Source organism: Capsicum annuum, chromosome 3 (genome assembly GCF_002878395.1).
Source record: "Capsicum annuum cultivar UCD-10X-F1 chromosome 3, UCD10Xv1.1, whole genome shotgun sequence".
NCBI classification, from domain to species: Eukaryota; Viridiplantae; Streptophyta; class Magnoliopsida; order Solanales; family Solanaceae; genus Capsicum; species Capsicum annuum.
The window spans coordinates 91,894,397-91,966,485 of NC_061113.1; the positions used below are offsets into that span (position 1 = coordinate 91,894,397).

Sequence of the window (72,089 nt, forward strand, 5' to 3'; positions counted from 1 at the left end):
GTTTTAGGTTTTAGTAGATCTACATATTTTGGAACTCTGGTGCTAACTTTTTCCTTACCTACTCCACACTGTGTATTCTTTTCAACCAGTGGGTCATTCCCACTAGAATTTGTAGTCATAATCATCGAGAAAAATCAAATTTTAGAAGGTTTTTGTGCTATTATTAGGGTTTTTTACTTTGTTATTCTTGAGGACAATGGATACTTAAATGGGAAAAGGGTCAAATTAAGCCCTCTACTTGAAGAAATTAGCTAAATATATCTTTCGTCATACTTTGGGGTTAAATTTACCCTCGTATTCATATTTGAGATCAAATTTACCTCGTTACTTTAGAAAATTATCTAAATATACCCTTTGCAATACTTTGGGGTCAAATTTACCCTCGATATCATATATTGGGGCCAAATTTACCCTAGTTGTTAAGCAATTTTTCACATATACCCTTCCTTTAATAGAAATGCTCAAATAAACATTAAATGCCAATTTTTTTTAAAAAATAAAACACGCCCTAATCTAATTCGCCTAACCTGACTTGAGCCATAAAAAGGACATAAATATACTATCTTCAATTCTGTTGGTCAAATTTTTCCAACGCGATTAAGCCACTGGATATTTATCAGTGCATAGCTCATGAAAAATTAATCTGCATTAGTGCAAACAAAAAGAAATATACCTCTCTCTCAATTCATGGATTTTCATCAGTGCATAGCTTATGAAAAATGATGCTTCACGGTCATATGCCACAGATTAGCCCGCTGGATATTTCTCTAGATGACAAAGTTAAGAGGTATCCTTATGTGCCAATCATGACCTCTTTATTCATATGCCTTTATATGCAGTTTAGATCTACATAGATTTTTCATCCTGTTATTCGCTAAGAAAACTTATTCATGATTCTATAATCTAGAAGCACATAGAACTGCATATCAAAATTTAAAATTTGAACATAACTGTATAGGATTAGAGTTTTTATAAGAATTGCATATAAAAAGTTATTTCTTATGATTGAGTTAGGTCGAAAGTTTATTTCTTATCAGTTATTGCATGCTTAGCGACTGTCCTATGCCCACTTCTTTTCTTTCTACATCCGTATTGTAAACTCTCAAGAAGTAGGCTCTTTGACCCACCTTAAGTCAAGATTGATGTTAGTTATCTTAAAACCTTTGTAGGCTTATTAAATCCCTAAAGAATTCCCTTTCAGGCAATACTAAAAAACCTTGGTACTTGTTGGTTATGACGAATGGCATTAGAAGTAATGCCTAAATTATTATGTCATATGTATTTTATTTGTTAAGCTTTTTGAAAAGCTAGTGACTATGTTATTATTTTGGCTATTGTTTGAGCTAACGAATGTACTATTGAATGAGCCCTTGACTATGATATTGTCTAACCCATAAATTATGTTATTGACTATGCTATGAATAAGCTAAAGATCATTCCATGGATTAGCTATTGCTCAAGTTATTGATAAGCTACCTTTTATGCTAATGATAAGCCATTAAACATGCTTCATTACTCATGATATCGCCTATGATTATGATTATGCTAAAAAATTATGCTAGTAATCATGTTAGAAAGCATTCTTATTGATGACGTTAGAGATTGTGCTATTATTTGTGATAGAAAATATGATTATTGATTATATGGAAAGTTATTATATTAATTATGCTAGAAATCTTGATGCTTGACTACATTGCCACTTATGACATTGATTATATACCTGATTAAATTTTTTAGGATGATTAGGTCGTGGGTGGCCAAGAGGGCCCACTTGGAGACTTGGGATCTCAGCAGGAAATGCGAAGGTTGCAATAAGCCGGCCGGCCAAAGAGAATCAACTAGTTTAGTTCTGATTAATGATACATTAATACCCGAATGATAATATTGATACCCGATAAGTCCAGATGATGATTATGATGATGCATTGATACATGGCAGGAGGGGAATAATTATATTGATGTTCCTATGTGTACATCTATCAGTTTGAGTACGGATATGCCCTATGTATGGAAATTATATACATGTATATATATATATATATATATATATATATATATATTGGGTATAATATTGATATTAGGGATGTCAGTTATAGCCCAAAAGTGATAAATAATTAGTGATGATTAATGATTAGTGATAATTGATGATTAATGTCAATTGATGCTTAGTGATAATTGAGGATTAGTGAAAATTAAGGATTAGTGGTACTTGATGATTAGCGGTGAATGTTGTTTAAGGTATAAAATAATGACTAGTTGATAATCGAGGATTAGTCGGTAAATGTAGATTACATAATAAATGAAGTTAGATGAGAAATTATGATTTCTAATGAATAGTGATTAGCGAATATATGGTGAATAGTTTCTAAATGATGACTAGAAGTTATATGATGACTAGCTATTAAATGGATTAGTTAATAAGAGATGGTTAGCTAATAAATGATGACTTTTGAGTATCGATAATAAAGTTTTTAAATGATGGTAGTATTATGGAATGTTAGTAAATTGTTATAATGTCGGTAAATTGCACATTGATGATAATTGTGGAATGATGGTTAAATGACGATTATAGTTATGATATTGGTATCCTTGAGTGTACTCTCTAGGCATATGGGAGTCTGTGATGAGTTATTTATTTTCCACATTAATTAGCGTATGGGGTCCAATTTTATAGTTTGTGATAGCTTATGTAATGTGTTATAATTCTGATTTGTTTACTTATATTATTATGATGGTGTTGGCACATGTTGACGCCTTATGTTATATTGCTAATCTAGTTCTTATTTTGTACAACAGTGTTAGATATGATTCAGGTTCATTTGTGTATCTTGACTTACTTATGTTATCTTGCATTTTATTATACTTATATCATGATTTATCTTAGTCAGCTGATGATTCCTACTGAGTACCCATTGTTTTGGTACTCATACTATATTTTTATACCTTTTGATGCAGATTCGAGTATTAGTTGCTGCCATTGATCGATTTTTCCATAGTGATTAATTTCAAAAAATAGGGTGAGCTCTTGGAGTTCGATTCACCCATTTTCCTCCATCTTTATAATCAGTCTTTTATTTCGAGATAAATTTCATTGTCTATTCTAAATATTTAAAGTTGTATTACTGTTATTAGATGCTATTATACTAGCTCTACTAGGTCATGGGATGGTATTTTGTATTGATGACTTTTATCTATAAAGAACACTTTTCTTATTTATGAATTGTGTTCTTGAATTTTGCCTATGTTGGGTATTCCTACCAAATTAACCCCTTGTGTTAGCTCTAGGTTATAGTTTTAGCTTACCTATGGGTGGAGTTTAGTAGGTACCATCATGACTCATAATTTGGGTCGTGACAAATTGGTATCAGGGCCTAGGTTTCAATGGTGATGTTGGTGCAAGAGCAAGTGTCTAGTAGAGTCATATAAATCGAAATGATGATGTCTATTTTCTATCTTCGAGAGGCTATGGGACATTTTTAAGAGTTTTTCCCTTCTTTCACTTATATTGTTCTAAGAGTTTGAGTTACTTTGTAGAATTATTCCATTGACTTTACTCTTTTTCCAAATGGCCAAGCCATATGCTACCGCTACATGAGATGAGGGTACTAAGACCAAGTCTAGGATCCTTCTCTTATTCATAAATGATCCAAAGGTCATGGACAGTCGTGTGATGTGTCCCCAGATAGGGGCTAGGATAGGCTAGTTTCTCTATATCCTATTCCCGCTCTTGAGCTAGAGGTTCTTCCACCCCAGTCAGTGGTGGTCTAAGGGCTAGCCTAGGCTCCACCAAGGTTTATTTTCTTTTTAGTGCTCAGAGATGCATTGGTTCGGCTATTGGGTTTAGGTGGTGGTGCATCGTCTGATAGTGCACAGTCTACAGATCAGAGTGGTACTAAGATGGGAGTAAATCCTATAGATGTGGCTCGCCGATTTGAGGTTCCTCCTACACTGACGGTTTCTCAATTGGTATTTCTCAACCAGTGGTTTCTCAACCTGCTATTTCTTATTAGGAGAAAAAGACATTGGGTAGATTCTTGAGATTGGCTCCACCTAGGATTTCTGATGCTCTAAGCAAGGATGTATATGCATTTCTAATTGCTTATGAGGATAGGCTCTGTAATTTAGGCCTTGTTGAGACCCATGGTGTGGATTATACCATATTTTAGTTGGTCTTCACTGTTTGACATTGGAGGAAAAGTTTTATAGATTCTAGACCAGTTGGATCTTTTCCCTTGTTTTGGACTCAAAGTTTTAGAGGCCACAGTGTTAGAGGCCATTTGATGGACCAGTTCCCTAGATTAGAGTAAGGCTCTATGATAGTTGCAGAGTATGATTATCATTTTTATGAGTTAGCTAGGCATGCGACTTCTATTATAGATACTGAGTATGAAAGAGTTTGTTGATTTATTATAAGGTGGATACTTCTCATTTGTATGTCTATCAGAGTTTAGTTATTGTAGTTTGGTCTTTATCTAAGGTATTAGATCACTCTCAAGTGATAAAAGAGATGCACCATGGAGGTCATAATAAGAGGCCTAGGTTTCAAGGCAGATTCAGTGAGAGCCATCGTAGTTCGAAACCCAGAGATAATGGTTCTTAAAGTAGGTATCCTTTGTATCGATCTATTAATCTCAAAGTCTTCCTAGTCGACTGACTCAGGTAGCTCTTTAGATTACTAACGAAGGTTTGTGTAGTGCCAGAGGCCACCTTGTAAGGATAGTGGCAAGTCTTTGAGAGGTTCATCTTCTGTTTATTCTAGTCATGGTGGTAACTCTAGGTCAGCCAACTTTGTTAGTTTTGGTTTAGCTCCTATCTCATGTTATACTTATAGAGATCCTAGTAACTATTTGTGAGATTTCCCTAGTTATGAGCGATTGTTAATTCATCTCAGAGAGTTCCCCCTATTAGAGTAGTTCATCCCTTAACTAGAAGTGGTTCTCCTAGTCGTAGGGGTGGTTTCTAGGGTACTTAAGGAGGTTCTAAGGCAGTAGGATAGGAGGTGTTCCCAGCTAGGTGGCGGGCGTGGTCAGTTCTATACAGTACCTGCTAGACCCAAGGCTGAGAATTCGGATGTTGTAGTTATAGGTATAATTTTTGTGTATCTCTGGTCAGACCTTTCTTTATTTGATCTGGAATCCACTTATTCTTATACTTTTGCTTATTCTGCACCACGGTTGGAGTTATTTTGTGATTTATTATCTATTTCTTTGAGCGTATCTACTCTCGTGGATGATTTTTTTAGTAGTGAAATGATTTTTTAGATCATGTATTATGACTGTTAGAGATATTGATATTTGTGCTAATCTTTTTATTCTGGATATGATGGATTTTGATGTGATTCTAGGCATGGATTGGTTATCCCACTATCATGTGTTCATGGATTATTTTTCTAAGATCATTACCTTAGCCATGCCTACTATACTCATAATCGTGTGGCAAGAAGCTATTAGCAGTGAGCCGACAGGGATCATTTCCTATATGTGTGCTAGGAGACTTATTTCAAGGGGTTGCAAGTCTTATCTCGCTTTTTTTGTAAAACTAGTATAGAGAGTCCATCGCTTGACTCTATTCCTGTAGTTTTTGAGTTTCCTGGTGTGTTCCCTACTGACCTTTTTGGTGTCCCCTATCTATGAGATTGAGTTTGCTATTGATCTCGAGCCTGACACCTGACCTATTTCTATGATACCTTACCATATGGATCCTGTCGAGCTTAAAGAGCTGAATTCTCCACTTTGGGATCTTCTTAGTAAGAGTTTTATTAGACCGAGTGTGTCCCATTGTGGAGCTCCTATATTTTTTATGAAAAAGAAAAATGGTTCCATACGTATGTGTATTGATTATAGACAGCTTAATAATGTAATAGTGAAGAACCATTATCCTATACCTCGTATTGATGATTTGTTTGACCAACTTTAGGGTGTGACAGTGTTTTCTAAGATTGATTTGAGATCTGGTTACCATCAATTGAGGATTTAGGATGAGGATATTTTGAAGACAACCTTTAGGACCTATTATGGTTATTATGAGTTCTTACTGATGTCATTTGGGTTGACCAATGACCCAGCTTCTTTCATGGATTTGATGAACTGAGTATTCAAGCCTTATTTAGATTCCTTTGTGATTGTGTTCATTGATGACATTCTTGTGTATTCAAGGAGTAAAGAGGGGCATGCATAGAATTTGAGAATTATGCTCCTGACTTTGAGATACCATGTGCTTTTTGTCATGTTCTCTAAGTGTGAGTTTTGTCTTGAGTTAGTAATATTCCTTGGAGATGTGGTGCTAATGATGGTATGATGGTAGACCCAGCTAAGATTGAGGCAATTTATGATTGGGCTATACCTACATCTCCGATTGAGGTTCGTAGCATCATTAGTTTGGCCGATTAATATAGATGCTTCGTCGAGGGTTTTTCTACAATTTCAGCACCTATGACCAGACTGACTTTGAAGGAGGTTCATTTTTGATATTCCAAGGAGTGTGAGTCAAGTTTTAGGAAGCTCAAGGATTTTCTCACTTTAGCTTCTATTTTAGCTCTTTCTGTTGAAGGTGAGGGATTCACCATGTTTTGTGATGCTTCTGGGTTGGATTGGGTTATGTGTTGATGTAGCAGGTTCAAGTTATTGCTTATGCTTCTAGAAAACTTAAGGTTCACAAGCGCAACTACCTCACTCGTGACTTGGAATTGGCAGCAATAGTTTTCATGCTTAAGATTTGGAGGCATTATCTTTATGGTGCGCATTGTGAGATTTTCACCAATCATCACAGTCTTCAGTATCTTATAACCCAAAGAGAGCTTAATGCTAGGTAGCTTAGATGGATGAAGTTTCTTAAGGATTATCATATTTCCATCTTATATCATCCTACCAAGGAAAATATGGTAGTGAATGCCTTGAGTCTTAGAGGCTGTTGGCACGAGAGACATTCAGTCCTTAGCCAACTTGATGGTTCTCTATGATATTTCAGATCCTAGGAGGATTTTGGCAAGTGTAGAGGCAAGGTTCTCACTATTTGAGCAAATTTGAGATCATTACTTTGAGGAAAGTAAGCTTCACTTTCTTCATGATCAAGTGTTGAGTGGTAAGTTTGAGAGGGACACCATAGATTTTGACGATATTTTGAGATTTGATGGCTGCATTTCTGTTTTGAGTATCGATGACTTGATTCATTTGATTCTGCATGAGGATTATAGTTCTAGATATTTCATTCATCCTGGTACCACCAAGATGTATAGAGATTTGAGATAGCATTATTGGTGTAGTGGTGTAAAGAGTGATACAGCAAAGTTTGTGGTTCGTTGCCTATGTTATCAGCTGGTAAAGGCTGAGCATCAGCAACCAGGTGGTTTGACTTAGAAGTTTCCCATTACTGAGTGGAAATGGGAGTGGATTACTATGAGATTTGTTAGTGGTTTACCTCACATATCCCGTGGTTCTAATGGTATTTCGGTCTTTGTAGATCGTTTAAGCAAGTTAACATATTTCATTACTATTTGGATATCCTTCAGTGCTGAGAGGTTATCTCGTATCTATGTTTGGAGGTAGTCCATTTGCATGGTGTGCCTATTTTTATTATTTCAAACCGAAGTTCCATGTACACATCTAGATTTTGGAGAGTTTTTTAGGAGGAGTTGGGAAATTAGGTGGATCTTAGTAAAACCTTTCATCCACAGACAGATGGCCAGTACAAGCAGACTATTAGGTACTTAAGGATATACTCCGAGCCTGTGTTATGGATTTTGAAGGCCAGTGGGATCAACCCATAACCTTGAAGAGTTCACATACAATAACAACTATCATTCGAGTATTGAGATTGTGCCTTTTGAGGATTTATATGGTAGGAGATGTTGTTGTTCTATTGAAAGGTTTGATACTTTTAAGGTTAGGCCCGAGGTACTGATTTGCTTTAGGAGTCATTGGACAGAGTCAGGATGATTCAGGATAGGTTGAGAGCAGCTCAGAGTAGACTGAAGGCCTATGCAGACTGTAGGCATCGGGCCTTGAGATTTGGAGTGGATGATCATGTATTCCTCCGTGTATCACCCATGAAGATTGTTATAAGGTTCAAAAGGAAGGGCAAGATCAATCCTAGATATATTAGACCTTTCAAAATTCTTCACACATTTGGTGAAGTGGATTATGAGTTAGCTTTACCTCCATATTTTTCCACTGTTCATCCATTTTTTCATGTTTCTATGTTGTGGTGATACATTCCTGATCCTTCTCATGTGTTTAGATGAGATTTAGTCCAGTTGGACGAGCATTTGGCCTTTGTGAAGGAGCTAGGGGTTACGCACTAGAGAGATTCATGTAATTAAGTTTCAGTAGAGATACCACCCAGTGAAGGAGGCCACTTAGGAGATCAAGAGTGAGATGCGGACCCAGTATCCTCACATTTTTTAGGCTTTAGATACATCCTAGTCCTTAAATTTCAAGAAATAAAGTTCCTTTAGTAGTGGATATTGTAATAATCCTTTGAGTCATTTTCCATATTTTCACTGTTGGACCTTTTCGATAGCTTCCCCAAGTCGTTTATCACTTGCTGGGATTGATAGTTCGATTACTAAACAATTTGTTTAGTTTTTAGATTCAATTCCTTATTTTAAAGTCTTCGTTGGTTCTAAATAGCCACTAGACGAAAACTTTAGTAAAACAATTTTGTATGCAAATTTTGACTACACCAGCGGCTTTGAAATGTCGATTTTAGGCAAGGTAGACCTTTAGTTTATGTCTTGAGGCATCCAAACTCATTTCGACCTATTGGTCAAAAAGTTAAGAAAATGAAATATAGGTGTAGGACCCACATTTGATCGAAATGACCTTGGATGAAAAATCCAAGAGTGCCATCGAGTTCGGAACGTAGAATTTGGTAGGGTGACTGTTACAATCCAAATGGCCTCCAAGTTACTAAAGAGGGTGCTTATGGGTCAAATGATACTTGAAGACCTCTTGATGGCTATCAAAAGGTGTCCATTGGATGATTATGATGATCAAGGAGACTCAAGAGATGTTAGAGAGGCCAATGGTAGATAAAATAGGGGTAAAGAGTCTTGGGAAGAGGACATGCACCCCATCCACTTTAGAGGTGCACCTAACCCTCTCTAGATCTGCTATAGCGGGTCAAAACAGTCAAGAATACTCTTGGGATGCGCCCCATATGCTCAAGCATGTGCCTAATGGGTTTCTATGTGTTTTTCTTTCCTAAATGGGCCACTTTTAGGCCCATATGAGGCAATAACTTACCTAGATCATAAATAGGACTTCTCTTTCATTTAATAGATAGTTTATTGATGAATTATAATTGAATGATCCTTTGAAAGTGTGAGGAAAGCTTGGAGTAACTTGTGTTGAAACATTGTTTGGATATGTGGGTTGCTTGGGAATCTAATTCCCTTGAGGTCTACATAGGAGTTAGGTTCTCGTGAAAATATTAAGGAAGGTCGTTGGATTTGATACATCTTTCGGTTGTCCTTTTTCTTATCTTTTGTGTCAATCTATCTATCCAACTATCCCTTTTATCCCTTGTTTCAGTGTTTTCTTTGTTTGTGTGTTTGTAATGTTTTCCCGTTGTTTGTGAATTTTCTGCTTTTGTATTTCTGCTTGTATCATTTGGTATTAGAGCCAAGCTTGATTTCGTTCCTACGAAGTCATTCTTGGGTTTGTTATCTTGAAAATCCACAAAAAAGGAAGTGTCAAAATTAAAAATCCCAAAGTTCGCCCAAGGTTCCTTGCACCTGTGTTCCATCTGCTTGAGAAAGCTGCCCCAACGCAAACCACTCGCGCCCAATGTAGATCACTCTTTTTTGACGTGGATCAACTCCAACAACACCAATTCAAGTTCCCCTATGAATATCAACACTTTCCAAAATCAATTTAAGTTCTAAAACACATCTCAACACTTTAAAAACTCCATTGCTCAAGGTTTGACTCTTCATTTCAATTTCTTGATTCTTAAACTATTCATCAACTAGTAACTCGTCTACTAAGTTGATTGATTAGTTCTTGAGTCCTTTTCTTTCATTATCCGACTTTTTTTTTCAAGATTTTCTCTTTTGAATTCATTGTTAGTTCTTGACTCAAGTTCGTACATATTTTTTTTCTTTGAGTCATTTCAAACAAGTAACTTTTCCGACCTTAAGCCATAATTGGTACCAAGCATTCTCATTGGAGTACATACGATCTATCAACGCTTGTGACTCCCATGAGAGACACACAAAGGTCTGAACTTTGAGAGCTTGTGAGGTTGATTTCTTAACTTTTACTTGTTTGTTGTTTTTATTTTGATTTAGCATTTCTTTTGTTACGTTTGATGGTCGAGGAAGGTGAGATACCTAGTTGGGTTAGCTCTATCATAGTGAATCTTAATGCTATGGATAGCTGATTGGGATCTCTTGAATGGAGTGTGACTAATCTTGATGGTAGGATGTATAACATGGAGAGTTCTCTCTCAAGGAGGATGGACACTTTGGAAGTTCGTCTAGACTCTGCCCACTCAACTCCTCAAAACTATCATGCCTCCTCTGGTGGACATGCTCTCAACATCTCCACTACTATAACACCGGAAACACTTTACCAAATGCTCAATCCACCTAGGCAAGTACATGAACCCATCATCTAAGCCACTACTTACCCAAATAACTAGAATCCCGTTCGTACACTACAACCCCAATTCAATCAAGCCCATCAAGAAGTTCCACAAGACCATGAACCGAACTTCCAAATACCCCAAGAACTACCTAAATCCCCATTTAACCAAAGCCAACCACGTCAAATCTCGGCTAACCACAATCAACCAATCCAAATTAAGGTTGAGGGAGATGAGGAATCTTATGGAACAGGCAAAGAGTTGGATAAAGTGGCCCTCTTTATAGAATTTGTATGAACTAGAAGAGGAGCTTACGAGGGTGGACATAAAGGATGAGGAGGAAGATTTGGTCTGGTTCCATATTAAAGAGAAAACTTTGGAAACAGTCCCCAAGTTTAAAAAGATCATCAATGGGATCAAGGAGGTAATATGGGTCGAGACATAGGTCTTAACTCAATCAAGATCACTCTTCCTACCTTTAGAGGAAATAGTGATCCATCTATCTACCTTGATTGGTAAATACAATACAACAGGATCTTCCATCTCACTAAGTTAACCAGACACAAGAAAGTCGCCCAGGCAATTTCTCAACTTGAAGGGTATGCTTCTACTTGGTGGGAGACAAAAAAGGTGCAAAGAGAAAGAAATGGTAATCCCAACCTTATGTATTGGGTTAAATTGAAGGTACTCATAAGAGAAAGGTATGTGATGAAAAGGTTCAAGCAAGATCAATTAACAAGGCTCTACAATGTGAGACAAGGAGGTAAAGGTGTGGAAGATTATTTTGAGGAGTTTCAAAACTTGATCCTTGGTCTTGAGATTGTCGAACCCCCAAATCATTGTATAGTTCTGTTCAAAGGTGGTTTAGATTATGAAGTTTATTCTCAACTAGTTGTCTATAAGTTTGACCAAATAGAAGATCTTATTGAAGCGGTCATTGTGGTTGAAAGGAACAATAATGTCAAAAAGTCCTTTAATAAAGTTTACATTTTTTCTACTTCCTCTGGATGGAACTAGAACAAGGATTTCAAGAAGTTCTTAGAGAATAATCCCGTTGAGAGGAGATTCAAAGGTATCTACCATGGAATAAAGGTAATCCATCTTCTAATCCCACTTCTAAAAGTATTGTTTGCTTTAAATGTCAAGGTTGGGGTCATAAAGGTAGTGAATGTCCTAACCGATGGAACATAGTATTGGTGGAGGGTAATCCTTACTTTGTTAGGGATAAGGTGATCTAAACTGATGGTGGTAAGAAAAACCCTCAAGAGAATAATAACCTTGGAAGTGAAAGAGAATTAGCAAAAGTTGAAGGGGACTCTAATAAAGATGTTTGGCTCGAAGAAGGAGAGGTCATGAACCTTAACCTCATGACAAGGAGGGAGATGAATGATAAAGATTGTTATTCACTACATTTGGCAACAACATTGTGCCAACTTCCAAGTTGATACATAAGAGAACAAGTCCACATGGTACATGTTTAGAAGGCAAGAGAGAAAGTTTAAGGCTTCGCTCCAAAGGTATGTGCCTACCCTCTATTATTCCTAGCATTCCTAGGATTCATGATGACATTTATCCTAAGATAGATAATATTTTAAATCTATTTGACTTAAAATCCTACCTAGATGGTGCTAATGTCTTTTGGAATGACTTTAATGTGCATAAAATGTGTGCCTTCCAACCCGGATGGCAAATCTATTTGTTGTTCCAAGAAGACTCTATGGTTTCCACTTGATAAACAACTCTTGTTCCTTGTTTCTTGTCACACTTATATGGATATACAAGTTGTATCTTACTTTGAAAGTTGTTCGAGTGAGAGAGATGTGAGGTGCTTAAGTTGTTTGTTCTTACCGTCATATGAACTTGTTCTTGGTAGAACCTTAATTAATCATAGCTCTTGTCATTCTACTTTCTTCGTTTGTGAGAATAACCATGTTGGTGCTAAGTATGTCTTTTGTGTAAACATGGTTTCTTATAAATAGAAGGGTAATCTACACCCTAATAACTCCTTGATTCTACCCTTAGTTATTCTAACATGTGATGATTTGTTTGGTAACATTGATAATGGAATTGACTTAGGAGAATTTGTTGATGCTTATCATAGTCAACTCCTTTGCACTTTAAATGAGGACTTCACTTCTATTATCTTGAAGGATGTTTGGTTATATGTGAAATGGGTATCTCCTAAAAGTCTTAGCTTATTTCAACTCTTAATTACATATTTAAGGGGTCCAAGAATTGAAAATTTCACTAAGTTTTGGGACGTAGTCATTTCCAAGACCCCTAAACTTTGATGATTTTATTTTTGAACTTCCCGACCTCGGAACATTGATTTTTAAGTTGATTCATGATTGGGATTGTTCAAAGTGTGTCTCGGTGAGTTTCAAAATTTTTAGACAAGCGTAGGGGGTGTGTTTGGGAATCCAAAATAGTAGTAGCACCGAGATAAGCCCACACTATGCCCTCCAGTGCATCGCTCTAAAGTGGGTGGTGTACCCTCCAGTGCACCGCTCCAAGCCCGTGTTGCCCCCTCTAGTCTAATGCTCCAGAGCCCGTATCTCCCCTTTCTTTTTTTTTTCCAGGTTTTTTTCCTCATCATTTAAGGGTACACAAAATTAAGTCCCCAAGGAGAATTATTTACCGTATTACTCATGAAATCTCTCAAGAAAACTATCTTCTACCTCAAGAACAAATCCTAACCCTTACTCAAGAAATGAAGGAATTCAACCTTCAAATCTCATGAAATTCTCAAGAATCTTCATGAATTAATGTAGTGAGGTATGTTTGATGTTCATCCATGGGTTTATTTCACCCATGGAGTCCAGGAATCCCTTTTTCGTCTGAAATTATGAGTTTTCATGTTTAAGTTAAAATATCTCTATGAATCTCTTGTTAATTCAATTACAAGTTATGTTTGTAAGTGTTTTTCAAGTGGGATGAGCCATTACATGTTTTAAATGTTGTAATCTTCAAGTTAAATCCCTAAGTTATGATTTTAGTCTTGTAAGCATATTATTCTCGTATGTTTTACCCATTCCCATGTTAAAGTTCATGACTCTCATATGTTTAATGAAATGCCTAAGTGTTAGGTTTTGAACAATGACCCCCTACTATGGTTTAAAGCTTTTATATAGCATTGTTGTTAATTTCATTTAGTGCTAGTGGGTTATGAACACCCGATACCTATGTGTTTTACATGAATTCAACTTTTTAAGTACTCAGACAGTTAATCCATGGCTCTTATCAGTATACTTACATGTTTATGATCATGATGAGCGCTATCAGTTATGTAATAATGTTCAGTCTAGTTTAGTCCATTCCAGTAGCAGGATCAATTCAGTTGGGAGTAGGATTAAGCAATGAGAAAACTCAGGAATGAGGACTCGCCTGATAGTAGAGGGTGCAATCCCTAAGTGAAACAACTACACAACCAGTGTAGTTTAGATATGTCTAGCTGTCAGTTGAGGGTTTACTAAGTGTTTACCTACCATTTGAGGGTGACACATGTATCATTAGAGCATCTTCTAGTTGAGGGTGACTCCTTAGTCCTTTGGGACACCGCTTTAGTGGATCCACACAGTCAGTGTTAGTACCCGAGGCACGGTACTAACACCCTTCCACCAGGGGTTATGGGATAGATCCTGATTAGCTCAAATTGGGGCATGTCAGTTAGATGATACCTCCCACAGTGTCAGTACAGTATTCAGTATAGTTTTAGTTCAGGTTTATAAGACCAAAGCATACAGACTCTTATTTTTCCAGTTGTCAGATTTCAGTCTTTTAGTTTACAAGTTATTTTAGATATATGTTTAAGCTTGGTCTTGCATCCTCAGATGTTACACTTTTCATGCATTAATGTTTAGTTATCTCATACTATTCAGTTAATCCTTATTTCATATGCATAGTACCCTATGTATATCAACCTGGCCTTATCTCTTATACTAGTACATTCAAAGTACTGACCGCATACTCTTCTTTGCGCTATGATGTCTTATATCATAGGTTCGAACTCATAGTTTTTCGACCGTAGTTATATAGCTTAGCATAATCTAGCATTTGTAGTGGTGAGTCCTCATCCATCAAGGACATATTATGTTTATTCAGTTATATTAGTATTTTGATTTTATTCCATCAGTCGGAGTTAGTTGGGGGTCTATCCCATCAACTCCTTAGTCAGTTTAGAGGCTTTCAGAAATTCATATAGACAGTTAGACAGTCAGTCAGTTACTTTTAGTTTTTATTATATGTTTCAAACTTATCATTTGATTTGGTATTTTAGTATTCAAATTTATATTTTCTTCTTAGTTTATCTTTCATACATGTGTTATGTTCATAATTATTCAGTGCTCATAGCAGGTACCAGCTCATGGGTTAGCTTGTGGCCACTTATGACCATATGCACCGTTATGGCGATTAGGGGTAGCCTTGGGTCATGAAAAAAATTTGGTATTAGAGCCTAAAGTTTTAAAGTGTCCTAGGGAGTCTAAAATCCACATTAAGTAGAGTCTTATGCTTGGCTATAAAGTGCGCCACACTTATGGACAAAAGGCTACAAGACATTTTTGTAAAAGTTTCCCTTCCTTCAGAATTCATGTTGTGCGAAAGAGCATAATTTCAACTTAAACTTTTTTTCTAACTCATCCTTTATTATGTTTATAGATAATGCCTCCCAAAAAAAAATTGGAAGAAGGAATGGGTTTCATCCCGTAGCACCTCCTATTCAGGAAGATCCCCTGAATGAACATGTTTCTCAAGCCGAGTTCAAAGATACTTTTACTGCTTTAGCTTATTCAGTACCTTCTCAAAATAATTAGTGAGCTACTTCCCCAGCCAATCCAGTGGAAAATACAGTTACGGTCAGGATTTGGGATTTCATGTGAATGGATCCCCCTTTGTTTTTGGGATCCAAGTCTGAGGAGGATCCGCAGGAGTTTTTTGATATAGTTCACAAAGTGACTGATATTATGGGTGCCACATTAAGTAAGAGTGCAGAGTTTGTTGTATATCAGTTACAGGAAGAAGCTTACACCTAGTTTAAGTACTAGAAGGAGGATAGAGGTGTTAAGGTAGGGCCTGTAGAGTCAGAGAAGTTTGCCACGACTTTTAGATAGGTTCTTTCCATTAGAGTTGAGAGAAGCTAAGATTCAGGAGTTCATTAACTTAAATTAGGGTAGTATAAGTATGAAGGAATAATTGCTTAAGTTTACTCATTTAGTGAGGTATCCTCCTTCAATAGTGACTGATAATAGGTCTAAAATAAGTAAGTTTATGTATGGTGTATCAGATAATGTGGTTAAGGATTATAGGACCACAATTTTGATTAAAGAGGTGGATTTATCTAGACTTATGGTTCATGCTCAGCAGATTAAGGAAGAGAATCTTAAGGAAAAAGATAGAGAGAATAAGAGGGCCAAAATGGGTAGTTTTAACTTTTCTCAGCCAAGGTTAGAGAGTGATAACCATTCTTAATTCCTTCAGAAGTCTTCAACCCCAACCCCATCTTTGGATAGTGTGCCAGTGTATAAGTTCAGTCAATATAGTTGGATAGAGCACCAGGCTCCAAGTCCCAGGATAGTATGAACAGTGTTCTTACTAATCTGCTTTGTGGGAAGTATGGCGGGCATCAGCAGGGTATGTGTAGAGTGATATGTGTTTTGGATGTGGCAAGATAGGACACAGAGTTAGATATTTCACAAAGGTTGGCCAGCAGGGTCATTCTAATCATCATCCAGTTTTAACTGGTCACCTAACTCAGGAGGGTGCCACTTCCAGCGTAACCAGTGGGTAGCATCAGAATAGGTTACATGAACTTTAGTCCCAATAGGATTAGTAAAGTTCTCTTGACATGTTTACAGGTATGTTACAAGTCTTTCATCTCTATTTTTATGCTTTATTAGATCTCGGAACTTTACTTTCATTTGTAACTCCTTATATAGCAGTTGATTTTGGTGTCAGTCCCAAATCTATAGCAGAACTTTTCTTAGTGTCTACTTCAGTAGGAAGCTACATTATATCCAAGTGGGTATATAGGAACTGGCCGATTAGAGTGTCCCAAAGAGTTACCTCAGTGGATCTTATGGAGTTAAGATGACTGATTTTGATGTCATTCTCAAAATGGATTGGCTCCACTCATATTATGCATCAGTTGATTGTAGAAATAGAGTCATTCAGTTTCAGTTTCCTAATGAACAAGTTATTGAATTAAGGGGTAGCAGATATGTGCTAAGGGGTCAGATCGTTTCCTATCTTAAGGAAAGAAAAATGATCTCTAAAGGGTGTGTTTATCATCTTGTTTGAGTCAAAGACTCTAGTTTTGAGACTCCAAGTTCAAGTTTATTTTCATAGTAAGGGAATTTTCAAATGTATTCTGTGAAGACCTTTCTGGAGTTCCTCCCAAAAGGGAAACTGACTTTGAAATAGATCTCCTTCTAGATACCCAGCCTATCTCTATTCCACCCTACAGAATAGCTCCAGCTAAGCTTAAGAAGGTGAAAGAACAGTTGAAAGATCTCTTAAATAATGGATTCATCAAGCCCAATTTTTCCTCGTGGGGGATCTCCAGTCTTGTTCATGCGTAAGAAAGACGGTTCTCTCAGAGTGTGCATTTATTGTTGTTAGTTGAACAAAGTCACAATCAATAATAAGTATCTACTCCCTCATATTGATGACTTTTTCAACCAACCTTAGGATGCCAGTTAGTTCTCTAAATCGACCTCAGATCCGACTATCATCAGCTTAGAATCAGAGAATGTGACATTCCGAAGACAACCTTCAAAACTCGGTATGGTCACTTTGAATTCTTAGTTATGTCCTTTGGACTAAGAATGCCCCTACAACTTTCATGGACTTGATGAACAGGGTGTTCAAGCAGTACTTGGACATGTCCATCACAGTCTTCATTGATGATATTCTTGTCTATTCCCGTAGTGAGAAAAATCATGTAGATCATCTGAGAATTGTCTTGCAGACTCTTAGAGCTCATAAGTTGTTCACCAAATTAAGTAAGTGCAAATTTTGTCCAACATTATTAGTTTTTCTTTGCCATATTATTTCCGGTGATGAAATTAGAGTTGACCCTCAGAAGACCAAAGTAGTGATAAACTGGCCTAGACCTATCTCTCCATGATATAGAAGGAGTTTCTTAGGCTTAGCTAGCTATTACAGATGATTTATTAAGGGTTTTTATTCTATTGCATCCCCCATGTCTCGATTGACTAAGAAGAAAGTAAAATTCCAGAGGTCAGATTCTTGTGAGAAGAGTTTTCAGGAGTTGAAAACTCGTCTCAATTTAACCCCAATTTTAACTTTGCCAGATGGTTCGGATGGATTTGTGGTTTAATGTGATACTTACAGAGTTCTTATTGGTTGTGTGTTGATGAAGAGAGGTAAGGCCATAACCTATGCCTCTAGACAGCTTAAACCCCATGAAAATAATTATCCTGCCCATGATCTTGTGTTGGCAGCTATTCTGTTTGCTTTGAAGATATGGATACATTACCTTTATGGGGTTCATATAGATGTGTTCACTAACCATAAGAGTTTACAGTACATTTTCTTACAAAAAGATCTAAATTATCATTAGAGAAGGTGGTTTGAGTTGTTGAAAGATCATGATATGAGTGTGTTGTATCATACGGGCAAGGACAATGTAGTAGCAGATGCCTATAGCAGGTTGTCTATGGTTGTGTTGATCATGTTGAGGAGGATAAGAAGAAGTTATTTAGTGAGGTTCATCAACTTTCCAGATTATGTGTTCAGTTGTTTGATTTATCCGAAGGTAGTTTATGGGTTCAGAATGGTTCAAAATCATCCTTGGTTGCTAAAGTAACAAAAAAGCAAGACAGAGATCCTAGTTTAGTTAAGTTGAAGGAGACGGTTAGAGATCAAAAGGTGGAGGTTTTCTCCCAAAGGAGGGATGGTGTACTTTGTTGTCAGGATAAATTATGTGTTCCGTGTGTTGATGACTTGAGATAGAAAATACTTATAAAAGGGCAGGGTGCGCGATACTCTATCCATCTAGGTGAAACTAAGATATATCATGACTTGCAAGAAATCTATTGGTGGAGTGGTATAAAGAGGGATATTACAGAGTTTGTAGGCAAGTGATCTAATTATCAACCGGATAAGGTTGAATATCAAAGTCCTAGTGGCACATTGTAGGAGTTCAGTATCCTCACTTGGAAGTGGGAGGTGGTGAACATGGATATTATGATAGGGTTGCCTCATACGCGTCGTCAGCAAGATTCGATGTGGGTCATTATAGATAGAATGACCAAATCAGCTCATTTTCTACTAGTTCATACTTCTTACTCAGCTGAGGATTATGCTAGGCTCTATCTTAGGGAGTTGGTTAGGTTGCATGGGATTTCATTAGCAATCATATCAGATAGAGGTGATCTGTTTACCTCTCACTTTTGGAAGGTTTTTTTGAAGGTTCTTGGCACCCAAGCTTATCTCAGTACAACTTTCCATCCTCAGACAGATGGTCAGGCAAAGAGAACCATTCATACCTTAGTTGGGATGATCACTTACCTTTGATTGAGTTTTCCTATAACAATAGTTATCACTCTAGTATTCAAATGGCTCCGTTTGAGGCTCTTTATGGAAGGAGATGTAGATATTTTATTGGTTGGTTTGAGGTAGGTAAATCTTGTTTGATAGGGCCAAATTCAATGTTTGGGGCCATGGAAAAAGTTTATTTATTAGGGAGAGGTTGAAGACAACCCAAAGCCATCAGAAATCCTATGCAGATGTGAGAAAAAGAGATCTTGAGTTTAAGGTTGGTGATTTGGTTTATTTAAAAATCTCGCCCATGAAGGGAGTGAAGAGATTTGGCAAGAAAGGGAACCTCGGTCCCCGATATATTGGCCCATTTAGAATCTTGAGTCGTTTTGGATAGGTGGCTTATAATCTTGAGTTGCCTGCAGATTTAGCATCAGTGCATCTAGTGTTTCATATTTCCTTGTTGAAGAAGTGTATTGGTGATTTAGTTGTTGTTGTCCCTTTAGAAAGCATAGATGTTCAAGATAACCTTTCTTACAAAGAAGTCCCAGTTGAGATCCTTGATCATCAGGCTCATAGACTAAGGAATAAAAAATTTTCCTTGGTAAAAGTTCTTTGGCGGAATCAATCCACTGAGGGAGCCACTTGGGAAGAAGAAGCAAATATGCCAACCAAGTACCCTCACCGTTTTTTGGCGAACTAAGATTTAGCTTGAGATAATGATTTTCTTCAGATTGACTTTCTTCCATTCTCAGTTTCAGCTATATAATCCATTTCATGTCATTGCATACATTCAGTTCAGTTCATGTATCATGTTTCAGACTCAATTATGTAATCATGTTTCTAGTCATGCATATTCAGTATATAGTCTCACTAACTTCAGTACTCTAAGCTAAACCAGTCTCATTCGAGGACGAATTTTCCCAAGGGGGGAGATATTATAATACCCGTAAAATTCTTAGCTCAATTCAACTCTCAGTTACATGTTTAAGGGGTCCAAGACTTGAAAATTTTACTAAGTGCTGCTACTTAGTAATTTCCAAGACCCCTAAACTTTGATGATTTTATTTTTGACCTTTTCGATCTTGAAACGTTGATTTTTAAGTTGATTCATGATCAAGGTTATTCAAAGAGTGTCTTGGGTTAGTTTTGGAATTCTCAAACTAGCGTAGAGGTGTATTTGGGAATCCAAAATAGTAGGAACACCGACATAAGCCCGCGTCACGCCCTCCAGTGCACTGCTCTAAAGTGGACGTCGCCCTCTCCAGTCCGGTGCTCTAGAGACTGCATCGCCCCTCTATTTTTTTTCTAGCTTTTGATCCTTATCATTTAAGGGTATTTGGGTCTTTTTCCCTTCACCCAATTGGTCCATAACATGAAATTAGGTCCCTAAGGAGCATTATATGCCAAATTACTCTTAAAATCTCTCAAGAAAACTATCTTCTACCACAAGAACAAACCCTAACCCTTACTTAAGAAATCAAGGAGTTTAAGCTTCAAATATCAATAAATTCTCAAGAATCTTGATGAATTCATCTAGTGAGGTATGTGTGATGTTCATCCATGGGTTTCATTCACCCATGGAGTCTAAGAATCCATTTTTGGTCTTAAATTATGAGTTTTCATGTTTAAGTTGAAATATCTCCATGAATCTCTTGCTAATTCAATTACAAGTTATGTTTATAAGTGTTTTTCAAGTGGGATGAGCCATTACATGTTTTAAATGTTTTAATTTTCACGTTAAAGTTATGATTTTAGTCTTGTAATCATGTTATTTACGCACGCTTTACCCATTCCCATACTTAAGTTCATGACTCTCATGTGTTTGATGAAATGTCTAAGTGTTGTATTTTGAACAATGATCTTCTACTATGGTTTTAAATCTTTTATATGGCATTATTGTTAATTTCATTCAGTGTTGGTAGGTTATGAACACCCGATACCTATGTGTTTTACATGAATTCAGCTTTTAAAGTACTCAGATAATTAATCCATGACTCTTATCAGTATACTTACATGTTTATGATCATGATGAGCGCTAGTACTTATGTAATAATGTCCAGTCTAGTTTAGTCCATTCCTGTAGTAGTGTCAGTTCAGTTGGTGTAGGATTTTGCATCGAGCAAACTCAGGGATGAGAGCACACCTGGCACTAGAGGGTGTGACCCTTAGTAGCAATCCCCGAGTTACACAACTTCATAGCCAACGTAGGTTAGAGATGCCTACCTGCCAGTTGACACATATCTCATTAGAGCACCTGCCAATTGAAGGTGATTCCTTAGTCCTCTAAAATACTAGTTTAGTGGATCCACACTGCCAGTGTTAGTACCCGAGGCACGGTACTGATACCCTTCCACCTGGGGTTACAGGATAGACCCTGATTAGCTTAGATTGGGGATATTGGTTAGATGATACCTCCTACAATCTCAGTACAGTATTCAATATAGTTTCAGATTAGGTTTACCTGACCAAAGCATACAGACTCTCAGTTATTCAATTATCCAATTTTAGTCTTTTAGTTTACAGATTATTTCAGAAATACGTTTATGCTTGGTCTTGCATTCTCAGATGTTAAAGTTTTCATTCATTCTTGTTCAGTTATCTTATGCTATTTAGTTAGTCCTTACTTCATATGCACAGTACCCCATGTATATCATCTTGACCTCATCTCATATACTAGTACATTCAAAGTACTAACCACATACTCTTCTTTGCGCTATGATGTCTAATATCATAGGTTTGGACTCACAGTCTCCCAACCGCAATTAGACAACTCAGTATAATCTAACAGTTGTAGTGGTGAGTCCTCATCCATCAAGGACATCTTATGTTTATTTATTTATATCAATATTTCATTTTATTCCGTCAGTCGGAGTTAGTTGGGGGTCTATCCCATCAACTCGTCAGTTAGTTTATAGGCTTTCAGACGTTCAGATAGTTAGTTAGACTTCAGTCTGTTACTTTCAGTTTTTATCAGATGTTTTGAACTTATGATTGATTCGGTATTTTAGTATTTAGATTTATATTTCCTTCTCAGTTTATCTTTTGCACAGATGTTATGTTCAAAATTATTCAGTGCTCACCGCAGGTACCAGCTCATGGGTTAGCTTGTGGTCACTTGTGATCCTAAGCACCGTTGTCGCGACTAGTGGGTAGCCTCGGGTCGTGACATAGGCATGGATGTTTTGATTTTAATCCTTGTACTAACCCTCATTCCACGATAAAATATTGGTTTTTTTTTCTTCGCTTGTGTTTAAAGGTTGTAGATTCGAGGACCAATCTTCTTCAAGAAGGAGAGGATGATAAAATCCAAATGGCCTTCGGGTTGCTAAAGAGGATGCTTATCGGTCAAATGACACTTGAAGTCTTCTTGATGTCTATGAAAAGGCATCCATTGGTTGTTTATGATTATCAAGGAGACTCAATGGACGTTAGAGAGGCCAATAGAAGACAAAATGGGGGTGGAAAGCCCCTAAAAGAGGAAATGCACCCTATCCGCTTTGGAGGTGTGCCCAACCCGCTCTAGATCTTCTAGAGCGGGTCAAAATAGCCGACTATACCCTTGGGATTCACCCTATATGCTCAAGCATGTGCCTAATGGGCTTCTATGCGTTTGTCTTTCCTAAATGGATCACTTTTGGGACCATATGATGTAATAACTTAGCCTAGATTATAAATAGGACTTATCTTTTATTTTGTAGATAGTTTATTGATGAATTATGGTTGAATGCCCCTTCGAGAGTGTGAGGCAAGCAGGGATTTACTTGTGTTGAAACATTGTTTGGAAACGTGGGTTGCTCGGGAATGCAAATACCTTGAGGTCTACGTAGGAGTTAGGTGCTCATGGTAATATTAAGGAAGGTCGTTGAATTTGATACATCTTTCAGTTGTCCTTTTTATTATGATTTGTGTCTATAAATCTATCCTTCTATCCCTTTTTATATCTTGTTTTAGTATTTTTTTGTTTGTGTGTTTTTCACATTTTCCCCTTGTTTTCCCTTCGTTTGTGTGTTTTCTGCTTTTACATTTCCATTCGTATCAGTTACATAGTTCATTTTCATATATGGGATTTTGAACGAATTTCGAGCACCCAGTCATGACATGACCTAAAACCGGGCTGTGTTGTTTGGGCAGCACAAGCCCACATGAACCGAAGGTCGCCCGATAACCCATCACAATCATCACATCAATCACAAGGGTCGGGTGAATCCGACCACATAATAAGATAGAGGAAACAATACTAGAAGTCATAACTTAACCATGTCTAACCATTTTATAAATATCAACACACTAACCAATATGCCCAAGTCCATAGTGATCCACAATACCTCTATTCAAACCTATGTTTAGAAGTGTATATGTCGGGACAAGCCCCCAACAATTGCAAAACCAATTCAAAATGAGACTAAGTCTAAATATAGGAGACCAAGAAGAAATGTCTTTAAAAGTAAGGAAGCTCACCACTCCTAAGTCAAAGCACGAACCGCTTGGGTCACCTAATCACTGTGCAGGAAGAAAAGATAATACTCTGACCCCTTTGTCGCATGGGGACATAGAGTTCGGAGATGGTTAGCGGTTGAAATGCTAGCATATAACTTAAGGATAAGGATATAATAGCATCATTATTCAACAAAAAGTCAATATATCATATGCAATCATATCCGCACACTTATCATTACATATAGGTATATAACATGCTAATAATGAAATCAAGGATCAATAACATTCTTGAACATTCATTCTTTAAACATGAAGTGGAGGACTCCGACCTTCCACACTTAGATTCAATAATTCTAATTAGGCATAGGACTTTAATCACAATCACATACCATTAGACAAAAGGCTTCAACAACCATGCTCACATATTCATTCGCCAAGGACTTTAACCACATACACAATCATTTGAACAAGGGACTCTAACTACACACATATTCATATAGGCGAGGGAATCCAACCTCATTCACATTTGTTAGACAAGGGACTCTAACCTAATTCCAAGGGACTTTAACCCCAAGCCTTTTCATTCGGTGAGGTATATTAACCTTAAGAGAATCTCTTTATGCAAGAGACTTAACCTCGAGTAATATCATTGGGCAAGGGACTCCAACCTCAAGCCATTCCATGAGGCAAGGGACTTCAACCTCAAGCCATCATAAATATAATTGGACCCTTTGCCCATGCACCAACACTCATTCTATACAACACATAAGGACTTTAACCATTTAGTTAATTCAATACTTTACATGACCTAATGGTCCTTATGAGAGCCTTCATTGCTCAACTATTTCATTAGTCCATTGCCTTAATTCAACTCTTCATAAAATTTAATTTATGGTCATCAATACTTTCACAAACTATGCACATTTCATAATCAATCTTATACCACATTCATGCCACACTTTTGTTCAACACACAATGCAAGTTCATCTTTATATTGAGGGACTTCAACCGCTTATTATTCATTAACTCAATAAGGTTATTATTTCACAATACATGGCTCAGAATACTTTTACAACATCATTTATCGATCATCCACATTTATTGTGCCATTTTCTAGTTCAATACATCACCACATGTGACAAGACAATTCACTTAGACATTTTCACAAACACCTTACTTCCATACCTTTAACAAGGCCATTTTTATGGTAGAAATCATAAATATTAGGGTTACTCAAGACCCGCATGTTAAATCACATACAATAAGAACCCACATATACAAATCATCATTAATAACATGTATAAACCCAAGTCTAAGCAAGATTCAACGTCATTCATCATTAGGAAACAAAACCCTTTTTACTTTATTTCAAAATCACCATGTACACTTCCTAATACAAGTACAAATACATGGGTTTAGAGTTATTTAATAAGGGTAAGAGTTACATGCCTTATACAACATGATTCACCAAGAGTCTTGACTTCACTTTGCTGCTGGAAGATCACCCTTGAAACCCTAGCCTCCAATTCTTCAAAGATGAGTTTGAGAGAGTATTTTGGATTTTTGATCCACTCAAAAATGTGTGATCTTGGGAATATTTATATGTTCAATCACCAATATTCACCCGGATTTAGACTTGTTCTGAGAGCTACAATGTGCTAGTCTGAGTGTAATTGAGCTTTAAGAGTGTTTTTTATCTAATGGGCATGATTAGTGTTTGCAGGACTAAATTGTGATGAACCGGGCGTGACTGTACACATTAATGATATTTAATGTTAAGAGGTCACAAACAAAGGCATTGAAACATAGCTCTGAAAGGAAAGCTGAAAGTTAGAACTACTGATTTTTGCAGTCACCGCGTTGCACCAATGGATCAAATGGAATTTGTCAAAATCTAGTGAGGTACCGCAATACAACCATGTTGCGGTGAGTAGCCATTTCTCATTTGTAAAAATCCAGTAGCCCACTGTGATATAACTGCACCACGGTGATGAGCCGAATCGTAATTCTCACAAAATAGTAACCTTCTGTGATAGTGCTGCAATGAGTATGGCATTTGACAGCATAGCGTGTCGTGCTGATTGACAAAATTCAGATTTTCATCCCAGCTATAAAAGGAAAAATTCAAGACAATTTGGGACACTTTGGAAAGCATAGTAGTGGCGGAAAAACACAAAATTCGATCTCTTAGGGTTCTTAGAATTTCTTTTGAACTTCTTTTTTTCAAGATTAATTCTTGGTATGATTAATTACTTATTTTTTTATGTTGAATTCAAACATGAGTGACTAAACACCCTTGTTCTGGGGTTGAGACCAAGAACATGATTAATCTTTGATATTATTTATCGTAGTTTCCTTTTGGATTATCATTTGGGTTGTTCTTAATTTCTTGAGCTTACTATTTTGATGAGTGGCCACTATTAGAATAAATCTATATTTCTATGTGAATCCGATAGGAGAATCGTAGGATAGAACAAAGAAATTAAGGAGCAAGGTTCTTATCCTTCTATGAAATAAGGGATTTAAATTAGCATCTAGGATAGGGATATACCTAGAAGCCTTACTTGATTAAATTGTACGAAGATAACTTTATGAATCTAGATGAATTATTTCATGTTTGTGGGAGTTGTAGTTGCGATATTCAATAGATAGAAGATTTGAGGTTGGGAGACCAAGATCGTACCATAAACCTTGCGAATCAACAACCCGATAACCAATTAAAATGAGATAAAAAGATAGAATTGTATGATTGTTAGATGTTCCTTAACCCTGGAATTTGCATCATTACTGTTTACAACCGTTTCTTGCTTTTCTATTGCCACAAATTGCTATTTCTTATTTATTTATAATTTTTATTCATAATTTCACAAACATCTTGATACTTTACAACACTTAATACCTATTTGTCTAAAACTAAAAGTTGATAAAATTTCTAGTTTCTTAGTCCTCGTGGGAATGATATCTGACTGTCTAAGTCACTATATTACTTGTACGCCGTAATAAGTTTTTGGCGCCGTTGCCGGGGATTAATATAATTAGTACTTTGCTAAATTTTTAGTTTTTGATAATAAGTTTAAGTATTAACAACTTGATCTTAGCAGCTGAATTTTCGTAAATAGATTACTACAGGACTGGAGAGAGATAAAGAGTTAGTAGAACCTTTTGCAGAACAAGAACTGATATTTCAAGAAAGGCGAAGAGCTCAATATCACATTCAACAGGTTCAAATAGCTGAAAAAGTTGATCCAAACGATCCAGTTGATCCAAATACCGGACATATCCCAGCTCCAGTTTTTCCAGTTATTCTAGCTCAACTAGTTGCTAGATCTGTTTGTGAGGTGGCAATCCTACTCACGAACCATGCTGCTAGCAGTATTCGTAAACTCAAGCCAGGTTGTCGATTTCAATTAAAGCAAAATATAGTGCAATTACTGAATTCAGTGGGGCAATTTTCTGGCCTTTTACATGAAGATCCACAGCATCACATACAAACCTTCCTAGAAATAAGCGATACTTACATTCCTGCAGGGATGAATACTGATTATGTCAGATTGACACTCTTCCTTTTTTCTTTAATTGGGGAAGAAAAGAGGTGGTTATATGTTGAACCACCACTATCCATCACTTCTTGGGAAGATCTAGCTCGGAAGTTCCTTATTTGATTTTTTCCATATGGGAATACGGCACGTCCGAGAAGCGAGATTCTGAGCTTTAGACAGAAATAAGGAGAGAATCTCTACCAAGCTTGGGAGAGATTTAAAAGTATGCTCAGAAATTGCCCTCACCATCATCAGTCTAATGATGTTCTTGTTCAACTTTCATTGAGGAGTTAGAGATAAATACCAAGATTTTCTTAGATTCAGTAGCAGGACAAGCTCTTAAGAAGACTTATGATGAATTGCACACACTGCTGAATCAGATTTCACAAGGAAATCCTTAATGTCATGCTGATTTAAGGAGTGCTCCTAAGAAAGTTTTTGGTGTTTTAGAGGTAGTTCAGTTTGCAGCATTATCATCCCAACTTGTAGCAATGCAAAATCATATGCTTACTCAGTTGAACAATATGAATTTGGGGGTTCCACAAGCAACAGCTACAGCTAATGTATTCCAAAAGATGATTTCTGAGTGTGAGGTTTGTAGAAGCAGTGAACACGCGGTAGATTCTTGTGATGTTAATCTAGATTCTGTGAATTATGTAGGGAAGTGAATCATCAAGCACAATAGAATTTTGGTAACACATATAATCCCAATTGGAAGAATCATCCTAATTTCTCATAGGAGGAAATCAGGCACAGAATAATAATTAGTATAAAGGTCCAGTGCAATAGAATCAACATCAGTTTTAGAATAATCAGACTACTACTTAAACAAGTAATATGGAGGAGATGATGAGGCAGCTTTTGACAAACCAAGTGCAGTTTACAACAGATTTAAAGAGTCAACAGTTGATCACTAGGAATTTGAAGTTGCAACTTGATCATATTGCGGGAGCACAAAATACAAGACCTTAAGGAGGCTTACCTAGCGATATAGAGGAAAATCTAAATTAGGTAAATGCAATTACAACAAGGAGTGGTTTGCAGTTAAAAGAGACGGCACCTGAGTAGGTTAGTCCCACAGTCACTGATGATGATTCTAAAGACAAGGAGAAGAAAAGGGTCAAATAAAAAGCTGCAAGTGATGAACCATAAGTGGAGAAGAAGACTTTAACTTTAACCTTTCCTCAGAGGTAAAGGAAGCATCAATAGGAGGCTAGCTATAAGAATTTCTTGGATCTTCTAAAGCAGGTTCATGTAAATCTTCCTCTTGTTGATATTCTACAGAGTGGTCCAAAATAGGAAAAATATCTGAAGGACATTATGGTAATTAAGAACCGGTTGACAGAGTATGCTATAATTTCACTTACTGAAGAGTGTACATCTAAGATACAAAACCAACTACCCATGAAGTTGAAGGATCCAGATGTTTCACTTTGCAGATCACTATTGGGCAGACAATCAGTGCTCGTAGATTGTGTGACTTGAGGGATAGCATAAATTTTATGCCCATATTTTGGTACCAAACAATGGATCTTTGGAGTCCCAAAACCACTACCATTGTTTTGCAATTGGCTGACAGATCCCTTTTTAGGCCGGATTGAATTATTAAAGATGTTTTAGTGCAAGTGGGATCACTGATCTTTCCAGTAGATTTTGTGATTCTTGACTTTGAAGTTGATCCGGTAGTTTCATTTATTTTGGGACACCCCTTCTTAGAAATAGGGCATTCATTAATTGATGTAGCAACAGGGAAGATGATAATGAGAGTGCATGATAAAGTGGAGGTTATTGATGTATACAAGGCGCTAAAATTGCCGGCTATATATGAAGAGTTGTCTACCATATCAGTTATTGACTTTGCATTTGAGTTACATCTATTGTTGGTTGATGATCCACTAGACCGATATTTGATGGGTCATAATATTTATGGAGATGTAGAAGTGATTGAATTGGTCCAAGTCATGAATTTGGCAGCAGTCAAAACAAGGAAGCTGCCTTTTGAACCATTGAACAGGCCAATTGGCCCATATCCCCAAGCTTTAATTTATGAAGCTCCAAAATTAAAGTTTAAGGTTCTTTCTCCTCACTTGAAATATGTTTATCTTAGTGACAATAATACCTTGTCTATTTTGTCTGCAGGATTATCTAATGTGCAGGTAAAGAAAGCAATGGTAGTCTTGAAAAGGAGAAAGAAGGCAATTGGTTGGTAGATGTCTGACATTACAGGGATAAATCCAGCGTTCTGTATGTACAAGATATACATGGAAGAATGTTTCAAACCAAGGATGCAGTAACAAAAGAGATTAAATCTGCTGATGAAAGACGTAGTGTGAAAAGAGGTCATCAAGTGGCTTGATAATGGGATTGTTTATCCAATTTCAAATGGTATGTGGGTAAGCCCAATACATTGTGTACCAAAGAAATATGGGATGACCATGGTTACCAATGAATAAAATGAGCTAATTCTCACTCGTATGGTGACCGGATGGAGAATCTGTATTGACTATCGGATGCTGAATGAAGCCACAAGAAAAAACCACTATCCTATCCCGTTCATTGATTAGATATTGGATAGACTAGCAGGGCAGGAGTACTACTACTTTCTTTATTGTTAATTGGGTTACAATTAGATCACCATTATGCTCAAGGACCAATATGGTACATATGCGTTCAGACGCATGCCTTTTGGCCTCTGCAATGCACCTGCAACATTTTAGAGATGCATGGTGGAAATATTCTACAACATGGTTGAAGAATTTATCGAGGTATTCATGGATGATTTCTCTATTTACGGTAATTCTTTTGAAAAATGCTTGTAAAATCTAGATCGAGTTCCCACTCATTGTAAAGAGATCAATCTCATGCTGAATTTGGAGAAATGCCACTTTTTGGTTAAGGAAGGAATAGTCCTTGGTCGTAAAATGTCTTGTAGAGGACTGGAAGTAGATAGAGCCAAAATTGTAGTAATTGAAAAGTTGCCACATCCTGTAACTGTGAAGAGAGTGCAAAGTTTCTTAGGGAATGTGGGTTTCTATAGGTGTTTTATTGAGGACTTTTCGAAGATTGCAAGCCCGATGTGTAAATTTTTGGAAAAAGAGGCCAAGTTTGATTTTGGGGCTAATTGTTAAGAAGCGTTTGAGAAGCTAAAGAAGAAACTGATTGAAGCATCCATCTTGATTTCTATGGATTGGGAGTTACCATTTGAATTGATGTGTGATGCCAGTAATGTGGCTGTAGGAGCTGTTTTGGGGAAGAGAAAACACGAGGTCTTTCGTTCTATTTATTATGCTAGTAAAGTTTTGAATGATGCCCAAAATAATTATACAGTCACTGAAAAGGAGATATTAGCAGTGGTTTATGCATTTAATTAATTTAGAGTGTATTTAGCAGGCACCAAGCTTATTGTTCACATAGACCATGTGGCCATCCAGTATCTGTTCAATAAAAAGGATGCAAAGCCTCGACTGATTTGGTGGATTTTATTATTGCAAGAGTTTGACCTAGAGGTTCATGATTGGAAAGGGGCAGAGAACCTAGTTGCAGACTATTTGTCATGGCTGAAGACTCATGATCATATTATTGATGACTCTCTTTGAATTCAAGAAGAGTTTTTGGATGAAAAATTGTTGGCTCTAGATGTGTGTGAGCTCCCATGTATACCGATATTGTGCACTTGGTAGCATATTCTATTTATCTTCCCAAAGACACCACTCAACAAAGAGTAACTACTTTATGATTCTCGTGCTTATATATGGGATGAGCCATATCTGTTTAAGCAGGGTCCAAATAGAATTATACGTATATGTGTTCCGAAAGCTGAATTCACACAAGTGCTACAAAAGTGTCATTCATCTCCTTATGGTGGCCATCATGGGCGTGAAAGAACAGCTAGAAAAGTGTTGGAATCTGATTTATTTTGGCTAATATTATTTAGAGATGCAGTGGCTTTAGTGAAGAGTTGTGATCAATGCAAGTGGTTAGGCATGATTCCAAGGCATCATAAGATACCCCTAAACAATATTTTTGAAGTTTAAGTATTTAATGTTTGGGGGATCGATTTTATGGGACCATTCCCACCATTCAATAGCAACCTGTATATCTTAGTGGTGGTTGATTACATATCCAAGTGGGTGAAAGCTACTGCTTGTCCCACTAATGATTCGAGAGTTGTATTGAAATTTGTGAAGAAGCACATATGCTCTTGGTTTGGCAGTCCCAGATCTATAATCAGTGATGAAGGTACGCATTTCATTAACACTTGGTTTAAAAATCTTTTAGCTAAATATGGTGTTAGGAACAAGGTGGCCACTGCGTACCATCCATAAAAAAATGGTCAAGTTGAGGTATCCAACTGAGAGATAACGCAGATACTGCAGAAGACTATTAACCGTCAATGAAATGATTGGGCTAAAAATCTAGATGATGCATTGTGGGCATACAACACATCTTATAAAACACCCATAGGGACCTCTCCATATCACGTGGTCTATGGTAAAGCCTGTCATTTTCCTGTAGAGATGGAACATCAAACTTATTGGGCCATTAAAAAGTTGAATCTTGAGATGAAGCCGCTAGCGAAAAGAGATTGTTGCAGTTTGTTGAACTTGATAAGTTTCGTGTCCATGCTTATGAGAATGCCAAACTCTACAAGGATAAAACCAAGAAATGGCATGATAGGAAAATTTGGCACAGAGTGTTTGAACCCGGACAACTTTCTTTGCTATTCAATTCAAGGTTAAAGTTTTTTCTGGGTAAATTGTAATCTAAATGGTCTAGGCCTTCTGAGGTGGTGCAAATGATGCCTCATAGAGCGGTTGAACTGTGGAATAAAAAATAGCTGAGAATTTTTTGGTAAACAGAAACGTATGAAGCATTATTAGGCTGATCGTCGAGATAAGCACAATGTGTCCATCACCTTTGCTGATGAATGAAATTGAGCTAAGTCATGCCATGATGTAAAATAAGGCGCTATATGGAAGGCAACCCATACAAAATGTAATGTAATGTAATAGGTAGTTAAATTTTTAGTTGTTAAAGGAAAAATAAAAAGAATATAAAAAGATGAGTCGTGCCACGACCAAAACTAAGGAGCTGAGTGGGAGCCAACCCACATTTTCTCATGATATTTTGTTATTTTTGTCTGATATGTAGGGATAAGAGAATTGAAACCAGGGAGAATACCACATCCCAGGAAGCAATCAGGTTTACAAATTGATGTGTGTAAGTCAGGTTAAAAACCAGGTAAAAAATGGGTTGAAAAATGCACTGGAAACGTGAATTGAAAGGTCATCGTATCGCGAAGATGGCCAAAATGACAATTGTCAATTTCCAATGTGTTGATGTGAAACCACTGTATCACGGTGTAGAGAAAAAATGGGAAAAATATTCTGACTTTTATCATAACTGCATCGTGGAGATGACCAAAATGATAATTGTCAATTTTCAGTGGATTGGCGTGATACCACCGCATCACGGTGGATGGTAAAATGGCAATTGTAATTTTTTAGTGGTTTAGCGCAATATCCCTACATCGTGTTAATGGTTAAAAGAGGAAAAAAAAATTATTTTAATCAGGCTCAACCCGACCTGACCCGTCTTGGTCCCACGCCTCTATAAATACCCCTCTAAACCCTAAACCCTCTTCTTCTTTTACTTGAAGCACCACATCTAAATCCTCCTCCACATAAACCTCTCTTAATATTCCTTATGGTTTCTTATTTCTCTCACCAACTGAGGTAAGTTCTTAAATGATTTAATTTTTCCTCCTTTTAATTAGAACTTTTGTATTGTTGGGATAAATAGCATGTGTTCTTGAGGATTTTTAAGAGTTTGTGAATCATTCTTTATTGCCTTCATGATCTTGCATTAATTTGTTAAATTGGAGAGTGAATAAAGTTTGAATTGAAGTGTGAGGTCTATTTGTGATGCTATAGGGTGGGAATTGTATGGTTATAAAGAAAAGGGGGAATAGATTTCTAATAGATATTGTGTGTTTTTGTTACGAATAATGGGGTTTGTCTTGTAATTGTGCGTATGGGCTAAAGGGATTTGCTATTTATTGATGGAAAGTGATTTGAGTGAAATTGAGTGGTTATAGTCATTCTCCAAATTATGTTTGTATTGCTTGCTGATGTGAAAATGTGTCTAATTGTGTAGTTGGGTAATAATGGTGAAACCGTTCACTTTGCTTATAAACTCCTGACTATGCATTATGTTTATGAAGGTGCGATTCTGAGATTTGTCTATACTTCTATCCACTTTGAGATCACTAGATGTAACAAAATAAGGGTTACAATTACGGATAGCTGTTGGTTGTACTGACATTAGCTCCATAGGGTCATTATGTCCTAAATAGGGATAAAGATGGGCATAATTACACCAATGGATCGATTATGCTAATAATATATATTCTTGACTAATTTTGGTATAGTTGTACTAGGCACAATGTGTGAAAAAAGGGGAAGTCTGAGTACCCTATTCTTATATGCGCATACCTTAGCTAGAAATTAAGTGTGGGGTGTCGTTGTGACCAGTCCACCCCTACTTTAAGCTATCACGACCTAGGACTCAGTTTCTCACTTGTTTGTTGCATGTGTTAAATAATATGAACCATGGATCGCTAGCAACTTAAAGAAAAAGCTAAGGATGGTTCTTCTACACCAGCTAAGAAATGAAGTAGGAAGTCCAAAAACCATCTTGCTAGGGTTCCACATGCTCCATCACTACAGCGCAGGCAAACAAGGAAGTTCAGGTTTAAATCAGTCAAAAAAAAAAGAAAAACAGTAGTACGCCAAACACACAGATGCCAAATACATTTTGGAGGTGTTCATTGACAAGGAGAGCCTACTAAGGGAATACCCAAGCATAGTGTAAAGAATTGAGCAGCTAAACATGAACATCATTTTCATCAGCCTACTGAGTATAATCTACACCTGATTCACATATTTTATGCCAACTGGGATGTTACTGACCCGGATTATGAAATAAAGGTTCGTGGAAAAGTGGTTCAATTCGCAACTACAAATATAAATGAGTTGTTGGGTATACTTGAGGATGATGAAAACCCTTGAAGCAGTTGATTGTCACTCCTCCCTATGTTCATATCAGACACTTGCTTTATGGTACACGCTCATCTGCTAAGTAGACCAGACATCAAGTCATTGGCTTGCATTCTTTCTTTCCCTATGCACAAATAACCAAGGAGGCTTGGATGTAGGGACACATTATGTACCATTTCCTTATTTAAGGCAAACATATGACCGAGGTTACACAGGACTGGGTATGTCTAATCTATGCTTTGGTGTGTGATGATATTGATATTAATGTGGGTTAGGTGATATTTTCTACTATGAAGAAAGCACGTTACCAGCTGGGGCATAGCTATGACTTTGGAGGAGGTTACTCATCCTGTTGATATTACTACTACGAGGAGTATCGCTGAAGCCCAAGGCCCAATCCTGACTATGGTCGAGCGCCAAGCTCGGGATAATGAAATATTTGCCAGGATATTTGGCGTACAAATATTGTAGTTACGGATAGGGAAAAGATCTATAATGCACTAAGAACTTCATGATTTGGAGTTAGATTACCCTATTGGCCATCATGCTAGAACTTTGCTAAGGATCGGGCTTGAGTTTGTTGAACCTGTGGACGATGATGTACCTATAGATGCTGAGAGGTAATACCAGGACTCAGATATTAAGTCAGCAGTTTAGGAACAATCTGATAATAGCGATGGAGATGTAGATGCTGATAATGGCTATGATGAGAAGGGTGTTGATGATGCCATGATGGTGATAGTGCCATTTGACTGATCAGGGCGTATAACGCCACCTTGCCATATGCTTATTGATAGCACTGGGACAGTGCTTCATTTAAGTATGGGGTGGTTTTCTTTTGCTTTCATATCTTATTTCTTTCTATTTGGGTTAGACAATTTTTATGTTTTGTTGGATTTTAGTTTTTCTAACTATTCATAACACTATGTCTGTAATATGTAGTAAGTTCAAAAGTATGGATTGTTGCAATTTTCCCTCAAGACATTTTTTGCATTTTGCTTTTAGTTTAAAGTTTTTACTTTTATTTATTTTCACCTTCTTTGTCAATTCAAAATAAATCACCATAGCTAGTTGCCTTCCCTCATGATAGATGGATGACTACCTTTTTAAGGGGAATTGGTCTTAAGAAGCAAAGAATTGATGAGAACCTAATCACAATGTTAGAGAAGTGTTGTGTGTGGGCTATTTTTGCAGTGAATTGGAATGAATCAAGTTTTAAAACAAAATCATGTCTTAATTTTCAAAAGATTTGATTGTAACTTGCTAAATCTCGATGGGTGAAATATAATTTATTGGCTTAATTTTGAATTTAGTAAAGAACAAGATTGGGTAGATTAAGGATCCTACTTAATTCCGTATGCACTGTGAGTATGAGTATTTGTTTACATTCTATATGTATAGAAATGTTTAGAACTTGCCTAGTGTGTTTACAAAGCGAAATAAAGGGTGTTGGGTGTAGGAAGTGGTGTAGGCATTTCTTTGACAGCCACTTTTTTAGCTTTTATATACCTACCCTTGTGCATATCCCTAGTCATCCCCACCGAGCCTTTAGCATATTCTTTGGTAGCATTATATGTAGCCGAATCAATTCTTTAATAGACCTTATTTGATCCAAAGCTCCTAAGTGCTTTAATATAGAAGATTAAGTGAGTGAGGAATATGAAATTGAAGTAGGAAGTAGTTGAGAGTGAAGCCTCAGAGTAGTATATTATTGGTAAACAATTATTGTAGTAGGGAGTTAAAGAATTTGTTCGAAAAAAAAAGTTTAGTTTTCTTATTACTTAGTTAGGTTACAATGAACCTATTTTGGCCCTAGTCCATTTCGGACACTGTGCACCTCAATCAAAGTTAAAGCTTTAGTTGAGGGTGGCTATTATAGGGGTGCGTACCAACAAATGGGTGTGAAGAAAATCCAAAAATTGATTATGATAGAAAAGAAAGAAGAAAAAAATATAATATTCCCACCATAGTTCGTGTAATGTGCTTAATTAAATTGGGGTGAAACAAATGATGTGTGAAGGTAGTAAAGTGAAAATTGGGTTGATATGTGTGACGTTGATTGTGGAATGATATGTATTAAAGCTCTTAGGGAGATTAGTCACTATTTCTTAAATAGTTCTTACCCATCCCCTAGCTTACATTGCAACTATAAAAGACCTAGTTGATCCTTCATCCCAACATCTGACTATTAGTGGAGTAGTACACTATGGTCAAGCTTATGGTTCATTAACTGGCATGTATGAATTCTTTGTTGAGAAAGAGTGATTCAATTTTGATACTCCCCTTAGGTTATACATTGAAGTAATATAAGTGAATACGGGGAAACATTATTGTTGTAAGGGTGCATGCGGATGAAAGTTCAGTTACTTTGTGTTTTTCTAGATTTAGTAATTTGATTGGGTTTGCCAACAACTTGAAAATTCATTGTTGAGATAGAGGAATTTGAAGCAAAATTGTCCCATGTGCTAAAACTATTTTAACATATTTTGAGCTGAGAAGTCATTACTAAAATTGTAAGTGCCCAACACGAACATAACTCTTAGGTTGTGGTGTGAAGAATGAGTGATTGTGTTGATGATTTAAATTGTTCAAGGACGAACAAGGCTATAAGTGTGGGGTGGTGATCTTAGGCATATTTATAGGTTCAATCACCAATACTCACCTACATTTAGACTTATTCTGAGAGCTATAATGTGCCATTCTGAGTGTAATTGAGCTTTAAGTGTGTTCTTAATTTAATGGACATGATTAGTGTTTGCAGGACTAAATTGTGATGAACCAAATGTCATTGGACACATTAATGATATGTAATGGTAGAGGGAACAAACAAAGGCATTGAAACATATCTCCGAAAGGCAAGCTGAAAATCAGAACTACCGATTTATGAAGTCATCGCATCGCACCGACGAATAAAATGGCGTTTGTCAAAATCTTATTAGGTACCTCACTACCACCGCATCACGGTGAGTAGCTATTTCTCATTTGTCAAAATCTAGTAGCCCACCGTGATGTCACTGCATCGCAGGGATAAGCCAAATCATAATTATTACAAAATAGTAACCTTCCACAATGGCCCAGATACGCAAAGAGTATGGCATTTGACAGCATAGCGCATAGCGCTGATTGACAAAATTAGGCTTTGCAGCCCAGCTGTAAAAGGAACACTTCAAAGACAATTTAGGGACTATTCAAAGTGATCGATTGACAATTCTGGTCGGGAGGAACGCAATATCGTCTCATCATACGATTGCCAAAATACTTAATTGAAGTTGTAATTGATCCTATGAGAAATCATCCCTAGTCCTAGATTAATCAATTTAGGTATTAGTTGAATATATAAACTCAATTAAAATTGTATAAAAAATGTTCAATCTGTTGGAACAAATAACCCATCTATTGGAATTAATCAAACAGATTAAGTCATATGTTGCAATAGATGACCCATCTGTTGGAATTAATCAAACACATTAAGTCATCTATTGTAAAAGATTATCTATTTGTTGTAAATTATCAAATAGGTGCTGCCATCTATTGTAATTGACCCTATGAGAACTCATACCTTGTCCTAGATTAACCAATTAAGGTATTAGTTGAACATATAAGGTAATAATAATTGATTCAGCTAAGATTGATTGATCGATGACTCTGGTCGAGAGAAATGCAATACCATCTCATCATGCGATTGCCAAAAGATTCAATTAAAGTTGTAGTTGATCCTTTGAGAACTCACCCCTATTCCTAGATTAATCAATTTAGGTATTAGTTGAATATATAAGGTAATAAGAATCGATCGATCAATGACTCTGATCAGGAGAAACGCAATACCATCTCATCATGTGATTGCCAAAAGACTCAATTGAAGTTGTAGTTGACCCTATGAGAACTCATCCCTAGTCCTAGATTAATAATTTAGGTATTAGTTTAACATATAAACTTAATTGAAATTGTATAAAAACAAATGATCCATATGTTGGAATTAATCAAGCAGATTAAGTCATATGTTGCAACAGATGACCCATCTATTAGAATTAATTAAACAAATTAAGCCATCTATTGCAACAGATTACCCATCTGTTGTAAATTGTCAAATAGGTAATTTCATCTATTGTAGTTGACCCTATGAGAACTCATCCCTAGTCCTAGATTAAACAATTAAGGTATTAGTTTAACATATTAAGTGTTAAGAATTGATTCAACTCAGACTGATCGATCGATGACTCTGGTCGGGAGGAATGCAATACCGTCTTATCATGCAATTGCCAAAAGACTCAATTAAATTAGTTGACCCTATGATAACTCACCCCTAGTCCTAGATTAATCAATTAAGGCATTAGTTGAAAATATAAACTCGATTGAAATTGTATAAAAACAAATGTTCAATATAATAAAATAGATGAATTATCTGCTGAAATTAATCAAACAGATTAAGTCATCTATTACAATAGATTGCCCATCGGTTGTAAATTATCTGTTGCAACAGATAATTGAGTTTTGGAAATTTTCAAACAGAAATTGTCATCTGTTGCAAAGTATGACTTAGATGTTTTAAGATCCTTTTTTAAAGAAATTTAGGTATTTCCTGTTTGAGATAAAAAAATATAAAATACTAAGGCGGTAAAAAAAATTACTTGGATAACTCAAAAATCTCCTTAGTGAGTAGTCTTATCTGGTCTTTTCAATGTCACCGTCTCCCCGTGCCCCTCAAAAGTTATTAATGAATATTTAAAACCCATATCTAGAATACTACTCTCTTCTTCATCCATAAAGTAACTCGATACGAGAAACTCAACTCATCTCTCTCTCTCTTTTATTCTCATTAGTAGTTTTCTATTTATTGAGAAAATTGAAGGAAAGGTGACTTTTAAGTCTTGAATGAACGAACCATTATTTTTATAAAAATATGCAAAAAAAAGTCATTTGTTGTGAGAACTTAAAAAGCCTTATTGTCAGTATAGTTTTTTTTATGTCTTTTGTTTGTTACTTTGGTGGTGCTGTTGTTGGGGGTGGTGATGGTTCTAGAACACGTGGTGTTTGTGTTGTTGATGGTGTTAGAACATATGGTGTTGTTTCTTTATTGTTGATGTTGTTGGTGGTGGTGTTGCAACAGTTTTAGTTGTTGAAAAAGACGGAGCAATTGTTTGAAGAAATCAAACCAGAGAAAGGCTAGTTTGATTTATTCTAACAGATGATCCATCTGTTACAACATGTCATACATCTATTGTAATAGATGCCTCTCGGTTGAACAGATGGGGAATCTGTTGAATCATATTGGTCATCTGTTGATTCATTCAATTTTGTGTTACCCTTTTGTAATGTTCATTTTGTTCTTCTCTTGTTTAACATCAAATGTATTTCTCTTGTTTGCAGATAAAAGAAAGTAAAACTGAATCAACTTTTGCCCGACCAGCATTAAAGGCTAGACTAAGATAGGTTCAGAGAAATAAGCTGCTTGCAGATGGAACCACTTCATATGTGGGAAGTATGTATTATTGATCAACCTATCATGAAAACACACATCTAGTACAATGATTTTGTGAATGTGGATTCTTTACCTATTAGGCATTAATCCTTCAAACAAGATATGGCATTTTACAATTAAGATTGTTAGGTTTGAACTAGTAAGGATGAGGGACTAAGTAGGTGGTGTCGATACCCTATTACGATTTAATGAAGATTTTGCTAATATTTATGTGTCACGTTTAGAGAAGGGTTAAGGTTTTTGGTGACAGTGTAAACATTCAAATAACGATTGTACTGACTTTAAGGGTTCATTGCACTTTTGAAAGGCCTTCAAAGCCTTGCACTACTGCAAATAAAAATGGAAATGAATATAGTTATTGTTCTGGTCCAAATTCATATGGATAGGTTGCTCGAGGAGACTATTATACAACAGAAGGTTATTGTAAGAATACCTGTGCGGAAAAGGGGAGGTGGAGAAGACCGTATATTAAATCAGACCTTATTAAAGAAAAAACACAGGGTCGGAAGAAAAGTGTAGCAAAACTGGCTGAAGAAACTGACATGAAAAATGAAAAAACTGAATGAGCTGTGAATGTGAAAGTGTATCCAAAAAATGAAAATCCATCAGTCATTCTTGAAAAAGAAAAATGCTCAAGTGGACTGGAGCGTGCACTTTGTTAGGGGGCTGTAACTAGCTAGCGTGGACTGAATGAAGACCCATAAAATGTAGGACTAGAACTCTAAGGAAGCAGCTTCGCGAGAACAAAAGGTGGTAAGATTGTCGGTCGGGATTGAAACCTGAACCAACTACTCCTGAATTAAAAAGAAGGGATCAATCCAAGGTGGTAATTTCACAAGTTAAACTTTCATCCCAAGCCTTCTTTTTATAGCTCTGGTCAGGTTAAAGGTAGTGGAAACAACATGGCATGGGATTTCTACCCAACTTCAGATCTTTTTGTTTCTACTGTCATTGACCTGATCATAGCCATAAACAAAAGGCATGGCATGCAAGTTAGACTTTAGAAATTAATGCCTTGGCTTCCCTTATTTTTACTTCTGGAGTTATTAGTTCAGATTTCATTATTGACTGTAAATCTTACCAATCTCCAATGCTCGCAAAGCTTCTTTCTTAGAGTTCTGGTCCTGCACTTTGTGAGTCTTCATTGAGGCCACGATTTCTAGTTGTAGTCTCAAGCAAAGTGACCGGCTCCAGTCCTTTTGATCATTCTTCTTTTTCTTCAACGACTGATGGATTTTTATATTTGGATACACTTCCACATTTGGAGCTCATTCAATTTTTTTGTTTTTCATGTCAATTTTATTGGCCAGATTCGCTAGAAGTTTCTTACTTGCTTCCCTGTGTTTCCTTTTAAATAAGGTCTGAGATGATATATGGTCTTCTTCACCTCCCCCTTCCCATATAGGTATTCTCCCAAGCACCTTTTGTTGTATAATAGTCTCCTCGAGCAACCCATTCATATAAATTTACACCAGGGGAATTTCTATTGGTCCCATCATTATTTACTACAGTACAAGGCTTAGGAGGCCTTTAAAGAAGTTTATTGCACCATTAAAATCAATCCAATCACTATTGGATATTTACACTGCCACCAAAAATTTAAACCCTTCCCCAAACTTGACACAAAAACATGAGCATAAATAGTCATTAAATTATAACAGGGTGTCGACACCACCGTCTTGGAACCCTTTGGTCTTATCAGTTCGCACCTATCAAACTAAACTGTACAATGCAGGATCTTGTTTGAAGGATCAATATCTAATCGGTAAAAAACTGCATTCACAAAATTATTGTACTTTATATGTGTCTGTCACGGTACCCTTATCAATAATACATAACTCCCGTGCATGAAAGTGGATTCATTTATCTACACACACCTTATTCGTCCTACCCTATCAGGACATGTCAAACAGTGTTTATTCATCTGTACACATGTGATAACTATTAAAAAGAGGTGAAGAGTTGTAACTTTTTATCTAACAGATTCAAAATAGTTGACGAATCGAATTCTCCATATGTTATAACTAATCAATCAGCTGTTAGAAGAAATCAAAACATCTCCTCCAACATATGGTCCATCTGTCACAACAGACAATCCATATACTGCAAGAGATTTTGCAACATATGGTAAATCTGTTGCGATAGACCAGACAATATTTATTCATCTGCACCCATGTGATGACTATTAAAAAAGAGGTAGTCATTATTTTTTATCTAACACATTCAAAATAGCTGACATATTGAATTCTCCATCTATTACAACTGATGAATCAACTGTTACAAAAAATCTAAACATCTCCTCCAACAGATGGCCCATCTGTCATAACAGATAATACATATATTGCAACAGATGTTGCAATAGATGATAAACCTGTTGTGATAGACCAGACAGTGTTTATTCATCTATACGCATGTGATGGCTATTAAAAAGAGGTGAAGAGTCATGACTTTTTATCTAACATATTTAAAACAATTGATAAATTGAATTCACCATCTATTGACACTGATGAATCAGCTGTTATAAGAAATCAAAACATCTTCTCCAACAGATGGTCTATCTGTCACAACAGATAATACATATGTTGCAACAAATGTCGCATCTATTGCATAAACAAACTATTTGTTGCAACAGATGGAAAATCTATTTTGATAGACCATCTGTTGCATATACAAACATCTATTATAACAGATGGTAAATTTGTTGAGGTAGATGGACGATCTGTTGCAACAATTCAATAATAATGGTTATTATCAAGTATCAAACTGTTTTGAAAAGGTGAGAAGTATTAATGTAAAAGAAAAAGTCGCAACTTTTCACTGAAAACAAAATGCCACCAGTTTGAATGTAATTAATACAATGGAGCTGAACAGTCGTGCCTTTTGTCCTGACATATCCAGATTCAATCCTCTATAAATAGGTCCCTTGTTAATCTTTATTCTACTCCACTTTATTTATTTCTTGTATTTTTTCTTTTCGTATGACATCTTCAACCACTTCTCTTCAAAGAGCATATTCCTTTCTCATTAAGGTAAGTTTTTTCTGTGTAAATCTACCAGTTGGTAGTATATGTTGTATTACATTTGGACACTTTTCTTTACATTTGTCAATTCATGCATGTTCTAGATTTGGTTAATCTTGTTTGGGACATTAATATTTTGTGCAACACGGTGCGGGAACTTCAGATACAGGCTAATGAGATGCAGAGGGAGTTGGTCACCGTGAGAGCAAGGATTTTCAGAGAGATGCAGAGGCTGATGAGGGCCCTGCTGCTGCGAGTTGATTGGCCGACTATTAGTAATAATGATGATGATAATTAGAATGTGTTTTTTCTTTTAGCGTATGTATTTAATTTTTTATATCAGATCTATATCTAATGTATTTTATTTTTTGTTTAGTGAAAATTTTATTTTTAGTTGACTTTGGCTTTTTAATTCTTATTCAATTTTTATTCTGTCTATTTCTTCTAAACATACATGTTAAGATATCGACGGTTGGAAATAAGGAGCAATTTTGAATCCAGTAGCAATAGCAATTTTGGCTTTTGAGTTCTTTCAACATATGAACCATGTGTTGGAACAGATTGGTCATGAGTTGGGTTTCTATCAATAGATTATCCATCTATTGCGATAGATTTATCATCTATTAGAGGAAAACATTCCAGTTTGATGGAACTGTGTTATGTTTTTCTAGCTAATGTCTATCTGTTGCCATAGATAGGTAATCTGTTGAAAATAATTGTGGTCTGCTGTATTATTTAGTTTATGTTTTGCCTCTTTTTATTGATGCACAAGTTATTAAAAAAAATATTTTATATATAATAAATGATGACATTAAGTTCACAACAATAAGTGAAATGTATAAAAGTCTACAACAAAAAATAACACAAGTTTTTGCAATTACAACGATTATGGTGGATTACGATTTGGGCATGTAGTTTTTTTGTGGTCAGCACGCTTACATACGGAGCACTTGTTTCTTCTTGATGAAAATGATTCTCCAACTCCACGCCTCTTCTTATATGGTTTTCTTCCCGGTTTGATAGTGCTTGGGTCAATATATGGAGGAGATATTAATCTCTCCAAAAGCATTGCAGGAATAACCCAAGATTGTTCAGGAGGCACCGGAGTAATATGCCCACTATATGTCATTTTATATTTTTCCACCAAATAATATTGAGAGGAGTGCTCGTAAATTTTAGGTCCATATTTTGGACCGTATTGAACTCGAAGCGCTGCCATAGCATGTGGACAGGGTATTTTTTCCTAAGTCATAAACTATGCACATACAAAATCTTGTTTAAAGATCGACCATAGCAATATCACTATGACTGGTAATACTGAATTTGTAATTTGCTATTTGATGACATAATAACCTATTCCCCAAACTGATGTTCATTGATATTATTTTTTTTTATTTCAAGAACAAATAGGGTTCTTCTTGGGCCCTCAAACTGCACATGTCTTTCGTTAAAAAATTGGCCATACTTCTTATTTATTATTTCAAACAGAGCATTGATAGGAAATTCTCTTTCAGCGCCAAACAATGAATTCAGCGATTCAGCTATGTTTGATATCATAATATTGTACCTATACAAAAGAATTTCTTAGTACGACATCATACTAAACTTGTAACTCAAACAAGACATTAAACTCATAAGAATGTACCTACCTGTCGGACAGAATACCCGACTCCATCTCTCAAAATCGACACGTACGAGAAGTTTTGCTACCTTGGGATGCACATCCATTATTTGATAGAAATGGTCTAAAATCTCCTCTCTACTATATGCTTTAGATTCTCTATAAAAAAGGGTTACGACCCTTTCATTGTGATAGTTGATCTGAATGTTCTCTCCAAGATGCCTGATATAACAACCAAAGTAAGCTAAAGTGAAGAAAATTGAACCCATCTTTGGATTACTTGGATGCCTATCCAAAATAAAACACAACTCTTCGGTATCTTCGATAAAGCTTTGCAGTTGTTCAAAAAAAATCCATAAAAGGCATCACATTCCTTGTCCGCTACACAAAAAGCAACAGAAAAGGTATAATTATCTGCATCCTACGCCACCGCCGCTAGCAGAAATCCATTAAACCTGCTCCTCAAGAAGGTACTATCGATGGTTATGCCTTTTCTAAAATGGCAAAAACCTTGAATCCAAGCACCATAGGATACAGAAAAGTACTTGAACCTTCCATTTTCATCAAAATCCAATGTCGTCTTACTTCTAGGATTTGTGGACTCAATCATGTAACGGTAGGCATCCAAGACTGCATACCCATGCTCTGGTGTCGCCCTAACCAAGTCCTTGGAGATCCCCATAGCCGTTTATATCTTCTAATACCTGACCAGGACACCTAATTCCATAAGGAGTTAATTGGCCATAACCCTTGTATAAGGGCCTTTGCCATCGGGGAAACTACTCTTGAAATATTCACCGAGGACCTTTGCCGTGGCGTGATATTTTAGCCCGAGATGTGATCCAAACCACCTGTGTAAGGCTTTTCATATTTACGAATAACGAATCTATCAAAACTTACGTACTTCATCGCTCTCATCCACCACTTGCAGTTCGGATTAGGACATTTTAGCAAAGACACTGCTCGAATTAATCACTTTCTTTATTATGAAATCTATTTTCAAAAAAGAAATAAACAAAGTAGTAGATAGTTCATTCTTGTCCTTGAATGACATTCTATTGAAAAAGCCAGTCCCGTCGTCTGGAAGATTGCCAGACTGTGTCGATTGAGAAGAATTGCCTACCGTATTGGTCGCATCAACGGGCGTAGGTATTTGATCATCATCTGGAATATTCATGTCTAGATCATCCAACCTATCATCAAAGATGTCTTGTTGTTGTTCTTCTTCTACATTCTGGTTCTCATTCTCTTTTGTCTTTTCAACTACGTACACCCTTAACACCGACCTGGATGAATTACTAACATAAGTATGTAACCGAACCTGATTGGTTATCTTGAAAAGTAGTACCCTCTGATTTTCAAAGGATTTGTGCATGTAGCTGATGATGAGTTCTTCTAGTTGGAAATTCAATCCACAATAGCTGATGATTAAGTTTACAAAATCATCATACGAAACATCACTTTGGACTGTCATAGCTATCATCGCTGGCATTTCACCCTCCTTCCAATGCCATACATATCTATTGCTCTTCTTGATCTATTGACCATGACAATCCACCTTTATTGTTATTGATCTCTCCATTAGTGGTACCTAAATAAAGTCATTTGTTTAAAAAAAATTAATAGTCATTTCATAGTTCCGTAAATAAATCCTAACATATGTGTAATCTATTGCAATAGATAAGTGATCAGTCGCAATAGATTACTTACCTTTTGGGATTCATGTTACGCTCCTAAAGCTAATTTCAACAGATAAGTCATCTGTTGTAATAGATGAATCATATATTGCAATAGACTATATATCTATTGCAATTGATGAAGCGCCTGTTGGGATAGATATTACAGTACTAAGGCATCTTTGAAGCTGATTCCAACAGATGAGTGACATGTTGCAATCGATGATTAACCTATTATGATAGATGACTTACCTGTTTCAATAGATAATGATTTGTTGGAATCGAGGTTAGGATCTATCTCAATAGATTACTAATATATTACAACAGATATTTACCGTCTATTGGAATCAAGTTCAGATTCTGTTATAACAGATATTTATGCTATTGCAACAGATAGCACATTTGTTGGAATCGAGTTCAGGTTCTGTTGTAATAGGCTACTAATCCGTTGTAATAGATATTTATCATATTGTACCAGATAACTAATCTGTTGCAACAGATGGGTCATATATTGTAACAGATGACCCATCTGTTTGATTCATGTTACAGCACTATAGAACCATACACATGAATCCAATATATGAGTCTTCCATTAAAACAGATGTCACATCTGTCGCAACAGATGATTGATCTATTTAAGCAGATGGCTCTAATGTTGCATTCATGTTCGCGTGCTATCTATTGTTGAAAAAATAGCACAATAGCAGTTACTCAGATGACAAATTCAACTAAAAATCATAATTTGACTTACCAAAGTCTCCTATGAAGTAATGCCAAAGTGGAAAGTGATGTACGAAATAAAATTTGACCTAAAAATTGGTCAAATAGCAACACAGTAGCGGTAATAACAACCACAACAATGGTCAACAAGAAGTATATGAAGATGATAATGAAGTAAAAGATGATGATAATGAAGTAGAAGATAATGAATAAAGCAGCAGCAACAATGAACAATAAAAATCGCTAAGAGAGAGAAAACAAAAATGGATGAGAAGAGAGAGAAACGCGCCTTTTTCCTTCATTTCCCATTATATTAGGTAAATATTTGGATCAAAGTGTAAATTTAAAGACTTTTGAGCTATTCTCAAACTTACCCAACTTTCTTAATCCATAATAAAGTAATTGTCACCTCTACTCAATTATTAAGACTTGTGTCACTTACACCTCATTTTAAAACTCTTTTGTCACCTACAGCTCAAAGCCCCTAGTAACCTTTTAGCCATAATTAATTATTTGAAACAAACTATTGTAGCTAAATTAAATAATTTTGCTTCAAGTTATAAAAATTATGGCGATAGTCAAACAAAATAGTCATAGATCTTTTGTTGTAATAAATTTTCATAGATAATTATTAATTTTTTCCACAAAATAAAACCTTACCTTTTAACCACTAAAAAATTATTTGAAGCAAAATTTGTGGCTAAATAAATATTTTTCTTTAAATTTAAAAATTTGTGTTAATAGATGACTTTTAATAGATATAATTATTTGTCAAGATAAAATTATATAGCTACAAAATTATTTTTTTGTGAAATTTCATAGCTAATAATTACTATTTTAAACCATAATTCAAATATATTGTCACAAAACTACTCCATTCGTCTCATATTATTTGACATTTTTGTCAAAAAAAAATTGTCTCAAAATAATTGACATGCTTAAAAAAATCAAAAGATACTTGGACATTCTTTTTCAACTTTACCTTTAGTAATTTAATGAAAGTAATTAACTCAAATAGGCAACTACAATATTTAATGTGAATTTAAGAGTCACATTAGTCAATTTACAACCCTTATAAATTTTTCTTAAGAATTGTGCAAAAGACAAATATATCAAATAATACGAGATAAAAAATTATTTTTTATCTATATTAAATATATTTTTTTCTTACACTTGAAGTGGTGCCACATCTCTCTCTTTATATATATATATATATATATATGGGAATGCTGATGTGGCATGCTTTTAAAGCCACCATTCCTATTTATCTTTTTTGTCCTTTTTAGGCATTTTTTTCTATTTTTTTATTATTTTCTAATTAAAAATTAATAACATTTTATCATATTTATTAACTACCATTAATGATTATTCTAATCTGTACATATTCTAATCATTTTTACATTTACCATTTTCTTTTCTAATTAAGCCATATTATATTTTTCTTATTAAAAGGTTACCATTATTTTATCATCCTAGTTGACTATCATTAATGATTTTTGTAATTAAGGTAAGAGTAATGGGAGAATTGAAAAGCCTCTTTTTGCATTTATCATTTTCTGATTATGCCACATTATATTTTTCTTATTTTCTTATTAAAAAGTTCATATTATTTTATCATCTTTATTGTCTATCATTAATGATTTTTGTAATTAAGGCAAGGGTAATGGGAGAATTGAAAAACCACCCTGTATCATTTCTTATAATTTATATATATTCTCAATAATCGGGGACATAGGAATTATGATTTGGTGCTTAATCTTCAGCTACACGTTAGGTAATGCGATGTTTTATTGCTCTATTCAACATTTAGTCAATGGTTTTTTGCATTTTAAGAACCTTATGTAGTTAGTTATGTATTATATTACAAATGGAGAAAAGAAATTGGTTGGGTTTTATCTGTCACTATCACATTATTGAATTTGTTCCTTGTAAACAAAAAGCAAAAGATGGAACAAACATGGAGGTACCTATCTATCTCTCACTCTCTTTCTCTCTTTGTTGTGTATTATGTATATCTACCATACAACAAGAGTAATCATGCGTTCATTTATTTATTAAGTTATGGTAACAAAGCAGAGTTCTGATCTTCAAATGAACATTCCAACACTACACAAGCTAGATGTGACGCTTATTGTAAGAGATAGGAAGTCTTTTTCTATTTTTGTTTTCCTTATGTCATTGTAGAATTATCTGAATTGTAGATGACAAACGGTGGATACCTGCTGCTAAGGTTCCTTCTAATGGCTTGTCTGATTCTTTGAGGAAATGGTTGTGACTTCAGAAGGATTTAGAAAACCAAGTTCATAAAGCAATCATTGCCATAAATTCTCAAATCTTGTCAGAAATGGCGATTCTAGAAAGTTATATAGAATCCCTACCCAAGGTATGTAAAAGGAAAAAATCACAAGTCTCACTTTTAAGAGAAAGTTATATAGAATCCCTACCCAAGGTATGTAAAAGGAAAAAAAAATCATGAGTCTCACTTTTAACTTACTTCAGGCTTGTGATCTTGAGTTAATATTTCCCTTTTACTATGTTTAGAATGGGAGAGCAAGCTTAAGAGATTCGATCTACAAAAGCATCACCGAAGAATACTTTGATCCAGATTACCTCTTCATAACTATGGACACGTCGTCAGAACATAAAATTTTAGAGAGCTCAAGGATACGATTGAGGCTTTGGTTGTTGTTTGGAAAAGAAAAATGAATGTTAAAGATGGGAAGTCATCCCGGATTTCTTCTGTTAGCTTTTAAGAAGAGAGGGATATTTGAAGAGAGAGCGGAAGTCGTCTTGCTAATTCTTAAGTAGCACTTCCCTGGAATTCCTCAGTCAACACTAGACATTAGTAAAATCAAATACAATAAAGTACGAAACATGCACATTTTGATTACTTTCAATTTCATATTCTAGAGAATCTAGACTTGTTTTCTTTGCTTCCATTAGGCGATTCAAGTTCCTTTTCATTATGGGGTCATCCATATACTGTTCGGTGTTCCTCAATTTGTTTCATATTTCTTATTTTATTTTTTTGGAAATTTTTTCTATATTTCTATTTACTTCTTTATTTATTATTGTACAAAAATAAATGTGTTAATTATTACTCCTTCATTTATTTCTATTCATTATTGTAACAGCCTAAATTCAAACTTAAATGTATCAAAATTTATTATTCCACTTATTCATTTTTTATTGTACACTTTAAAAGTTTAAATATTTACTACTCCAAACTTTCATTTTATTCATGAAAAATCAATCATCAATATATATAACAGATTAAAAAAAAAGATAAATAAATTAAAATGAGGAAAGGAAAAGGATTAATAAAATTATGCCAAAGCAGGCATGTTCACTTGTTGCCTGCTTTGACACAACTTCATTAGTCCCTTTTCCTTTTATAGGTAAGTAGATTATAAGTGCATGTTAGATTGATAGCAAAACGTTAGCTCTTCCTTTTAATTTGTATTTTTTCTGCTATAAATTTCTTTAATTGTTTGTACAATTATCATGTTATTTAGATATACATAAGAAAATAGAAAAATAGAAAGTCTATTATCTAACAAAATACTTAAAATGCAAGTAAAGATTTGTAATTTAATCAATAATATAAAAATAATTAATATATACATATAATAAAATTAAATCATTAGCATTTTAATAATTTGAAACACATCTATCTGTATAAATTTATACTAATGTTGTTTGTAACCGCGTGAAGCACGGTGATTACCACTAGTTAATAGTATTAATGTACAATAATGATAAATTAATAACAACAAATTTCTGTAGTTATAAAAATGTATGTATTTGTTTTTTTTGTTTTCCAAAACTATAATACTCATCATTTTACTAAGGAATCACGAGTTTTCCTTTAAATGTATTTTTTTAATTAAAGATTGGGGCTCCAAGCCCCATTTTATTATCCAAGCTAACAAAAGGAAAAAAAGAACAAAAACAAAAAAACAATAGAAATGGAAAGCTGACTTATCAACTAGAATGATTTAGAAAGGGAAAGGTCTCGATGGAGCCATCCATCATCGGAGCTCTAATCGACATCCCTGAGAACAGATCCTTCTACTACACCATCTACATCGATTGATGATAAGACCACTCTCATTTTTTTTCCAAGCTAACTATTATTTCCACTGGAGTTTTCTTCAATGGTGACAAAACAGCTCCAAATTTAGTAGCCTCTACGGTCTATCACCGGTAAGTATGTATATGTTTTTTCATTTTTCTCTCTGGTACATCCTCTTTAATTTTTGTATTTGTACTAAATTTTCATATCCGATTAAATCGATTGAATACCCCCACTTCGTTCTTGGTCCATTGGAAGAAGCTTAAAAGGCATTCAAGTTGGTACATTTTTTTCCGGGGTCTCAAGTTTTGTGTAACGCCCCGGAAAAAGGGTCCTAGAGCGTCACACGGTGCTTGAGGCTACAAGTAGCCCCAAGCTAACCCTTTGAGCCATTTTTATTCAGTTCAACACAAATCAACGGAATTTCCATAAATAATCCTCAAATATCAATAGAGTAATCATCGTCCAAGAATAAAAGAATTTCAGAAAGATAACAAAATACGACTTATTAGTCAACTCCCAACATCTATACTAGTCTGAAAAGCCTCTAAGAAAATTAATAAAACCAGCGAGCCATTGAGACATGCCCCAACTGACTCATACTCAGTTATCAAATGTAAACGATTTCGTGAAACCAACATCAGACATCACATCCTCGGAACATGAGGACTCACCACAACAGAGGATGTAGAACAGCATACCCGAAGAATCACTGTCGAACCTGGAACTGAGCACCTGAACCTACATTCCAAGAAAATGTAGCCCACATCCGAAGATGAGGGTCAGTACCATGAAAAGGAACCGAGTATATGGGGGTGTATGCAGTTGTATAAACATCATCATAACTATTTATAAGAAATATGCAGGATGTATAAAAGACTCACATAGCCCGAAGAAAATCATCATAATCATGAGAGGATGAAATAAGTACAATAACACATGTGAGTCATCATATAATTTGTCAATCACTTTCAATTCATCAAGAATATCAATTCTTATAATATAAATACCATTTAAATCTTTCGAAAGAATAACTTTCACAATTCCACTTTCAAATCACTTCACCATTCACTATAGACACAAGGAAACACACACACACTGGGAGATCCTATAACCGACATAAACCATGTGAGCTACATGGAGTCCAACGTACAACCCACGTTGGGGAGAGCCGTCCTATCCTTGCCATCGGAGTAGGACTATCGATATCAAATCCACACAAACTAGTGATCACTATATAAATCAGCCTCAAGCTCACTCCTACGGGGGCACGTAGTTCTAGGAAAGTAAGGTCACTTTATACCTCCCACTTGGTGCTAAAGATTTCTTCCGGACTTAGCTCAGATCATTTCAAAGATAATCCATAACAAAACAATTTCAGTAATATGTAAATATACATCGGGAGCCATCATGCTTCCCATCTATCAAAATCAACCACGTTGTGGATTTCTTTCACACTCGAGTTCAAAACAACTCCATTAAGACCAAAAGTTCAAATCATTCAAAATATCTCAAATATTCAACATCAACGTGCTCATAACACACTTTCTAAAAAAACACAATTTCCAATGGGGATTCACGACCCAAATATCAAAATCATGATAAATATCGTTAAAGATTCATGCTTTATATCTCCACACATGTAAATTTATCTTTCAAAATCATAAACATCAAGTTTTCATAACAAACATCATAAGATATGGGTTCATGCTTCAAATTTGTAAAAATCAAACAAAAATCATGCCTTTGTAAAGAAAATTATGTTTGGGTACAAAAACGAAAGAGAGTTCTTGTTGAAAAACCCCACATACCTTGAATGATGAACTTTAGATCGATACTCATTTTTGAGATGTTAATCGTGCCTTTGAATGATGGTTCTTGGAGTTCTTGAACTAGGAACTTGGAATCTTGAATAAATTTACAGAATTAATGGTGAACTTTGGAGGTTCTTGAAGTTGGATGTAGGAGCTTAGGGTTTTCTTTTTGAGGGAATTTGATGAAATATAACATATAATGCTTCTAATAAACTTTAATATAGGGTTTGGACGGATTTTGGGTGAGGGGGAATGACCAAAACGCCCCTAAAAATCAAATAATTCTCGAATCTGTCCTTTGATGGACTGTTTTAATAGTCTGAAGTAGATCAACCATAACGTTTTACTCCGATATCCAAATTGGATGAAACTAGTTTCATTAGAAAGAGGACTCTCATATATTTCCATTAATATATAGCATCTCACCCAGATCATTATGTACAAGGAGTTATGATCGTTTGAAGTTGACTCAAAAATTCACTTTTGATAGGCTGAAATAGATCGACCATAACTTTTTTCTCCGATAGAAAAATTAGATGAAACCAATTTCATTGGAAAGAGGACTCGCAGAACTTTCTGTTGATATATAGTAGATCACCCAGATAATTATGTACAAGGAGTTATGATCGTTTAAAGTTGGAGAAAAAATACCCTAGGCCTCAGTACTTTTTCCCGCACGTTTTACTGTTCACTACTATTCACGGTTCGATCGAAATATTCATAACTCATCGCTCGGGTGTCCGTTTTGGATGATCCACATATTGTTGGAAATATTATTCGATACTCTACGCAATGGTGGGTCATAATCTAAGACATTCCACACGAAAAATTTATAATTCATTCTAGAATATAGAACCCAACACGTTTACGCACAAAATTTCAACGCCCCTTTTGTTTTACAAAGCTATCATCCAAGTTTTACTATAAAAATTGTCAATTCAATCTTATCATGCATATACAAATAATAATTTTTAAGAGCTATATATAGAGACATATTCAAGATTAATGTCAGTAGACCGAGGGTGTAGTTTATTATACATTCGAGCTGAAAATACAATGAATAACAGGTTCAAATTTGTTTTGTATTTTTTAAAATCTTTTTCTTTGGAATATTTTTCAACAATTGAGATTGGTGAAAGGTGGAAATTTCAAGAGAATCGACTCCTAGAGTGAACTAATTAGTTACATCAATTGAAGGTAAAACAGATTATCCAAATCATTAAAGATCCAAATTGGAATCACTAGATATGTTTGCACGAATGGATCACCATTTTCTTACATTGAATGCACTAGAGATTTTGAGGGAAACTGTGAGAATTCTGAAGTACAATCAATAAGTTTCATAATAAAAATCTCTGTAATTTCTGTTACGCGATAAAGGAATATAATAATGAATTCTCAAAACATTCAGGGAGCAATTCTGTTCAAACCAAACACTCCAAGTATGTATATTATTCCCTGTTCTTTAAAACATAGCTAGTTAGTTGGAATACACTTGGTATATTATTGTTGTTATTGTTGTAGACACTTGACTAAATAATATTCCAAGTGAGCACCTAATTGATGTATCCTAATAAAAAATTGTTATCACATATTCAATAAAAACAATATGTACTTTGGATATGTAAATGAAATTTACAAACAAGTTTTAGAGGATATCAATATATGCACCATAATTGAAATGATGAGTACTAGATGTATGTTTATATAGTTCTGACTGATTATATTTTGACTTGTTCTATTAAAAGCAGAAGTAGCCGTATTGAGACAGGAACTGCATGGGTTTATAGAGACAAAAGTGGAAAGCAGTTTTTCCAGAAATAATTAAGTGAAGACGAAAATACTGGTGATCACTTAGAGATTTCCAAACTGCAATGTCGCATTGATGTTGGAGAAAAAACATGGTAAGTCAATTTGGTATGTGATGATGGGGAAATGAATGTTATTATTTCATTGGACAATGGAGGGATTTCGTCAAGGAAAATCAATTGAAAGCTAATAAGGATTTGGTCAGATTTGAGATTTATCAATGATTTTTCTTTCGAATCGGACACACTTTGGACCACAAAGTTTGTTGACATGAATAACCCTGTACTCCTTGGCGTTTGTCTAGAGCTGATGTAAAAGTTCTATATGTAAAAAAAGTTGTGTGAACGATATTCATAAAGTAATGGTGGTACACGACTAATAGAGATAGAATCAATTGTTTAGATGAAATTATGTTCACAAATTTCGTACAGATATGATGGTAGTAAAGGTGTAATATTCATGCAACTATCAAAGAAAGACGTGAAATAGAATCTAGGTTGTGTCTTCCTCTTCCTGCAGGTATGGCTTGTAATATATATTGTACAAAAAGATGTTAAAACTTTTTTGTCTCCCTTAATATTTTCTTCTACTACCAAAATTTTAAGTTCCTATCTACTTTTACTTCTTCTGGACTTTTTTTTTTCATTTTTTCTGTTCCCCGTGACTCTTTTTATACACTATACATAATACTTTTATCAACACAAAAAGAGTCTCATCTTTTGTTCCTATATTGAGCTCCATTTGAAATATAGAGTAGAAAATTAATGGTCATGACTTAGCAGAAACATAAAGTGTTACTTCTTTTGACTTATTTATTTACATCTTCATATTCTTATTAATTTATGGTTGGTGGAAAAGATGGTTGGATTCTTAATCATTCTGAAAATTACAATACTTGATCTCAACATAAGAGATTACAAATCAATAACTTTGTTTGTAGGTCTGCTCCTCCCTCCCAATTTATGTCTCAAAAATACACCAAAGAAAAACTTCATAAAAAGCAAGATTTATTGTCTGAAAAATAAGACTGCTTGCAGGGTAGTATAAAATAAATACAAGAAGAAAATAAAAACATGTGTTGGTAAGGTATCTTGCTCGAACCCTCAAAATATTATCATATCTGTATTGGATTCTCCAAATATGCATAACTTCTGGAGGATCTAACAAACTCAACAATGTTTTTGAAGAATTCGAGCAACATAATGTGTAAGTTATATATGTGTAAACACCAGTTGAAATTCGTTAATTTTGTTGTATAATTTTGAGTGTCCAAAATAGGCAGTTTGCTCGGACCCTATAAAAATACTACTGCATTCAGTGTTGGCTCTTTCAAATATGAATAGTACTTTTTGGAGGATTCGACAGACATAGCCCAACAATATTTTTAAAAAGTTCAAGCAACATAATTGTAATTAGTTAATATGTCTTACAACATTTGATATTTGTTAATTTTGTAGTGTTCAAGTATAATCATGGAGCAGATTCAGTGTTGGGGGTGAGTAAAGATGATTATAACAAGTGCAACACAATCAATCCAATCAATAAAATGGAGGATGGAAATCCCGTTTTCATATTTGATCGTTCTGGTCCTTTTTACTTCCTCAGTGGCAACAAATATAACCATGACAAGGGACAAAAGTTGCAAATCATTGTAATATCTGTTAGGAAACATCCTTCTACTAACCTATCGGAACCACAAAATCTGGCACCCATGGTTGCTCCGCCTAGTAATGGATCATCTTCACCTACTATACCGTCTCCTTCTGGAGGTAAACAAATTCAAAATTCAAATTTGATTGATTCAATTTTATGATTGTATTGAAAAACATTCCGACTTATTGTTATATAATTTAATGTAGGATCCACTACCCCACCATCCAAATCATCTGGTCCTTTTGCATTTTCTTTGGGGCTGCTCCGCTTACTGGATCATCCACACCGAGTACATCACCATCCAATAGGGCACCAATATCTACTACTCGTGCAGGCACATATAGGCTGATTTAAAATTTAAATTTGATAGGTTCAACTTTTAATTTCCTTTCCACTTAACATATTGTAATTCTACAATGATAGAATTTAAAATTTCATGTTAAAATTTTAATAATCTCTGTTTCATTTGGAATCTTTCAGATTTTAACATTCAAATAAATGTTTTTTCTTAATTCTCTCAACTTTGGTTGTAAAGATATCTCAATTTATAAGGTACTTTAATTTAGACATGAAGTTTAAGACATATGAGTCGTTTATCTTCTAACATTCATCATTTTTTCAGCAACGAAGAAGCTTTATTGTGGCTGGATTCCTCACCCCTGATAAGTGAGTTCTAATCCAATTAATATCATCAATTCAACACTAATGAATACTAATTCATATTCAATCTGAATAACCCAATATATTGTTTCTTATATATTACTGTATACTAGTTCTCCTGAATTTGTACACAATGAGTTAATGCACCCCCAATGAGATAGTGTATAATTGCCTTTCATCTTTGTGTTGTATCTTCTATATATTTCAAAACTGCTTCATAAAGTGATGTGCATATTCGGATTGTTGCATTTCCCTCACTGTTGATAGCTAGTTTATCTATGACAAAGAATTATAAAACCATTTACAATAACAAATCTTTATAATTAGTTTCTGATTCTGATTCGATGCCTTCAATAATATCATCGCTATGGTAACAAGTGTAGATAGATCATTTCTTCTCAAATTTATAAAGTCTTTGTCTTCTTCGAATGCATGCAAGTAATCATTACAAGCATCTTGCTGAAAAGTATTTTCACTGATAGCACCTCCAGTAAAATAGGTAGAATGACTATTTAGAACAATTGACCAATTTGGATGAAGATTGTCCTTGACATAGAACACTTGTTCTGTTTGAGATGCAAGCATAAATGGTTCATTTGTTTCTATTTTTCACTTGGTGTTAACACTAACAAAATTATGTTTATATATCTTCACTCCCTTTTTGATGTGTTCAACATCCTATCTATCACATTTAAACAAGATAATACGTTTACATCTGACATATTGAAATCACATTTATTACTCATCCACTTATGATTAGATGGTAAAAATCTACGAGCACCCATGTAAGAAAATTTATGACCATATTTCAATCGAGTAGATAGAGTGTATTTGTTGCATAAAGGGCAGACCAAAGCTCCCTTTGTGCTCCATCCAGATAAGTTGGCATAAGTGAGAAAATCATTTATAATCTATAAGAGTGCTGCCCTCATACAAAAATTCTTTTTTCTTGAAGCATCATATGTATTTACACCACAAAATCATAATTCTCGCAACTAATCTATCAATGGTTATAAGTACACGTCGATATAATTTTCAGGAGCTTTAGGACTAGGTATCAATAAAGACAAGAAGTAATATGGTTGCTTCATTAACATCCAAGGGTGTAAGTTATATACAGTAATAATAACTGGCCAAGTGCTATGAGAAATACTCAAGTTACCCAAAGTATTTTTCCCATTAGCTGCTAAACTAAGTATAATATTACGAGGATCTCTAGCAAAGCCTGGATTATACATATTCAGATCTTTCCATACCTCAGAGTCTGTCGGATGTCTAAGAACCCCATCTTTCAAACGACGATCATCATGTCATGTCATGTCTAAAGCTATTTCTGTTGTCATAAACAACCTTTACAATCTTGGTTTCAAGGGAAAGTAATGTAACACTTTTCAAGGAACTTTGTTCTCAGCCTTTTCTTGAGTAGTGCCATTAGCTTTTTGACCTTCAACTAATTTACATCTAGATTCTCGCAAGATTCAGCCTTTGCATTATGTTTTCAAAATAACATACAATTATTCTCACAAGCATGTAATTTTCACAACGAAGACCAAAATTTTGAATCATTTTTCTTGCTTCATAGAATGACTCTGGTAAAGTTTCATCGGAAGGAAGTGCCCACTTAATTAACTTCAATATGCTATCAACTGCTTTATCACTCAACCCATGAAGACACTTAATTTGGAATAGTTCAACAATTAGTGACAACTTAAAGAATGTCTCGCAACCAGGATAAAGTTATTGTACAGTATCCTCTAACAATTTGGAAAATTTGGAAGCAGGTTCTGAAGCATCATCATGTTTAAACTTAACCCCACTACAATCATCCATGATTTAAGAACAATATCATTAATCATTTCAAACATATCTTCACCTTGCTCTTTTCTTACATCTTTTTGTTATACTTCATTATTATTAGTTTTTTTCTTTTTAGCTGCAAATTCTTCATGATGAAGCCACCAAGTATACGACGGGATTATCTCAATAAATATTAAATGGTTTTTTACTTGATCTCTAGTTTGGTAGAGAACATTGTTGCATGTCTTACAAAGACAAGGAACTTCATCGTTTGGTTCTTTGTCCTTAAAAGAAAATTGAAGAAAATCCTTGATTCCTTTTTCATACACATCACCCAATCTGTCGATACAACCAATTCAAGTCTTATCCATTTCAAATTCCTACAAAGAAAAAAAAACCTCACTTTGTAAGAGTTTACCAGAACTATAATTGAAACAAAGGAAAGAAGAGTAATAAACTGCATCTTTATCACTCTTGTGTCATGTTTGTCAATCTTAGCTATTATGTATTACTCATTTTTATATGCATTATTTTCTAGAATTCATGTTAGTTCATAGCAAATTAATAATCACCACAGCAATGATCATCTAAACAACCCCCAAAAAATAATCCAAAAAATGGAAGAGACTTTTAAGTGAATAAGAAGATCTGTAACTTTAGATAAAGAAAGAATAAATAAACTTACTTCTGATGCTTTTGATGTTTTCCAAAGACACCTCAGGAGATGACAGTGAGGTTAAGCCTCGACTTTTGAGAGAAAAATTGATAGAGAATCAAAATTTAAGTAGTGAGGGCTTAGGAATTCTTAGACCCAAAATTTAAGAAGTGAGGGTTTAGGGATTTTTTTATACAGTTTATTAAAACATGACTTAGTGCATTCACTTTTAGGAATTCACATATATGTCAAAGTTTCATAACATCACATTTTGGTTCCCTGTCATTTTTATATAAATTTTGAAAATCGATAGGTTACCAATCATAGATTAGTTGTTCACATTACTAAATATACTTTATCTTGGAAAATATGAGGTACTGCATAATTTCTTTGAGTCTTAACTTTGAACTTCCCCCAACTTCTGTTATTGAATTTTATAAGGAGGTGGGGCCAATCATATTTTTCTTGAACCCCCTGAATGGAATTCCTACCTTCGCCACTACTTGAATCAGTTTGGTAATTGTAGGTAGATATTATAAATTACTAGTTAAGTTGTAAAACACTCTGCCGAAAGTAATCAGTAGAAGGCAAATCATCGGAAAGCAATCTTTATCTAAACATTAACAAATTTCTGCAGTCTCAAGGGGTTCAAAAAATATGCAAAAGAATAATATAAATCACAATAATTAACAACTTAAAAAATTTTAAAGATATAAAATATTTGGTTGACTCTCAAAATTATATCAGTGTTACTTAAATTGGAATAGAAATAAGGCATTAAAAATCTCAATAAATCAAAACCTAAATTATTTTTAAAATATAATTGACTATCAATGTCACAAAAATTTGAACAAGGAGAGTGACATATTATTTGAAAATTACAAAAATTCCTACAACAACAACAAATCTAGTGTATTCCCACAAAGTAGGTCTAGGAAGGGTAGATGTACGCAGTCCATACCGCTACCTCAGCTGAAGTAGAGGTAGCGGTATTATAAATTATATAAAAATATTATAAATTACGACAGTTAACAGCTTAAAATATCTAAAGCATATTAAAAATATGATTATCTAAATTCTATTTGTGTTACATAAATTGAGAACAAAAAATAGCGTACATTAGACCCGTACTGGTACGGGCCCTCAATATCTCACATTTATGACATTTAATTTTGGATATACACATCCTATGTGACCTATTATACGTAGGAACCCTATGAATACTCCGTGTAGGACGCCACATAGGACTCATGTATTTTTGTTCAGCTTTATACAAGTGTAAGTGTTCACTTATGCACACCACCCGAAGTTAGACAGCATAAATAAAAGCTGAAGTCAAATTAAAGGACACATTTATGTGTTATGCCATTGTTATTTGACTCAAACTTTTTGAAATAATACCTTTATTGATCTAGTATAGTTAGAGGTGTTAATCATTTGATTTGATCAATTTTACAATTTAAGTCTTAAAACTAACTTAAATAAATAAGAGCATATTAATTTTGATTAATTAATTACATCAAATTTAAACAAAACTTTAATAAAACCCAATCAATTAATTATTTTGAAAAAATACTATTTTATCTGGACATAATCTATTGGGATGACATATACTTATATTGATATAGTGTAACTAGAGATGTTCATCATTCGACTTGATTTAATTTTATGGGATCCTATTTGTAAGTTTCAAATACAACTTAGATAAATAAGTGATTCTATTTACTTTTATTAATTAATTATATTAAATTTAAACAAAACTTCAATAAGTCTCACTCAAATACAATATTACAATATTTATCCTATTTTATTTTGCGTTTATAATTGTTGCCTACTATTGATATTTTTTTCTTTCTAAAGTCGTTGGCGTGGTGGGGTTCTCTCCATCAATTTAAAAATTTAATAAGTCTAATGCATTCAAATTTTCTAAACTAGAAATAAAATAAGTTTTGTGTTTAGCACTAGTGTATTTGAATTTGTTTATTCTTGTAATTTGTGTAAATTTTTATGCATGAAGATATTATATATATGAATCGAACTGTTAAGAACCATCTTCTTATCGATTTTGTATGTTTACAAATTGAAAATTAATAAAATTGATCAAATAATATCCAAAATCGAATCGATCAATGCACGTCCCTAAGTCTAACCTACAACGTCTTCATGATCTACTATTAATTTAAATTAATTAATAATTATTCTAAATATAATTATAATTAATTGAATTAAGAATTAATAATTAAATATAAAAGCACATGAATACCATAGTTTACATCTAATACATTTGTAAAATAATATTTAAAAATTAAAAAGTTATAAAATAAAATAAGCAAATCTAATACCATACATGGAAAAGGAATTGTACGTTTTACTTAAAAGAATCTCATCAAACTTTTTTAAAGCTATTAGGGTTATTAGGAGGGAGAAATAAATTGACAAAATTAAAAAATTTAAAAAGAAGTAGCCCCCCACCCCCTCCCCTCCCCAAAAATAAAATTCTCCCAAAATATTTTCCTATATTTCTTTTGTTAAATTTTAGCTTATTTTTTTATATGTTAGAGAAATTAGATGCGTGACAGTATAACCTACAAAAATATTGGAGAGACAAAAATCAAAAATCCTAAATCCTAAACTTTCAACAGAAGTAAAATCTTTCTCCAAAAAAGGTACAATTGCTTCCTCTATATCAATCTGTTGGTTGTTTTAATTATCATTTCTTTTCTTGAAATTTCTCTGCAATTAATTGACTCTCCTTTATCTTCAAATTCTACTACAAATTCACTGAATTGTTGGACCCCTTTCCTTGAAATATATCAATATTTCTAGGTATGAGTTCTTTTTTGTTCCTTTATTGCTTATAATTTATATTTTTGATTTTCAATGTATATTTAGGTTGATGGGTCTGTTTGAATTCTTGAAATTGCTTTTATTTTTTTAACATTGAAAAGTAGGAGTTGCTGTTGAAGAAAGATCTTGAAGAAGGATTTTACTTTTTTTTGTTGACTTAAGTTTGGTCAATTTTTATTCAAATTGTTTTTAATATTTCAAAATTGAGAAAGAAGTAATTATTGTTTGTTGAAGAAGAATTTTATTTTTGTGGGTTGAATTGAATTTGGTCAATTTTTAGGTTATTGAAGTTGCTTTTAATTTTCAACATTGAGTAGTAGTTGTTATTGAAGAAAGATCTTTATTTTTCTTGGTGAATTGAATTTGATTAATTTTTAAGCTCTTAAAATTGTTTTTGATTTTTCAACATTGGGAATTAGTAATAGTAGTAGTTGTTGCTAAAGAAGGATCTTAATTATTTTTTTGTATTGAAATATGTAAACAGTTGATACTCAAAACATATAATATTATTTATATTTGTATTTGTATAGAAGCATTTTAGTATCTTACGAGTGCTTGTTTCTAACTAGAAATGGGTAGGAATGGTCTTCGAAAAAAGCTTAATCATGTGGCTGACAATTATGATGTGAAACCTGTTACGAGTTTTAAAAAGACATCCGACAAAGAAAGTTTGTGTGACGTGAAATCTGTTGCGAGTTTCAAAAAGACCTCCGATAAAGAAAATTTACCCACACAACATGTAGACGAACCTATTTATTTTGATAATTTTATAACTTTTTACGTAACTATTTTTAAAAATTAGACAAGTTATCGTATTTATTTAATCATATTTAGCTAACTCATGTTTGATAACCTTTTTAGAAAGTGTGGACATGGTAAGTGAGGTTTGTAATTATATATCATTATGGTGGCTATTTTAGGTTTTGCCCTTCTAAAGAATATGTGAGCGGGCATTTGATGAATACAACCATGGACATTGGTTTTATGAGTTGTTTTGATCTATTGGATGATTTGAAAAAGCACAGTAAATTTTCTATTTTAAATGGAGATAAGTTCTTTTATTTAAGAGGTGATAAAATTATGAATAGTTATGATAGGCTGGTAAAATGTTGTGACGAGTCAGATATTAAGGACATATTTTTTAGTCATAAGAGGCATAAGGAAAAGCCTATATAAATTTATACATTATCAAAAAATTATGATGTTTTCGAAGATATATCTCTCAAGAAAAATGATTATAGGATAATGTGTCTGAAGAAGTGAATGAAGCAGTTGGGGAACATGAGCCTACAAATGCGATAAGTATTTTTTTTGTTTTCTATTGATTTTAGTTTTTTGTGTTATATGTTTTTACTCTAATTATATATTGATTTATAAATGTAGATTCTAACATTGTGAAAAGAAAAAGTAGAGGACCAACGCGATGCTTGAAAATAATAAATTTACAAGTGAGAGAAAAAATGTGTACAATTTCATAAAGATCATCAAGTAATTGGTTGGGCCAAAAAGTGAGAAGTCGTTCTTGTTGCCTGTTGAAATTAAATTGAGCGATATAAGATTGATCTTATGTGGGATATCATCTTGGTAAGATAAATGAAAAACTAACAAAATATTTTACTTTTTAAATTTTTATATTTAGTTTGAGTGATTTTGGTGTAAAATTTTTTTTTTTTTTTTTAATTTTAATTTGTCATGTTGTGTTTGATGAAAGCCTATGTCTATCCTATTTTATATGTTTTTATATACTTTAGCTGTCTCGGATGAAAACTTGCAGTACTTTGGTCAACTATATACCCTAAATTTGAAAACATCATTGACTCTAGGGGTTTTGGGTTGGATATTAGTGAAACCAATCTTGTTGCTAGATCCATTAAGGTTCTTGGACAGTAATTCGTCGATAACAATTTTAATTGAAATTTTCACTATAGCTTCAACAAACAAAATTTTAGTATTTGCACATGATAACAGTGAGTTGGATTCATCACACGATAAATTTTAGTGACACTCAATCTGCTTTTCAATCACGTTTGTGTTTCCTATCAGGTCAACAGTAATGGACCTGATCAGAACCACAAACAAGAAGGCATGGGATGCAATTTAAAATTTAGAAATTGCCACCTTCTTTTAGATTCCTTACTTTAACTGCAGTTGCTGTTGGTGAAAGTTTTCTAGACATATTGTACAATATTTCAACCCTCGATTCCCTTAAGCAGCTTTCTTGTTCTTCTGCTATTTTCTATCTAGGTGATAATCCCGGCCATGCTACCTAGTCGCAGCTCCCTATCAAAGTGACCATCTGCATTATTTGTCTCTTAAAGAGACAACAAACGAATTTATATTACCGGATACACTTTCATATTTGCACTTGATACAGTTTCTCATGTTTTAAGATAATTTCATCAGCCAGATTCGCTAAAAGTTACTTTCTACCCTATATATCCTCTTCAATTAGCTCTCAAATGATATAGTCTTTCATCAACCACTCATTTTACCTCGAAGGCATTCTTCTACCGCACTTTCTGGCATATAATCATCACCCCGAGCAACCCAACCATATAAATTTGGGTTAGGGCAATAACAATATTGTTTTTTTATTCTTGTTAAATGTAGTGCTAGGCTTCGAAGGCCTTCTCAGAGTCTAATGCATCCTAAAAGTTTATCCAATTGCTATTGAATCTCTTTACAGTGACACCAAAACTAGATCCCTTCACAATGCTTGGCAAATAAACATGAGCAGCAACCGACATTAAATCTTAACAGGGTATTAGAACCATATTCATGGTCCTTCAGCCTTATCAGTTCGGACCTACCAAACTTAACTATAAAACTATAGATATCGTGTTTGAATGATCTATGACTAATCGGTAAAAACAACATTCATAAAATCAGTGTACTTTACATCTGTTTCCATGATAACATTATCAGTAATATATACCTCCCACATACGAAGTGGTTCTATATCTATGCATCTTATTCCTCCGAACTCATCTTTACTGTAGCCTCTTGTGATGGTCGAGCAAAAGTTGATCAAATTTTAGTTCCTTATATCTACAAAGAAGAGAAAAAAAATTAATAATACAGAAAAAACATTATCCATCTGTAGCAACAGATGTAGAGTCTGTTGCATCAGATGAGGAGTCTGTTGTATCAGATGTGGACTCTGATGCAATAAATATGGAGTCTGATGCAATAGATGTGGAGCCTGATGCAACAGATGTAGAGTCTGTTACAACAAATATGGAGTCTGTTGGAATACATCAAACCAGCTTTGCTGGTGGTTTGATTTGTTCCAACAGTTGCTCCATCTGTTACAACATCAACAGCAGTATAAACTATAAAGAAGTAACAAATAAAAAACATTAACAACAAATAAAATAACAATGTTTGTTCTAACAACATCAACAACAACAAAGAAGCAACATTCTATGTTCCAACACCGCCAACAACACCACACAACAAGTTTCAACAATGTCAACCCCACCAACAACATCAATAACAGTATCAATAATAAAGAAACAAATAAAATACATACAAAAAAATGATAATGCCAATAAGGCTTTTAAACTTCTCCCGACAGATGAATTTTTTCGCATATTGTAATAAAAATTCTCGGTTCGTTTATTCAATAATTAAAAGTTCCTTCAAATTTATTAAATAAATATGATATGGGTAAATGGTAATTAAATAGAAAAATAGATGTAAATAACTTGCAAAGAAGAAGACGAGAATGAAATAGCAATAGTGAACCATACGTTAATGTCAAAAGGGGATTAAAACAGCAATTTCGATTGAGGAATCTAAGATATGGATTGATTTAGATCCGAAAGGATATTTATAAGAAAGAAGAGAGAAAAGAGGTTGTGATAACCTTAAAGAGGAGAGAAATAAAAAGATGAGAGATGAATAAAATAAATTTAGGGTTGAAGGAGAGATAAGATAATTCTAATTTTCAGATATACTATCCTTAATATTAAATGACTAAACAAAGTGTATTTATTCAAATTTATATTTTCAAAGCATAATAAATAAGGCTAATTTGGTAAAATAAACCCCTAATTAATATTTTCTTAATGGGTGTGCCAAGTCAATAGGGGCCAACTAATACGAAACGGAGGAAGTATTAAGGGTTTCAATATTCATTAATAATTTGAGGGGCACGAGGAAGAAAATGGGTGACATTGAAAAGACAAGACAAGATTACTCAATGAGATTTTTGAGTTATCCAAGAAATACTTTTACCGCCTTTAGTAGCACTACTTTATCTACTCAGACAGAAGCTTGCTTTAAAATTAAAAAAAAAGATTTTCAAACAGATATGTTGTCTATTACAATATATATAAATATCTGTTCGAAAAATCCCAACAGCTCAGTCATCTGTGACAACAGATGCAAATGATCATTTGATAACTAAATTACATATGTTATCTGTTACAATAGATATCAATATCTGTTTGAAAATTTCCAATAGCTCAGTCATCTGTCACAACAAATGCAAATGTCTATTTCATAATTAAATCAGATATGTCATTTGTTGCAACAAATATGATTATCTATTTGAAAATATCTACCAGCTCGATCGTTTGTTGCAATAAATTTTATTGTAATTAATTTAGGCGGAACTAGGGATGAATTAATGAGCTCACAGGGTAAACAACAACTTCAATTGAGTCATTACATTTGCATGGTGTTGGTATTGTGTTCATCCCAACCTGAGTCATCGATCGATCCCAACCCAAGTCGTTGATCGATCACTCTGAGTTGAAATGAGTTCTCGTTAACTTAATGTTAAGATTAATAGTAGTACCTACATTGATTTAGGTGGAACTAGGGATGAATGACTAAGCTCACAGGGTCAACAACAACTTTAATTGAGTTGTTACATTTGCATGGTGTTGGTATTGCGTTCATTCCGATCTGAGTCGTCGATCGATCACTCTGAGTTGAAATGAGTTCTCATTAACTTAATGCTAAGATTAATAATAGTACCTACATTGATTTAGGTAGAACTAGGGATGAATTAATAAGCTCACAGAGTCAACAACAACTTCAATTAAGTCGTTGCATTTGCATGGTGTTGGTATTGCGTTCATCCCAACCCGAGTCATCGATCGATCACTCTGAGTTGAAATAATTTCTCATTAACTTAATGTTAAGATCAATAATAGTAACTATATTGATTTAGGTAGAACTAGGGATGAATGAATGAGCTCACAGTGTCAACAACAACTTCCATTGAGTCATTGCATTTGCATGGTGTTGGTATTGCATTCATCCCGACCTGAGTCGTCGATCTATCGCTCTGAGTTGAAATAAGTTCTCATTAACTTAATGTTAAGATTTATAATAGTATCTACATTGATTTAGGTAGAACTAGGGATAAATAAATGAGCTCACAGGATCAACAACAACTTCAATTGAGTCGGTGCATTTGCATGGTACTGGTATTGCGTTCATCCCAACCCGAGTCATCGGTCAATCACTCTGAATTGAAATGAGTTCTCATTAACTTAATATTTTAAAAACTATATCTTTTGAAATTTTAAAAATTAATTAAGATCAATTTGTACCAAATTAATAATTTGAAAACTTGTCATTCTTTTCCAAAATTACAAATCAACCCATATAAATCATCCATTTGTGGGAAAAACTTTTCCTCAATTCAAATCTAATGTTCTCACTCCTCTCTCTCTCTCTCTCTCTCAGCAATATAGATAATAACTACTCAAAATATTACTAAACCCTTTAAAATAGATCAATTTTCTTCTCATTTTCGACCATATAGTTGTTATTTTTGACTTCATTCTCACTTGTATCCATCATTTTCTCTGTCTTCATAGGTAACAGAGTTTGAGAAGAGTTCTACATTTATTCTTTATTTGAAAAATTAGGGCTTTTTAGTTAATAATAAAAAATAAGACTTTTAGTTGTATTATCTTCGAGAATGGGTTAACAATTTTGTGTTTTGATGCTAAAAAGGTAGGAAGCACCCGAGAAAACCCTAGTTTTTATCTCAATGTTTTGTTGACTAACGTGGTATTATTGGATGGTGTTTGTGGTATTATTGGTGGTGTCGGTATTTATATTTTTGGTGGTGGTGTCGGTATTTATATTTTTGATGGTGGTGTCGGTATTTATGTTTTTGGTGGTGGTGTTGGTGATCTTGGTGTTGTTATTGGTGGCATTAGTAGTGGTCTTGGTGGCATTGGTTGTGGTGGTGGTGGTCCATATATTGCAACAGGTGAAAGATCTGTTGGGAGATATTAAATAGGTTTTCAAACAGATTCCCCATCTATTCCAACTGACGGGTTATCCTTTGGAGTATTTTTTTGTAATGTGGCGTAGAATAGATTTAGAGAAACTTCCAGAACAATCTCATTCAGGGTAAAATAAAATCGTGGAAAGTGATAACTCCTCCTCACCAATGTGGTGTGAAATAATATCAAAATCCTAATATGATTCTGTCAAAACCATTAGTATTGACAAGTTTCGAGTTTCGATGCCGATGAATAGGCCTAATGCAATATTTGGTGATCTTGTACTTAAATGTCAGTTGGGGAAACCTTTTGACGAACTTAGGAGTATTATGAAGAATAAAAACATAGATGGACTTTTTAAGAAGAGCTATTTTGCATACTTTCTTTAGCTGTCTTAGGACCGCACTCTCTATTTCCCAATGAGCATAGTTTATAGCCTTCTCAAGTACAGGATCAAGTATACGGGGAAGGAGGGTGGAAAAAAGATGGATGAAGTCTGGATCAACTACTGTGGCATGCCGGTTTATTTTGGATTGAAAGAGTTTGCCATAGTGATGGGCTTGAGATGCGATCATCCAGAAGAACCTCTCATCAAGGAAACACCCTACAAAGGGTCCAACAAACGTAAGATAAAAAAATAGTTTGTTGGGCATTGTTGGACCTAGCTATAAAGGAGATGATTTGATGGAGGATCTTGAGAATAAAAACATCCCAAAGCACTACAGGGAGAATTGTGCTTAGTTTGGTTTATCCATTCCGTTTTATTGGCAAGAGTAGTCAGGAAAGTTATAGAACATGATTTGTTGGCACTTACTGATGATTTTGGGAAATTCAATGATCATCCCCGGGGATATGATAGCTACTACTTAACTATTGAATATTTACTGACAAAGCTATCCTCAAAGACGACCACATTATACGGCTTTCCCTAGGATTTCGTGGTAAAATTGATCACTATTTTTACTCATCCATTAACTTATATTGAATATAGTTATTATAACTTTTTTTACTTACTTCCTATTTACATTTTTTAGGCTTGTGCATGTGAAGCTATTCATCTCCTCCAAAAGAAGTTCAAGGATTATCCGAATAAGGTTTCTCATCCAAGGATCCTTGGGTGGTTGGCAGAAACAAAGAGCAGCAAAAAATATATTAAGGGGGCTAATCTCTTTAACCCTCCGGATGATGCAGTAAGTCTTCGTTCAACTAAAATAATTTGCCTCAAAGAAAGATATTGAAATAGATGTTCCATCTGTTGCGACAGATAGGTCGTCTGTTGTAATAGATTACCTGTCAATTGCAACTGGTGTAACAGATGGGTAATATATTATGACAGACGATCTATATTTCATAATAGATTAACCATTTATTGATCTGGTTCTCTGAATCGACTCAAAAGATTACCCATCTGATACAAATTATGCAACAGATGTGTAATCTAATGCAAGATATTGTCAATCTATTGTGACATAGATCAGCTGTTGTGGTATCTAAATCATCTGTTGCATAAGTTGGATGTTTTAACATCCATGTAACCCAACTGACTGTAAATTATTATTATATGATTTATATGCCTCCTGTCTTTTTTTATAGGTTATACATCTTTGGATCGTGCCTACCGTTGATGAGCTGGGGATGACTTCTTTTCTTACTCTGGGTCTTGTTGATACAAAAGAAGACCCAAGGTGGATTTAATAAAGAAAGAATTGGCTGGAGCAATATCCATAAGAAGAGCAGTTAGGCAAGGTCAGCCTAATGTTGAAGCTTTTCACGACCAACCTCAAACTATAACAGATCTGGGTGCTTATTCTGGGGGTGTTGCTAGTGGAGTTGTTTATGATGATGGTAGCCATCCTGATGCTACTGCTTCTACCAGTCGTGATTATGAGCATGTTGGTGCTCAGCAAAAAATAAATACTTTTGAAAACATCCCTTGCATATGTCCTCTCACCCCTACACCGGTCCCTTCCACCCTTACAGTGGTCTCTCTCACCCCTCCTCACCCTTATGTTCTCATTGCAAATGCAAAGTGTGCAAGGACAGAGAGGATAAACTCCTTGAAAAGCTAAAGGCTATTGCTGAAGCTGCTGAGGAGTTGAAATCCATGAGGGGTGTCATACCATCCAATGAGGTGAGGGAGCCATGCACTCATACAGTGGCGGTTAGGAGGAAGACAAAAAAATAGACAAATTTTCTTCATTCTAAAAATAGAAAAAACTGCAACTCCTCCCGCTCCAAGAGTTGTTGAAGTTCAGGGGCCACTGAAGAAGGTAGATATAATCGTGGTGCTTGGCAAGGAGAAGAATAAGGAACTGCAAGAAATCATGAATGGCGGGACGAAGGTTAAAAAATAATACATCATGCATTCATTTATCATCAAAGACTTCATGAATATAACAAATATGCATGTGTGGTATGAGGACAACGTAAGTTTACTTTTGCTAACCTAGCCTTCCAATCTACTCCACGAAGAAGAATGTACATAATAGATATGTTTTGTTGCAACAACTTGGTATTAAGTTGCAACATAATACACATTTGTTGCATAAGTTACATTGGCTTGGTAATCTGTGAACTGATTCAGAGAACCCTTTGCATCGAATTCTTTCCACTATGTTTTTATTCTTTACAATTACTAAACTATTCAAAAATTATCTTCTTATACCCCTATATGTTTATGAAATTCTCTACCTCATGAGGGGCAGACAATTAGCGTACCCGGATGCTTATAATGCTACCGATAGGATAATGAACCTCAACTTCTACTATAATTTCAAGGATAGGTATGCTGATCTCCGTAAGCTAGCTAATTCTGGTGGACCGGGATTTGATAAGTTATTTGGTACATTCCAATGGGATGAAAAAAGTAATTAAATATGTTACAGAGAAGAGGCAATATCCACACGGCAAGAGCTGGACCAAGGCAAAGAGAATCCTTGCAGTCATGAACATAGAAGTCAAACATTTTCTCACTGTTAAGATACTACTCTTCGAGGGAAAGATTAAGGTTTATGATTTCAACTTACCTGTCTTTAGTGAGGAAACGTTTTTAGCCCACATGCGGCTACTCTTGAAGTTGTTGTCCAAGTTATTGACACAGAGTAATCTGATGGATCATTTGCCGGCTGAAGTCTTATTAAAGGAATTATGGGATTTTGAAGGTCGAAATAAGAACATCGAGATCCTAAAAAATAAAATTGGTGCAGCGTGTGGGCTGCACTTGCTTGTGTACATTGAATATTTGCTGACCAACATAGAAATGACCATTATGTGCGATGCTGTTGTGGGAAAGATACAATAGGTCTGGGCTTATGAGGTACTAACTAAATGGTTGGATCCCCTATATAAAAAAGAATATGTACAAAGACAGAAACGAACAGGAAAATATATTTTCATTTCAAGCCTCTTCACTTTACTTTACATGTAGTGGTAATAATTTGTATGTCTGCGGATAGTTGAATTTTTATAATGCAATAGATAGTATATCTGTTGTAATAGATATAATACATGTTGTGATAGATTGATTATATGTTGGAATAGGTTGGTTATCTATTGCATTAATTGATATTTCCTAGTCTGTTTGTCGCAACAGATATCCAATCTATTGCAACATATAATCTATCTGTTGCAACTGATAGGTAATCTATTGGAAAAAATAAGAAAGTAGGAAGACCAGTTATATAATTTCTAGCAGATAACCTAAATAAATGATTGTAGCCTATGTATAAAGAAGAATATGTACAAAGACGGAGATGAATATGATAACAATTTTTTTATTTTAAGTCATCTCACTTTACATGTAGTGGCAGTATTTTTATATCTATGGATAGTTGAATTTTTAAAATGCAACAAATAGTATATCTATTGTAATAGATATATTACATATTATG

The 72,089-nt window shown here is 34.7% G+C and overlaps 1 non-coding gene across 1 annotated transcript; it reads right to left on the minus strand.

Moving 5' to 3' along the window:
* Nucleotides 1-27,208: 27,208 nt before the first annotated feature.
* Nucleotides 27,209-27,315, minus strand: LOC124897337. Its single transcript, XR_007054059.1, has one exon. It is a non-coding gene; the product is annotated as a small nucleolar RNA R71 (small nucleolar RNA).
* Between the last annotated feature and the right edge of the window lie 44,774 nt (nucleotides 27,316-72,089).